General features: G+C 35.2%; 2 protein-coding genes across 4 annotated transcripts; both read left to right on the plus strand.

Moving 5' to 3' along the window:
* LOC109829129 lies at positions 24,907–35,313 on the plus strand. 3 transcript variants are annotated; one of them, XM_020396240.1, is made up of 8 exons: positions 24,907–25,318; positions 29,390–29,434; positions 29,547–29,685; positions 29,891–29,960; positions 30,053–30,101; positions 31,494–31,591; positions 33,032–33,170; positions 34,968–35,070. In XM_020396240.1, exons 1-8 carry the CDS (start codon positions 25,139–25,141, stop codon positions 34,983–34,985), a joined length of 738 nt encoding a protein of 245 aa, XP_020251829.1. In that variant the 5' UTR covers positions 24,907–25,138; the 3' UTR covers positions 34,986–35,070. The 3 variants fall into 3 exon arrangements, with proteins under 3 accessions (XP_020251829.1, XP_020251828.1, XP_020251827.1); XM_020396239.1 differs by having other exon boundaries at positions 24,910–25,318; positions 29,921–29,960; positions 34,986–35,313; XM_020396238.1 differs by having other exon boundaries at positions 24,911–25,318; positions 34,986–35,313.
* Positions 39,227–42,161, plus strand: LOC109843984 (transcription factor bHLH75-like). Its single transcript, XM_020412992.1, has 6 exons — positions 39,227–39,960; positions 40,040–40,141; positions 40,308–40,373; positions 40,469–40,537; positions 40,615–40,707; positions 41,692–42,161. The coding sequence occupies exons 1-6, from the start codon at positions 39,604–39,606 to the stop codon at positions 41,782–41,784; spliced, it is 780 nt and encodes a 259-aa protein (XP_020268581.1). The 5' UTR covers positions 39,227–39,603; the 3' UTR covers positions 41,785–42,161.

Genomic DNA, 72,089 nt, shown 5'->3' on the forward strand with positions numbered 1-72,089 from the left:
ATTCCTCCTCAACCTAATACGCTAAGCGTCAAGAAATAAATACCATACGAAGTCATAGGTCCCCGATCACAGTTAACAAGAATATAATAGACAAACCCAGAACAAAATATCCATATCACAAGTAAATATCATCCAAGACATAATATTCGGATCAAACATGCCCTTGTACATAATTGAACAAATGAATATTGAAGAAATGTAACTACATCGTTTAATGGTAATATAAAGAAAAATACTACAAGAACAACTAAGATCATCAACTATGAAGAGATACTGAACTTCGGCCTATTCTTCAACTCTATCTAAAAGGCACTCCTGTCGAGAAAATCCTAGCTCTGGCACATCTCCAAGCTAGACCTATTCTTCTTCTAAGTTTGACGTACACCAGAGAAAATAGGTGTACGTCAGCGTACATGGCACACGGCAAGATCCCACAAAACAAATAGCGCGAACAAAAATCCAAGTGAAAAACGATACGATAATAGAAATGACAAAAGGACGTGCAACTAGAAATCCAACAAAATCAATATGCAAATTCACTACTAAAACCTGATAAATATAAAGCTAACCACATACGGTAACCAGCTCGAATACTAACCATCCTAAAACTTACTGGTCCACATCTCACACAGAGTCAATGCTCATATCATCGGGTAACCGACTGTTCACAAATCTCTTACGTGCGTCCAATCCTACTACATATGCGGCCAGAGGACTACACGTAAACCGTTTTCTACGTGGTCCGAACTCAAGCAAAACTCAAGTGACGAATCAAATTCCCACTGACTAAAGTGATGTACACACTTCTTAGCCCTACAAACCAACCCCAATGGAGACACCAACCACTGGCGCGAGCCTTACATCAACAGTCACATCCGAACACATGAACAATGACTTCTCCATCCCAACTCTTCTCGTTTTTCTAAGTCAACCATAATCCTCATTGAAACCCGGGTTCACCACCTAAACTCAGTCAACACGCTTACACATGTTACTAAGTCTGTTCATGCACGAGGCCACTAAGTCATGAACTACTAGAGTTCTCAACACAACCAGGAACAATAAAAGCAGACATGTTAAATATAGTAAAATATTCACAAAACATGAAATGTAATCATGAATCAGTAAAAACATACATACAGTCTGGTTTCATCAATATTTTGTTATCCGAATCTCAAAACTACTCATAAAAATTATCCGCAGCTAAATAATATCCAATATGACTACGGTTAAAAATAAAATCGAAAATCATGATTATTTTGCATATGAAATGTCATAGTCTACAACTACTCACACAAAATCATAAATTACTTAAAATCCAAAATAGATAATTCTTTTTGCAAATAAATTCCTTTAAATCATCATAATTATCAAAAACATAATTCTTTTGCCCAAAATAACTTAACAACTCAAAATGACCCATTTTCTAAAATAAATAATTTTAAATTAACTATTCTAATAATTATTCAAAACCAACCCTTTTCCAAATAAATCCTTTTCTCATTATAATAATTCTAAAAACATCTTAACATAACCACTTTTACACAAAATAATTTTCCTTTAAACTATTCATCATAATATCATTATTAATATTAATCATCCACAAGCTCACGTTGATAATAACAATATTCATATGATAACATAATCAAATCACAGTCAAATCGAAACATATAATTAATTCATTATATATCTAAAAATTAAAACGACGAGTCCAAGAAAAAGGGATCTTACCTGCGAGGCCAAGGGACCTGGGGACGAGGCGGCGGCGCCATTACTTACTGTTTGTTGTTCGGCGATGCAAATAACGGATCGACGGCTAACTCGTGGAGCTGTACGATGACATTGGTGATGGTTGAGGAACTTGTTTGGACGTTGCCGGATCTGCTGAGGGAGGCATTCGACGATGGTCACAAAGTTGAGTTGGAGTAGTCGGTTGAATTTTTTAAAAACCTGGTAATGGATGTTGAGTTTGCTCGAGACGGAGCTCAGGCGGCCTATAGGAGTCCGAGATGAGCGAGCTATTTGGATTTGGCCGCCTCACTGTTTGGAAGGGATGCATGGCAGAACTAGTTGTCGCCGCGCGGGGAGGTAAGTAGGTGGGGTCTTGGTCGCGAGTGCGTTTCAGCCAAGTAAGGGCGGAACAGAGGATCTCACTTGGAGCGATGCAAGGAGAGACGCAGGACAGAGAGGAGAAGGGGGATTCGGGTTCTAAGCGGAGATGGCTGCAGAGGTGAGTGTGTTAGTTAAGCCGAGATCGTCAGCAACCCGTGAGATTGGTTTTGTGGCGGCTCGGCCTCTAAGGATGTGATGTTGCCGAGGGGTGACGCGCGGGTTTGGCTTGCGTGCCCTGGGGCTGCCAATAAAGGCGCTGGCAGCGGAGGCTGGCTGGGGAGGCACTTTGCTGCACACGGGCATTCACTGAGGAGATCGGCGTTGCTTGAGTGGGTCGGTGAGATTGAGAACGGGGCCGAGAGGAGAGAGAGTAAGAGAGGTACGTGGCTGGTGGTTAGCGCAGGTATTATGGAGCTGCGAATAGGCGGTTTCTTTCCACTGACCTTAGACGTGTGCGAAACCTATCGCTTGGTTAGTGAATTGAAGGCTGCGTCCGCGCACGTCTCGGGGAGGCGATTTGCTAATGACCTCGAGGGCGGGAGGCGGCTATAACGGTGGTTGTTCGACGGTAAGAGAGAGAAGCGGAGAAGGATGGGTTCGTATACTGGTGTGCCGAGGTTCGTTGGAAGAAGAGAAGGAGAGATGAGAAAGAGTGGCGGAAAAGAATAAATATATTATAATATATATATATATATACTATATATTATATATATATATTATATATATAATATCTACTATATATATATATATATTATATTATATATATATATATAATATATTTAGTCAAAAACTTCCTATCCATCTTAAGTGAGAATAGGATGGCCTTTCCAAACCAAACTTCTTATCCAACTACATATTGCTTAGATTCTGTGCCAATTCAAAGATGCACCAAATCTTAAAGATTTCTTCATATCATATCACGGATCAACCAATGCCCATATCTTACGGTAAAAAAGTTGTGGTATGTACTTATATTCTATTTCCACTTAAGTTGACATAAGCTTTACTCTAATAATATATATATATTATATATTTATATATTAATATTTATATATAAAATTATACATTATATATGTATATTATATATAATATATTAGCATTAATATAATAATATATATATATATATATATATATATATATATATATATAGAGAGAGAGAGAGAGAGAGGAAATTAGGGTTTCTAAAAATTTTAATTAAAAAATAATAATAATAATAATCACGAAAAAATTAAATAATTACGTGAAAATTATCTACACATCAAAACATACCAGTTATAGTATTATAACCGATAATACACAACAGTATAAATAATGTAAGAAATTACAAAATTAAACAAGAATAATTAATAAAAAATAATTACTTATATTTAAAATCAAACAATTATGGGATAATTATTCACATAGTAAAACGTACCAGTTGTACTAATACAACAGCTGTTACGCAATAGTAAAAATAATACAATAAATTACACAAATAATTCGTAATTAATAATATAACATATTATACAAAATAATATGTAATAATAATAATAATAATACAACATATTATTTAAAAATAATACATAATAGTATCAATAATACAATAGATTAATTCCAAAAAATTTCACCATTAAGAAATTAATTTATAAATATTAAAATCATTTAAATAAATATAAAATTTGGACTTTTAAATCATAGAAATTTTTAGAAAATTAAGAAAATACAAATACTCTTTTAAAAATAATATTTAAATATTTTAGAATACAAGAAAATTATTTTAACTAGTATTAAAAATTCATGGTCCTTATATTTATATTTATGGATAAATATTATGTTTATGGATTGAAGACTTATTCACACTATTTTATATCTTGTATAAGTCTATAAATCCATTCTAAAGTGTTTCAAAGCTTTGTTTAAGTCATTTTGTCAAAATCATGTGTTTCGATAATTCACATTTTAACCGATTTTGTAGAACAATGAGATTTCATAAATGGGAAATGCTATTTTTCATGTTTACAAGTATTCCCCAAAGTTTTATATTTTTCTGAATTTATTTGCTATTTTTAAAGGCAGTTTAAAAATCAGCATTTTTGTTTTAAAACTGTGCATGTCATATATCTGTTCGTGGTCAACCGGAGTGGTCACGGCGGGCGATCGCGAATTGTCTAGAGACTTTCTCTATTTTTTAGCCTTTAGCGATCGACCGACCTTGGCACTGCGATCGACCGCCAAATTAGACGTTGCACAGTAATGGCTAGTTTCCAGCTTTGATTATTTTAATATTTTTTGTGGTTTTGTTGGATTCTTGGGCTGGTTTCTTCAAACCTATAAATACCCTTTTGCATTAACTATTTCCAACCACCCAAGAGAGTTTTAAACAAGTTTTAAAAGAGTTTAAAAGTTTGATTTAGTTTATTTTAAGTTTGGAGTTTGATTTTCACAAAGAGGAGCTTACATCTTTGGTTGAGTAATTCATCCTCAATATCTCATCATCCACTCTTTGTGTTTTAGAGAAGTTCCCCTAATTCATTACCTAGCATTTTTATTCTTGAAATTCATATCAATTTTATTGCTAGTTCTTTTTGAGTTAGATTTTATTTATACTCATTTATCATACACACATCCCTATTGAGCTTTTAGGATTACATACACTATATTGTGGGTTATGGTGAGTGATATTTTGAGAGTGAGCTTCATTGCGTTCTCATTCATAATTAGAGAACAAATCTTGTAATTGAGCCTTATTGTGAGAGTATCACCTTATAATACACATTTACATCGAGAGGAGTGTGTGGTGATGACGTAGTCGATACCAAAAGGAGTGGCGTCGGTAGTAAAACCTAGTGAGAGGTAGTAAAGCTGAGCACTTGAGGGAAGCGATACGTGAGGACCAACACTTAAGGTTATAGTTTGTGTATGTACATTGTGAGTGACTTGTAGAGTTTTCGGTGAACTAGAAAATCGGGTATGTAGAGAAGTTCCAGCTTCCAAACTGGGTGTGTCGTGATAGTGGATTCTCCCCGGGAGTAGGGAGCGGAGACGTAGGACGGAAGGTCCGAACTTCATGATCATATTATTATGTTTGGATTACTATTTGTGTCCACTATTTGTTTACACTATCACTCTTGTTTATTTTCTCTTGTGTTTATATCCTTGCATGTATCTCATTGTGTACCGCATTGATAAGATATTGCCCTTTGTTTATATTGCTCATTTTTGCTCATATCACATTGTATATCTATCTTGCAAGAATAATTTGTTAATAAGTTTTAATCGGTATTTAATCGGATTAGATTAGCATAAACCCTATTCATCCCCCTCTAGGGTGCTAACAAGCCTGTTAATGATGTGGCTCACATATGATAGTGCCTCAGCCTAAAATTTTTTTCTCCAAACCACTCTGCGACAATAAGTATCGGACCTTCTCCAGTAAAGACAGATTCAACCTCTCCACCATCCTATTTTATTGCGGTGTATGACTAACTATGAAGTGTCTTTCTATACTCTCATCTCGACATAGTTGCTGAAAGGGGTTTGATGTGTACTCACCGTCGTTGTCGGATCGCAACATCTTGATCTTTCTCCCAGTCTACAGTTCCAATCTTCTCTTCCATTCCATAAATAATTCTAGGACTTTATTCTTATGCTTCATGGTGTACACCCAACAACATTTAAAATAGTCATCAACAAATGTGACGAACCAATGTCGACCACTAAGTGATGCAGTCTTGGTGGGACCCTAAATATCTGTGTGCACGTACTCCAGAATGCCCCTCTTCATATGGATGGTTGTCCTGGACTTCACATTTGTCTTCTTACCAAGAACACAATGCTCAAAGAACTCAATCTTCCCACTCTTGGCTCTTTTCAATAGCCCCTGCTTACACAAATCCTGTAGTGACTTTTCTCATGTGTGCCCTAACCTATAGTGCTAAAGTTTACACATATCTACAACTGAAATAGCTGAAACTACCTGGCCAACCTCTGTGTTTACCTTTAGATAATACAAGTTTTGACTGCAGACTCCTTTCGTCACCACCAAAGATCCCTTAGTAACCTTTTCTATAGCATCTTCAAAGGTCACCTTGAATCCCTTTGCCTCCAAAGTTCCAACAAAAATAAGATTTTTCTTCAGCTAAGGAACAAATCTCACCTCTTTCAATTCACGGACTACTCCATCATGCATCTGAATCCTCACGGTACCTATCCCACAAATACCACACGATTGATCATTTCCCATGACAATAATACCCCCATCGAGTCTCTCAAATGATACAAACCAATCTCGCCTGAGAGTCACATGATAAGTAGCACTAGAATTAAGCATCTAAACTAATGCATCCATATGGTTCACCTTCGGAGTAATCAATAGAGAAAAGCTCGAGTCATCGGAATCATCGCCTTTCACAACATTCACCTCATTGGCCTTCAGGCCCTTCTTCTTGCTATTTTCTTTCTCCTTGAGCTTCAGACAGTCTCTCTTCCAATGTCTTTGTTCCTTACAAAACGCACACTACTTCTTTGCTAACTGGTGATGGCCTCTAGACTTCGACTTGCTCTTATTATCACCTCTTGGATATGAGCTTCTACCTCTCGTTGACAAGATCTCTCCTGAAGTACTAGTGCGTAAAGTCTCCTTGTCATTCCTCCTCAAATTATAGTTCGTTAAAATATTAGTAACTTCACTATATGTGATAGAAGATCTCCTGTTCAATAAGGTAAGCACGAAGGTATCATACTCCTCATCCGGTAAGGATCCTAAAAGAATAATAGCCTTGTACTCATCTGTGATCTTCTCATCCACGTTCGCCAAGTCCGACAACAACTTCGTATAGTTATTCATATGAACTGCAAGCGAAGTACCCCTGGACATCTGAAATATGAACAAACTTCATAATAAGTACAAACGGTTCTCAACACTCTTCGTAAGATACTTATTATTCAGAATCTCTCACATCTTCATTACAGACGTCACCCCAATCACATCATACTTCAGCTTCTATTCCAAACAGGACCTGATCACCCCACAAGTGTTTCTATTCATCTTTTCCTATACCGTCTCTTCATATTTTGGTGGCCTCTCATATACCATGATGATCTTCTCCAAATTCTGAGCATTGAGCGCATTCTGTATGTCGCTCATCCACAAACTAAAATTGATCTTGTCGTCATATTTAACCACACTAATCTTGGTGTTCTGAAAACTAACTTGAACTGTACCCATCATCTTGCTATTTTCACTAACTTCTTCACCCATACTCGCAGACTCCAATTGCAAAGAAAGATGTAAACTTTGATAGAATTAATAAGTTACCTAACTGAACCCTAGATTGGATTCCAAATAAATCTCCTAACTACACGAGGAAAGCAAAATATTCAACGGTAACTCCACAACGCTATCTCCACCGAAGCCTAGAATTCCAAGAACTAAGCTTCCACTAGAATCTTCCTCCATCTAATGCCAAATTCCTAGAATTGAAACCCTAGAGCTCTGATATTAATTGTTGCGTACCTTTGCGGAAGCGTGCTCGCACACTGAACGAGCCTATAAGCCACGGGAGAAGATTAACAAACAAAACACGAGCACAATCCAAATAAATATGACAAACCAATCGTAAACACAGAAATATACATGGTTCGGAAATTTGTCTATGTCTACGGGGAGATGATAGGGAGATTTTACTATATTGAGGAGAGTACAAAAGGGTTACAATCACTCAAACACTCGAACAAACCCTAACCAATGATCTCTCAACTCGCTCACAAGTTCTCCCTCTCAAAGTGCTCAGAATACTCTCTATTCTCTGATATATCAAACCCTAAAACCGTGTTTCTATTTATATTAAATAGTAAATCCAAACAAAATAGGAAATTAAAAGCCAGGCCCAAACTCGACACGCGGTCGACCGTACTTGACGCCGCAGTCGACCGGCCAGAACGACAGAAACCAATAAATCCATTACAGGGTTAGCGGTTGATCGCACTTGACGCCTCGGTCGACCGGACAGAAAGCCAGAAATTACCATGTAGCGTGCACGTTTCCGGTCGACCGCACCCTTGGTCACGATCAACCGGAGAGAACCAAAAACTGTCCGACTGTATTTCCCGAATGTTGATGTTTTCTCTTCAAAACGAGCACCTCTAATTTTCTCATACACGTTCTTGGATAAGGAGTAAATTGAAAAGCTTTATGATCATCTAGTGCCTCATTTCGATGAGCACTTGAAACACATCTATCATAGTAGTGAACCATATCAGCAAGAGTCATGTCATACTTGAGATATTTATATAAAATAAAATTTATACTTACACTACGCTATGTACTTCTAAGACCTAAGACAGTATGTTTGTGTCAGGTAGGATTTAGTCCGTAACTTTTTTTCATACATTCTTCTTAGCCATCTATTCTCTTTGCTACCAAACTTATTAGCAATAATTTCTTTCCATTTATTTTCAAACACTTTAGCTGTATATCTTTTTGAAATAAGGTCTTGAACGACTTCTCTAATAGAACGATTTCTTACATTATCATATAAGTTTTTTCCTATGTGCCAACAACAAAGCTGATGCTTTACATTTGGAAACTCTATAATAATAGCTTCGTGCATGGTACTATCACCATCGGTAATGAAAGAGAAAGATTCCTTTTGACACGTTGTCTCCTTAAATGCTTTCAACAACTAAATGTAATTTGCAGTTGTTTCATTACAAACTACTACACATCCAAATATTGTTGTTTTCTAATGATGATTTAAACCAATAAATGGTATTTAAGGCATATCATACTTGTTTGTTAGATAAGTACTATCGAATAATAAACATCACCAAAAGCTTCATACTCAACTCTTGATTGAAAATCAGCCTACTACAAATGTGTAAGATGACATTCATCATCAGTTTTCTTCAAATAGAAAAAATCAACAACATTTTGTTTTCTTTTTTTCCATCAGATTCGGTATGGTTTGCGCATCTCCATGTTTTATTTTCCTTTGAGATATTTTACCCTATTTATTATAGATATATTTTCTGATGAAAACAATCTTCTCACAACCTCCATCTCTATACTCTATAGTTAATTTTATTTTTAGGAATGCCACATTGTGCAAGCATATGAATTTCTTCCATTTGTACATCATCAACCCTTCGTAGAGAGTGAAGAAAGGGAACTTTGTCTAGATCTGAGAACTCGTGATTATGCATATCCCTTAAGCGATAAACAAATAATCTCCTTGATTGTTCGTCAAAAAAGTTTTAAGAGATGCATCACAATTGCATCTAGATAATTCTCGCTTTTCATATGTTCTATCTGCTCTATCCATATGCTTAGTTTCACGGATTCCTTGTTTAAAATAAACAAATTTGTGATAGTAAAGATTACCGTTTTTATCAAACCTCGCTCTATCCCTTAGAATGCTGAAACCCTTATAACTGGCATATGAATTATAAAATTCATACCAATCATTTTTAATGGAGTATGGCTTTAGATGTATATCATCATACCATTATTGATGCGTTTGAGAATTGACCTGTAATATGTATTACTCAATACAACATTAATGAAAAGATAGTCATATAGCAAAAAATTAGCATTGCTAAACAATGTTCATGGATAGGAATGACAGTTCTGAAATTATCTTTTGAAATTTCTTAACTATATAAATTAAAAATTCAGTAACAAAAATTTAATTTAACTATTCTAAAATTAGTTGGATTTGTTTCAAAAATGATAAGAAACTTCCACAGACGATAATTGTTGATGTCAGATATCAAACATGAAATTTTAATGTGGATTATGTAGGATTTTAGGGTTCCTTAATATTCTTTGATGGTTGATTATCAAGCAGAGAAGATTGGATCCTGCACATAAATAATACATAAGAGGATTGGAATTGAGATCTCCGGGGGTTCTCCGATGGTCAAGTCAGTATTGATCTTAAGTGGAAGAGAAAAGTAAGATTGTAGTGTGTTATAGTGTATAAGGTTATGCACCTTCATGCAATAAACATCACACCTATTTATAGCAGACGTATGAGGGTAATTGTGTAACTTCAGCCGAGTCTAAGCAGTCAGCTTATTCGGCTGATACTTTACAAGTGCTGGTTGTAGGTGGTATGAGTCACCTATGCGATTAATGCGATGACGACAATGCTGACGAGGCCCGATAAGCCATTAAGACTTTTGGGGTTGATGTAATGATGACTCCAACCATACTGATGGTGATCGATTATCAGCGGAAGGTTTGAGAATGACTGCCTTTTATCTTATGTTTGCGAGTGGGTCGATAAAAGACACCTTTTGACTCGGCCATTTTGAATTGAAAGCTTCTTGACTCAGTCTTATAAGGTGAAGAAGTATGGAGTTAGCCATAATAGCAGGAACCGAGTGATGGCGCATTTCGATTCGGCCCTTCTTAGAAAGGGTCGAGTGATAACATTATTTAACTTGTTATATGTAGGGCGAGTCAATTTGGTGCCTAGTTAACACGAAAAATGTGTCAAGTCCTTGGGGAAGATTAACACTAAGTCATTTCTGTAATACAACAATATTGTTTGACCAAATACATTAACTTGATAAAATTTGATTACTCATGCGCAAGTATATATGCCCCTCAAAAAACAAAATACATACACAAGCAAATATTACCACCAACTCATGAGCATGCAAGATCAAACATATAAAATAGATAGTTTTCGTTTCACCAAAAGATAATGCTGACTTTCAAATCACCAACATACCAAATCAAACAAATAACATGTCATCAATTATTTCATAATTAGAAAATAATGAGTGGGAGTATAAAAATTAAGTGATTAAATAGCTTGATCTTCTCTGGGAGTTCATTAAGGCGGAGGAAGGAAAGGGGAAGCGGCTTCTTTGTGACCGGAGAAAGAACTGGTATGTGCGGGACTTCTCTGTGGAAGGAGCAGAGAATTCTTGCAGACGGAGCGGGGAGCGAATGAAAAGAAACTAGGGGAGAGAAACAACGGAGGGATGCAGATAGGGCTGTCCATCCGGGCCGGGCCGGCCCGGCCCGGCCCGGAAAACCGGGCCCGGGCCGGGCAAAACCCAAGCCCAGACCCGGGCCCGGGTGGTCCGGGCCGGGCCCGGGTGGTCCGGGTCGGGCCCGGGCCCGGGCCCAGGCCTGAGCGGGCCGGACACCGGGCCGGCCCGGTTTGATTTTTTTTAGAATTTTTTTTTAAATTTTAACAAAACCATAAACCATAAATTATTATAAAAATGTCATAACTTTAATTAATAGCTTGAAATGAAATGACATAAATTACAAGTACAAAAAATGATAAAAATAACTTCTTTATTAATAATCGGTAAATCCTTTACAAATCCTTTACAAGTATAAATTTATTTCGAAATTCGTCGCATCACAATAGATGAGTACATCCCAACTAGGTTGGCACCTACTCACCCATATCACTATCATTTGCAACTTTTTTCGAAATAATTTAATTCAAATTTAAAGCTAAGAAAACAAAATTACAATTTTATGAATATTATCTAATCATTATATCTATCTGCTAGTCCTAACTCTTCAAATTTATCTTCAATCATAGCAATCCGTTCGATGCCTTGTGTTCGCTTCTCGTATCTCCACCAATCCTGTAAGCACATCACCGCTTGTACAGTATACGGATCTAAGCATGTCCTGTGGTCGTCGATCAAACGTCCTGCTGTGCTGAAAGCGGATTCCGAGGCTACAGTCGAAACCTGCACTGATAGTAAGTCACGAACCATGGTGGAAAGTATAGGATATGAAACTGATCCATATACTTTCCACCATTGCAAAATATCTAAAGCATTTCCTTGACATCTAACTAAAGAAGCAGAAAAATATTCATCTATTTCAGAAACATCTAATCCTGATGAAGTTCCAGATCCACCAGTTAGTTCAGCTACCATTGCATACCTATCAAAACTTACACTTTTACCTCGACCTGTGCTCGAAGCTGAAGGTGCCGAAGCTGAAGACTGTTGTGTAGCTACACCATATCTAGCTGCATACTCATCATATAAGGTTTGAAAATAATTTCTAATAGCTAAATAATGAGTAGTAGCAGTAAGGGTGGATCCATCATCTAAGTCTATAATCTGTCCACCATACAATGATTGTAACAAACTTCGAAGGCCAATTTCCTTCAAGCATGGATCAATAAGAACACCAATACCAAAAATATGAGGAATAGGCCTAAAATACTTATTAAATTTACTCTCCATTTCAAAAATTATACTTCCAAAAATATCATCCATACGATATTTTGTAAAAAAATTTTGAATATTTAAAATTTGTAAAGCAGCTAAAGTAATAGTTGGATAATAACAACCAGATAATAACATAGTAGCATCATAAAAAACTTGTAACATCTCATTTAATTTACATATAACTGTCCATTCATCTTCAGTTATTCCATAAGCACTACCAGAGCTAGAACTAGAAGCATAAAAATTTATAAAATCATTTATAATTTCTTTATATTCTATTGCTACAGATAACATTGCATAGGTGGAATTCCACCTATGGTCAACATCTTTTGGAATTAGTCTAGGCTTATAATTTTTTCTTTTACAACATTGTTTCCATCTTTTAATTCTCATTTCAGAAGCATTATGCATATTAGTAACTGTTCTAACTTTTTCTATCATGGGTTTAATTTCAGAAAATGCACTTTGAACAATTAAATTTAAAATATGACAGATACATCTAACATGAAAAAGCTCACCATGACATGGCAATGACAAAGTTATTTTCAGAAAATCAACAGCTACATTATTATTACTTGCATTATCTAGTGAAAGAGTAAATATTCTTTGATCAATTTCTAGTTTCATAAGTTCTTCAACAATTAAATTTGCAACATTAATACCAGTGTGTGACTCTTCAATTGCAATAAAAGAAACAACTCTTTTAAACATTTTCCAACTTTCATCAATCCAGTGTGCTGTTATACATAAATAACCAGTTTGCACTCTAGATGACCAAATATCAGAAGTTAAAGAAAATTTGCAGTTTAAATTTTTAAAATAAGAAATTATTTTTCCCTGTTCCTCAACATAATATTTTAAAATATCACGTTGACAGGTTTGACGAGAAAATTTTGTAAATGCAGGATAAAAACCATCTCTAAATAAATCTTCAAATTCATCATCTTCTACTAATTTAAAAGGAAGGTTTTTAAGAACAATAAACCTGATTACGCATTTCCGGGCTCGGGCAGCGTCATAATTCCAACTGCCGAGGGTACCTGAAGAGGATGATTGGGAAAGCATAGACTGCCGGATATCACCTTGTAGATTTTGGCCTTTGTTGTGTTTTTCAATATGCCGTTTGAGATGGTTGGTGCCGCTCTTATGATGAGCTTTGAATATCTGGCCGCACAACGCACATTTCGCATTCTGAGAGATGATCCTACCGTGTTCATCCTTGGTGACGTCTATCTTCTCAAAAAAATTCCATACATCAGACCTCGGCCTTTTTGGAGCTCTTGGTGCCGTAGATTCGTCGCCACCAGATTCAGGATTAACACCGGTAGGATGAGGAGTTGTTGTAGGAGGACTCATCTCTGGATCGGTAGGAGTTGCATGTTGCTCTTCATAATCAGACCCAGAAGCCATTTGTTGGAAGTATTAGAAAATACAAAAGATTATAGGATAGTATATTAGTATGAGATAGTATAAGATTGTATAAGAGAGTAGTAGAGAGAGAAATAGATGAGTTTTGTTGTGAGAAAATGAATTGAAACCCCCCCTCTATTTATAGAAGCAGCCCCCTAGGTAAATGACCAAAAAACCCTCGAAAAATAGCCGTTTTTTGACCGTTTTAAGGGGCAAAACGGTCAAAAGACCAAATCTGGCCGTTAGGCCAGATTTGGCCCGGGCCGGGCTGGGCAACGGTCACCTTTGTGACCGTTATGGCCGGGCCGGGCCGGGTCGGGCCTCTTTTTTTGAACTAAATGAAGTTGAATATCTTGAGGAAGCCATTGAGGTAAAATACTCCAATCCCATCATGGCCCATCCAATAATTAGAAAATTTCTTACCCACTTTGTTAGAGACTAAAGTTTGCTTGAGACCCGACCCACCACAAGCCTTCGGTTTTACATACATCCCTCCATGCCACGAAGTGCACTTTCTCGACGATTGCCATCACCTCCCCGAAAGAAATTCAGATTGCATTTGTCAATTTTTTTTCACAAATACTAGAGGGCAGCTTAATTGTGTGCATAAAAATATTTTAGCTCATTCGTTAAGATAATTAAAAAAACGAAAAATGCCTTAGGGATCAAAAAAACATGAGACCCTACATGGGACAGATGAGGTGTCGGCTCCCTGCCCCATGATGCACTGAACAGTGCATCATGGGACATGGAGCCAACACCTCACCTGTCCTATGTAGGGTCCCATGTTTTTGAGTCCCTGTAGCACCACCCTTTGGGGAAACAGAAATGAGTGAAGAAATAAATTTAGAAGGACGAAATAAATAAAAAATGCTATTATCGGTGTATAGAAGCAGCATTCTTCTAAAAACACCTCACCTGTCCTATGTAGGGTCCCATGTTTTTGAGTCCCTGTAGCACCACCCTTTGGGGAAACAGAAATGAGTGAAGAAATAAATTTAGAAGGACGAAATAAATAAAAAATGCTATTATCGGTGTATAGAAGCAGCATTCTTCTAAAAACTGTATAAGAGCATGTTTGGCAAACTCTTTCAAACTAGGCCAACAATGTTTTATTTTTTAACCAGGTCAGAATTGAACCAGGTAGGGAGTGGTGACATTCTGCTCTTGTCTAACTTTTCCCAAACACTAAAAGAAGCTAGGCTAGATCTTGCCAAACTTTTTCCAAACGCTAAACTTTGCTAAAATTGGACCTGATTTGAACCTGTCCCAGTTTTAGTAATTTGCCAAACTAGCCTTAAAACTCTATTTTGACATGTACACATATATACAAACATGTGTATATGTATGAATTAATGAGGACTTGCTTATTCAGAGCTGGGTGATTATCACGATGATTTGGTGTGTGTCCAAGGACTTGCTTGTAATGAAGTCCGATTCCTTTGAAAAGTACATGCATGCGATCGGTGGTTCAAAACCTTTCGATGAGAAAATTATGAGGGGATGGTGAAATGAGAATTTTATCTGACAGTATTTGGTTCAGAACTAACAAGCGGTTCTAATAGGGTTCATAGTACTTGTAATGTTGTGTACGACCCATTAGGTTCATCAAACAATATTATCTTTGTATAATTGTATGGTGCAACAAGGTCACATTATCTCGTAATTGCAGGGAACCAACAACCTCTTTCCTATTTCAATTGTAACCCCATCCAAGTCTAATTTTAAAAGGATTGTAACGGATTTGATGTTGGATTTCCGATAGCTAGGATGGGAGCATCCAGGATTTGATGTTGGATTTAAAAATCTCTCTTTAGGTTGCCCGATTCAATGATAGCCTCCCTAAACTTTAAAAACATTAACTGTGCACATGAACATCATGAGTGTCCAAGTGATTAAAATGATCTTGACACGATAAAAACCTTTTAATATCCTTTTCAATTGTTTTAAGGGTAAATTTTATAAACCACTTTACCCGATTTTGCGATGATGCTATCCTCGAATGTGAAGTATTTAATCTATTAATTACATTATTAATTCAAAAAATTATAGCATGGTTTATATATTTATGGGAAAATTGCTTGGGGGAACCAAATAAAATTCGGCTATGCATCCCCACCCCCAGCCTAAGAATCATAACTGGAAAACCCTTATACAGAAAAAAAATGCAACAAAGCCCCCAAATAGTATACAGACCCATAACCCAAAAATAAATCCCCAAATTACCCTTGGCAATTTAAAACTGAAAAAGTCACATCCCCACCGTCATTTTCTGAGCAGCGCTGTTACCAAAACCCTCAAACCTCCGTCAAAGAGTTTGAATCTCTCCCCCTTCCGGAACCCTCTTCCTCCGCCGCCGCCGACAACGCTTCAGCCGTCTCGTTCGTCGACTTCGTGTTCGTCTTCGTCGTCACAATCGAAGACCGCTGCATCCTCGACTTCTTCGACTTCGTGCTCGTCGCCTTCTTCTTTGGCGAACCCTTTAGATCGTCATCCTCGACTTCATCCTCGACTCTTCGACTTCGTCGTCTTCGTCGAAGACCGCCGCCACGACTCGTCTTCTTCGAAACCCGCTCGTCGCCAACTTCGAAACCCTGTTCTTCTGAAATCCGCCGCCGCTCGTCGTATTCCTCTTCGGCGACTCTCCTTTACTTCGTCGACTCTCGTCCGCCGACAAGGACCCCCCCACCGACGACCGCAAGCTCGTCGACCGCCAGAATCTCTCATCCTCACCGAACCCCACAGTGACGCTGCTAAAAATACAGATGTCGAATTCATCATCTGAATCAGCTACAATAAAGCCTGAGATGTAAGTATCTACCCAATTGTTCACATCTGTTCATTTAATTTGTTTGGCATTGTGAATTTATACGCATTAGAACCCTAAGTTAGTTTTGGCATTGTCAATTCATCATCTCAGACAGTTGATTTAGTATCTGTTGTGTTGTCTTTTACAGTAAACATGATATAAGAATTTGTTGCAATATCCGTGGATATTGTCAATTTATGGATGGCATTGTCCCACAAATGAGGTCTGAACATTGGAGGGCTTATGGATCCTCCAATTTCAAGAACTATGTTAGTTTTGGTATGATTCCATCCGACAAGGCCACCATCATGCTGCTGCTGGATAATGTGGATTTAGCCACGGGGAAGTTTTTCTTCAATGATAGCCAAACCGGGACTAAACAAGCGTACACGTTTGATCTAAATTGGGTGCGCAAACATACTCGGTTTAATGATGAAGGGGAGAAACCCGAAGGCAATCGCGACATGGATAATAGGATATGGACCACATACTTCAGCAACAAGCAACAATCACAATACAAGAGTGGCCGAGGCTACCTTGAGGCCCTATTGGAGAAATTGGTTCGGTCCAAAAAGAAATCCGATGTTTCGGATTTTGTTATGCTTCAAATCCTCTATCAATTGACAATGATATGGACCCCGACCGCGAGAATGAATGCACCGCGGCATATGTTCAAATATGTGGCTCGAGTAGATGCGGTTGATCATTTCCCATGGGCGACAATCATCTATAAGGAATTGTGGGACTCCTTCAAGGCTGTGAAGAAAGCGACGAAGGGGCTGACATATCTTAGCGGCTGCGCTCCCTTGCTATCGGTGAGTTAACTGTGATATTTGAGATTTATATGTTACATTTGCACCTTATATGTGATCATTACCCTTTATATGTGATATTTGAGATTTATATGTTACATTTGCACCTTATATGTGATCATTACCCTTTATATGTGATATTTGAGATTTATATGTGACATTTCACCTTATCTGTGATCATTACCCTTTATATGTGATATTTGAGATTTATATGTGACATTTCACCTTATCTGTGATCATTACCCTTTATATGTGATATTTGAGATTTATATGTGACATTTCACCTTATCTGTGATCATTACCCTTTATATGTGATATTTGAGATTTATATGTGACATTTCACCTTATCTGTGATCATTACCCTTTATATGTGATATTTGAGATTTATATGTGACATTTGCACCTTATCTGTGATCATTACCCTTTATATGTGATATTTGAGATTTATATGTGACATTTCACCTTATCTGTGATCATTACCCTTTATATGTGATATTTGAGATTTATATGTGACATTTCACCTTATCTGTGATCATTACCCTTTATATGTGATATTTGAGATTTATATGTGACATTTGCACCTTATCTGTGATCATTACCCTTTATATGTGATATTTGAGATTTATATGTGACATTTCACCTTATCTGTGATCATTACCCTTTATATGTGATATTTGAGATTTATATGTGACATTTCACCTTATCTGTGATCATTACCCTTTATATGTGATATTTGAGATTTATATGTGACATTTGCACCTTATCTGTGATCATTACCCTTTATATGTGATATTTGAGATTTATATGTGACATTTGCACCTTATCTGTGATCATTACCCTTTATATGTGATATTTGAGATTTATATGTGACATTTGCACCTTATCTGTGATCATTACCCTTTATATGTGATATTTGAGATTTATATGTGACATTTGCACCTTATCTGTGATCATTACCCTTTATATGTGATATTTGAGATTTATATGTGACATTTGCACCTTATCTGTGATCATTACCCTTTATATGTGATATTTGAGATTTATATGTGACATTTGCACCTTATCTGTGATCATTACCCTTTATATGTGATATTTGAGATTTATATGTGACATTTGCACCTTATCTGTGATCATTACCCTTTATATGTGATATTTGAGATTTATATGTGACATTTGCACCTTATCTGTGATCATTACCCTTTATATGTGATATTTGAGATTTATATGTGACATTTGCACCTTATCTGTGATCATTACCCTTTATATGTGATATTTGAGATTTATATGTGACATTTGCACCTTATCTGTGATCATTACCCTTTATATGTGATATTTGAGATTTATATGTGACATTTGCACCTTATCTGTGATCATTACCCTTTATATGTGATATTTGAGATTTATATGTGACATTTGCACCTTATCTGTGATCATTACCCTTTATATGTGATATTTGAGATTTATATGTGACATTTGCACCTTATCTGTGATCATTACCCTTTATATGTGATATTTGAGATTTATATGTGACATTTGCACCTTATCTGTGATCATTACCCTTTATATGTGATATTTGAGATTTATATGTGACATTTGCACCTTATCTGTGATCATTACCCTTTATATGTGATATTTGAGATTTATATGTGACATTTGCACCTTATCTGTGATCATTACCCTTTATATGTGATATTTGAGATTTATATGTGACATTTGCACCTTATCTGTGATCATTACCCTTTATATGTGATATTTGAGATTTATATGTGACATTTGCACCTTATCTGTGATCATTACCCTTTATATGTGATATTTGAGATTTATATGTGACATTTGCACCTTATCTGTGATCATTACCCTTTATATGTGATATTTGAGATTTATATGTGACATTTGCACCTTATCTGTGATCATTACCCTTTATATGTGATATTTGAGATTTATATGTGACATTTGCACCTTATCTGTGATCATTACCCTTTATATGTGATATTTGAGATTTATATGTGACATTTGCACCTTATCTGTGATCATTACCCTTTATATGTGATATTTGAGATTTATATGTGACATTTGCACCTTATCTGTGATCATTACCCTTTATATGTGATATTTGAGATTTATATGTGACATTTGCACCTTATCTGTGATCATTACCCTTTATATGTGATATTTGAGATTTATATGTGACATTTGCACCTTATCTGTGATCATTACCCTTTATATGTGATATTTGAGATTTATATGTGACATTTGCACCTTATCTGTGATCATTACCCTTTATATGTGATATTTGAGATTTATATGTGACATTTGCACCTTATCTGTGATCATTACCCTTTATATGTGATATTTGAGATTTATATGTGACATTTGCACCTTATCTGTGATCATTACCCTTTATATGTGATATTTGAGATTTATATGTGACATTTGCACCTTATCTGTGATCATTACCCTTTATATGTGATATTTGAGATTTATATGTGACATTTGCACCTTATCTGTGATCATTACCCTTTATATGTGATATTTGAGATTTATATGTGACATTTGCACCTTATCTGTGATCATTACCCTTTATATGTGATATTTGAGATTTATATGTGACATTTGCACCTTATCTGTGATCATTACCCTTTATATGTGATATTTGAGATTTATATGTGACATTTGCACCTTATCTGTGATCATTACCCTTTATATGTGATATTTGAGATTTATATGTGACATTTGCACCTTATCTGTGATCATTACCCTTTATATGTGATATTTGAGATTTATATGTGACATTTGCACCTTATCTGTGATCATTACCCTTTATATGTGATATTTGAGATTTATATGTGACATTTGCACCTTATCTGTGATCATTACCCTTTATATGTGATATTTGAGATTTATATGTGACATTTGCACCTTATCTGTGATCATTACCCTTTATATGTGATATTTGAGATTTATATGTGACATTTGCACCTTATCTGTGATCATTACCCTTTATATGTGATATTTGAGATTTATATGTGACATTTGCACCTTATCTGTGATCATTACCCTTTATATGTGATATTTGAGATTTATATGTGACATTTGCACCTTATCTGTGATCATTACCCTTTATATGTGATATTTGAGATTTATATGTGACATTTGCACCTTATCTGTGATCATTACCCTTTATATGTGATATTTGAGATTTATATGTGACATTTGCACCTTATCTGTGATCATTACCCTTTATATGTGATATTTGAGATTTATATGTGACATTTGCACCTTATCTGTGATCATTACCCTTTATATGTGATATTTGAGATTTATATGTGACATTTGCACCTTATCTGTGATCATTACCCTTTATATGTGATATTTGAGATTTATATGTGACATTTGCACCTTATCTGTGATCATTACCCTTTATATGTGATATTTGAGATTTATATGTGACATTTGCACCTTATCTGTGATCATTACCCTTTATATGTGATATTTGAGATTTATATGTGACATTTGCACCTTATCTGTGATCATTACCCTTTATATGTGATATTTGAGATTTATATGTGACATTTGCACCTTATCTGTGATCATTACCCTTTATATGTGATATTTGAGATTTATATGTGACATTTGCACCTTATCTGTGATCATTACCCTTTATATGTGATATTTGAGATTTATATGTGACATTTGCACCTTATCTGTGATCATTACCCTTTATATGTGATATTTGAGATTTATATGTGACATTTGCACCTTATCTGTGATCATTACCCTTTATATGTGATATTTGAGATTTATATGTGACATTTGCACCTTATCTGTGATCATTACCCTTTATATGTGATATTTGAGATTTATATGTGACATTTGCACCTTATCTGTGATCATTACCCTTTATATGTGATATTTGAGATTTATATGTGACATTTGCACCTTATCTGTGATCATTACCCTTTATATGTGATATTTGAGATTTATATGTGACATTTGCACCTTATCTGTGATCATTACCCTTTATATGTGATATTTGAGATTTATATGTGACATTTGCACCTTATCTGTGATCATTACCCTTTATATGTGATATTTGAGATTTATATGTGACATTTGCACCTTATCTGTGATCATTACCCTTTATATGTGATATTTGAGATTTATATGTGACATTTGCACCTTATCTGTGATCATTACCCTTTATATGTGATATTTGAGATTTATATGTGACATTTGCACCTTATCTGTGATCATTACCCTTTATATGTGATATTTGAGATTTATATGTGACATTTGCACCTTATCTGTGATCATTACCCTTTATATGTGATATTTGAGATTTATATGTGACATTTGCACCTTATCTGTGATCATTACCCTTTATATGTGATATTTGAGATTTATATGTGACATTTGCACCTTATCTGTGATCATTACCCTTTATATGTGATATTTGAGATTTATATGTGACATTTGCACCTTATCTGTGATCATTACCCTTTATATGTGATATTTGAGATTTATATGTGACATTTGCACCTTATCTGTGATCATTACCCTTTATATGTGATATTTGAGATTTATATGTGACATTTGCACCTTATCTGTGATCATTACCCTTTATATGTGATATTTGAGATTTATATGTGACATTTGCACCTTATCTGTGATCATTACCCTTTATATGTGATATTTGAGATTTATATGTGACATTTGCACCTTATCTGTGATCATTACCCTTTATATGTGATATTTGAGATTTATATGTGACATTTGCACCTTATCTGTGATCATTACCCTTTATATGTGATATTTGAGATTTATATGTGACATTTGCACCTTATCTGTGATCATTACCCTTTATATGTGATATTTGAGATTTATATGTGACATTTGCACCTTATCTGTGATCATTACCCTTTATATGTGATATTTGAGATTTATATGTGACATTTGCACCTTATCTGTGATCATTACCCTTTATATGTGATATTTGAGATTTATATGTGACATTTGCACCTTATCTGTGATCATTACCCTTTATATGTGATATTTGAGATTTATATGTGACATTTGCACCTTATCTGTGATCATTACCCTTTATATGTGATATTTGAGATTTATATGTGACATTTGCACCTTATCTGTGATCATTACCCTTTATATGTGATATTTGAGATTTATATGTGACATTTGCACCTTATCTGTGATCATTACCCTTTATATGTGATATTTGAGATTTATATGTGACATTTGCACCTTATCTGTGATCATTACCCTTTATATGTGATATTTGAGATTTATATGTGACATTTGCACCTTATCTGTGATCATTACCCTTTATATGTGATATTTGAGATTTATATGTGACATTTGCACCTTATCTGTGATCATTACCCTTTATATGTGATATTTGAGATTTATATGTGACATTTGCACCTTATCTGTGATCATTACCCTTTATATGTGATATTTGAGATTTATATGTGACATTTGCACCTTATCTGTGATCATTACCCTTTATATGTGATATTTGAGATTTATATGTGACATTTGCACCTTATCTGTGATCATTACCCTTTATATGTGATATTTGAGATTTATATGTGACATTTGCACCTTATCTGTGATCATTACCCTTTATATGTGATATTTGAGATTTATATGTGACATTTGCACCTTATCTGTGATCATTACCCTTTATATGTGATATTTGAGATTTATATGTGACATTTGCACCTTATCTGTGATCATTACCCTTTATATGTGATATTTGAGATTTATATGTGACATTTGCACCTTATCTGTGATCATTACCCTTTATATGTGATATTTGAGATTTATATGTGACATTTGCACCTTATCTGTGATCATTACCCTTTATATGTGATATTTGAGATTTATATGTGACATTTGCACCTTATCTGTGATCATTACCCTTTATATGTGATATTTGAGATTTATATGTGACATTTGCACCTTATCTGTGATCATTACCCTTTATATGTGATATTTGAGATTTATATGTGACATTTGCACCTTATCTGTGATCATTACCCTTTATATGTGATATTTGAGATTTATATGTGACATTTGCACCTTATCTGTGATCATTACCCTTTATATGTGATATTTGAGATTTATATGTGACATTTGCACCTTATCTGTGATCATTACCCTTTATATGTGATATTTGAGATTTATATGTGACATTTGCACCTTATCTGTGATCATTACCCTTTATATGTGATATTTGAGATTTATATGTGACATTTGCACCTTATCTGTGATCATTACCCTTTATATGTGATATTTGAGATTTATATGTGACATTTGCACCTTATCTGTGATCATTACCCTTTATATGTGATATTTGAGATTTATATGTGACATTTGCACCTTATCTGTGATCATTACCCTTTATATGTGATATTTGAGATTTATATGTGACATTTGCACCTTATCTGTGATCATTACCCTTTATATGTGATATTTGAGATTTATATGTGACATTTGCACCTTATCTGTGATCATTACCCTTTATATGTGATATTTGAGATTTATATGTGACATTTGCACCTTATCTGTGATCATTACCCTTTATATGTGATATTTGAGATTTATATGTGACATTTGCACCTTATCTGTGATCATTTCATCTCTTTCAGTAACAGTCATGGTCAACGTATTTAACCCCATTGAACGATGATAACCTATCATATTGAGAATATCTTCATCTTTTGAAAGCTCAAACGAGACATTGGGAAACTTATCGATAGAGTAACTTATCAACAAACTTTCGAACCGTACTCTAAAATTCTCTGCGGCTTTCATCTTCAATTCGGCTAAACTTGTTGCTGAATTGACTTTAATAAGGGTTGCGTTACTGTTAAATGAAATCACACACATTAAAGAATCTTCCATTTTGGTTGTTGAAGAAGTTAAGAGGAAAAAGTTCAGAATATAAATGATTGTTGAAGGTTGTTGAAGATTTTAGCAGTAGATCAAAAGAGAGAAGAGTATATATGAGGAATGCAATATTTTGGAGGGAACCGTGTACATTTTCCCCTCCAATTCTACCTCTAACCCCCCAGCTCACTGATTTGACACCGCTACTTCATGATGGGTTGCTTGGCTGGCGAATAAGACAAAACCCAAGTTCTTCAATGCATAGCCGATTTCAGCGCCCACCCCCAAATCGAAAATGAGAGAAGAAAGGGCAAAATGGGTACTGCTGAAAAAATACACTATAAAGTAGAGAAACACTGTTGGGTTTGGGGTGAGAAAGCATGAGTACTTGGGTCAAGGTGCCCCCAAGTGTTTGACTCTAGTTGGGGGGTGGGGATGCATAGCCGAATTTTATTTGGTTCCCCCAAGCAATTTTCCCTATATTTATTTATTTATTTAGAGAGATTAACTGAAAAAATAAAAATATTTAGAGGGTTCTCTGAAACGCCCCGAAACTCAAGGGAATAAGCAAAACACTTTTATTATTGGATTCATCTCTTGACCGGCCGAACTTTGGAATTACGAAATTTACACCAAAAAGAAATAGGGAAATCACGTGAAGGACCCCCCTGTCACGTGACTCATCCCTATAGCGCCCCCGAATCTCTCCTCTCCCGACGCTCTCGCTCCCCAACCATGGCCACCCTCAGCACCCTCCAAACCCGCTCCCCAGCCCCGCACAAAATGACCAAACTACCCCCCAAGATCCTCGCCTCCACCAGCACCACCCGCCTACCCCCTCAAGCAAGGGCAATCCCGTCTTTTCCACCGCCTCCCCTCCGGCCTCCAAATGGAAGTCATCAGCCAAAAGCCTCTAAAAGAACTGGATTCGGGCCCGAATCCGGGCCCGAATCCGCCTCTGGTTTTTGTGCATGGGAGCTTTCACGCGGCGTGGTGCTGGGCCGAGCACTGGATGCCCTTCTTCTCGGGTTATGGGTACGATTGCTACGCTGTCAGTCTCTTGGGTCAGGTATGTTCGCGATTTAGCCCCCTTTCTCTTTTTGAAATTGCAATTTTGGTCTGTTTATTTTGCACAGAAGTACATATGAGCAGTCTTTCGCGACCCTGAAATTTACCTGTAAATTGCAATTTTGGTCTGTTCGTTCTGCACAGTAGCCCGTATGAAAATGCTTTTTTAAGTGAAAAGGGTGTTGAACGTATGAACATAGGTCGTCGTCAATGAGGCCGGTTGTAGTGAACTTTTGCCAATATTTTTGGAGTTATGATGTGAGAGGCACCCCTAGTTTCAGGTCGAAAACGTTAGAGCTTGATCTTTGTAATTGATGGCATTTTCCCGGAAAGAAGCAATTTGCGATTAGGACAAAGCGAGAAGTAAATTGATGTGTAACAAACTCCAGAGGTTGGTTGGATTGATTGTTTGAATATATTTGTAGGTGAGAAAGACAACACAACCAACCATCGTCACACATACTTGTGAAGTCACAAAATAAAAGAAGACGCTAGAGACAATGGTCTGTTGTTGCCCTTCGGAAGCTTAAATCAGTTTCTGAAGATGAGAGTCCTAAGGTTTAATTGTACATGCCTTTGTTTGAATGAATGGTCGAATTTTTTACCTTGAAATTATTGTGGGGTGTTGTTGAATCATTTAGTCGTACTGATTGAAGACTGGATATTGTACCTCTAGCTTGTATCGGAATGGTCATGTTTCGTCATTCTGAATATGTCATGTTACAATATGGGCATGGATCCTTTATTATCCATTTTGATAGAACTAACTTCCATTTTATGTGCTCACTCGTGTAAAGCGTTGCCCACATGCTATTAGTGTGAAACTTTTTTGGTGTCCAACACATCCCTCCTTTATATGTAATGAGAAATTGGTAGTACCCTTACAACATAAAATGCTGACATGTGTCACCTAAAATGCGCAAAAAGACGTGTTATATCAAAAAATAGTCACGTGTACCTCTTTCTTATTAGAAGATGACGTTAACTGGACACCTAATCTTGTCTTCACTTAAATAAATATCATTATCAAAATTAAAATTATCCATAATTAGAAAATTTTAATAATCAAATATTTAGTAATCCTAATCAAATTATAATTATCCATAATTATAAAATCTCATAATCATATATAGTTATAGAAATTAAAGGAAAAAACTCTTGTAGTTAGCCTCTCTACATAAAATCTTATATGTAAAATTATAAACACGTCAAATTTTATCTAAAGTTGATGAATTAGTTTTCCTTTTACAAAAGTTGATGGATTAGTCATTTTTTTCTATTTATAATTCAATATTCTGTCTTTACTGATTTTTAATTTCATTAAGAGGGTTAGTAGTTTATGTGTGCCCCTCTTTAAACTAAACTATTAATGGAACATAAGATCCCATCTTTGAGAAAATCTCTAGCATGTAAATATTTTTAATTTTTTCCCTCTATGAAAATTAAGAACTTTTTTATTAAAAAATAATTCTCTAAGATCAACAAATTAGTTACACAAATTACCCAAAATATTATCTTGAATTCCCCTATCTAATCTAATATTCTCTAATAATTAGTTTGGAATTATAATGGATTTTTAGGATTATTCTAAAAATAAATATTTGAATTCTTAAAATTATTTTATGGACGAAGATATATTTTCAGTATTGTGATCACACGAAGAGCATCAAAATTTATTACATCTTGTTTTATTTTTAAAATATTATAGAAAAATGAGGGATATTATAAAGGAGGGATTGATGGTTAATCTATCTAATTTTGAGTTTGAAAATTTTAAATAAAACTACCCACGTGTTTATTCCACAAGCTATTTCTTATTTTCATTTTTATTTGAGAATATTAAAAATAAAGAGGGATATTGTAAAGGAGGTATTTGCAGTTAAGCTTATCTAATTTTGAATTTTAAATTTTGAAATAAAAGCCATGGACACCCTTATTTTGAAATTCTTTTAAATATCTAGCTATCTAAGAACAAAAAACTCTCCGGCTCAGGTTATCTAGTTTTGAATTTGAAATTTAAGCAAGTTACTTTTCATTTCATGTATTATGTTCAGAATATTATAAGATAATTCAAAGGTAATATCATGTTCATTTCAATAAGTCATAAACTTTAAGTCATTGGTATAAGCTATTTGTATGCTCATATTCATAAAAAATAGAGAGAGAGAATGTGTGTGTGTGTATATATATATATATAAGAAGTTGAAACCCAAAGAAAAATATTTCAGCGAGATGCAATTTAGAAGCACGTGTGTATGACCAATGAAGTAACCAATAGAAACCAAACAAATTAGATAATAAAAAAGTAATAAAATAAAATAATAATAGACCTCTAACCTTCCAAGCTAATGATGTGGGTTCAATTCTTGCTACCTGCTCCATATTCATTTTTCGACATGTAACACACCCTTGCAAGCATGGGCAAAACACTTTTAAGGAGTGTCTAAGAAGTAGTGTTGCACAGTATGTGCCACAATATCCCGTATGGGTATGGATTCATGGTAAAAATTGTTCATGCTACACAGATCTGCATGCTGATAGATAGATGTATTCCAAGCTAATGATGTGGGTTCAATTCTTGCTACCTGCTCCATATTCTTTTTTCGACATGTAAGATACACCCTTGCAAGAATGGGCAAAACACTTTTAAGGAGTGTCTAAGAAGTAATGTTGCACAGTATGTGTCACAATATCCCGTATGGGTATGGATTCATGGTAAAAATTGTTCATGCTACACAGATGACAGATCTACATGAAGATAGATAGATGTATACATAGTCAAGACAGGGTTTCTAGATCAGATTCGTTAACCAAGGATAAGGTTGTTCTACACTCTTCTTTGCATATGAAATATTATTATTCAATTTCATTTTGAAATCTATATTGATTATGAACAGATCTAGATCCTACATTTGATCCATGTTTTGTATCAGAACAATGATCAGAAGAGTCGCTTACATATATAAATAGGGTATTTTCCATTGCCATGGGTGGTCTTCTTTACAGAAAAATGAACTTATGTGAATTATTTTTCATGTTATATCACCATTGCAGGCATCATGGATCCTCTTATAAACTTCACAGCCTACTCGCGTTTATCCTTTCTTGATGTTTAGATGTATGATAATAAACTTGGAAAAACTGCAGACAGTAGACTGAGTAATCCTTAGCATGGCTCTGACAAGGTGGCAGAGCTGTCAATCACATGCTTCACTTGCAATTCTGAAGCAATATAATTATTGTCCATCCGTTTTTATTTTATTCATGTTTATTTTCTTATTCAAAATGTAAATACAATATGTTTCTCAAGAAAACCCTCGCATTTTGGATGCATGAAAAATCAAGTTCATCACAGGACTTACTCATCTATGTCACTGAATCATATGTCTGAGCTGTGAGTAGATAATTTCGGTTAAATTGTTTGGATCGGTTTATTTATTTCTGGTATGAGGTCCACCTTAGTTAATTTTTTGAGATTAATTTACTATATTGGATTCTAGGACAGTTTTTGTAGTAGCCCCTCCTAGTTTTCCACAAACAATTCATTGATGACTTAAACATCTTACACTAGCTGGGGGTGGAACTAACTAAAAGCTCGTTCTTCTAACTACTTAAAAAAAATTAGTTGACTACTTGAGGCTTGAGAGAAATGTGGCATTGCATGATTGCATGTAATCATGACTGAACAATATGTCCGGACTAAATGCCACATGCATCTCTTAGCTTTAATGCACTTCATGTGATGGATTTAAGATGAACACTTACTGTGCAAAGCATAAATCAGCTTATCTTTCAATAATTGCTTGGTCCAGAGCTATTCTTTGTGACTTCATATTACCTTTGTTGTTGACAATGCTGCCAGTTTGTGCTTCCATTTTAATTAGGAAATAAATTTTGGTGTGAGGTTCATTACTTACACTCTTACAGTATGCGAGGTATATAAGCGTAACAGGAAGGGTGCGGGGTATAAAAATGTAACAGGAAGGAAAAGACTAAAGAATACCTATTTTTGTTTAAAAAAATGGTATAGCTAGTTTTTCGTTTCTGATCCATAGCTTTTCTTTATGGTCAGGGTGAAAGCGATTCACCTTCAGGGTCAGCAGCTGGTACTCTCCAGGTAGCTGGTCTCATTTCCCTATATTGATATATAAGGCTTGAGCATTAATTTCTTGTGTGAATATTGGTATAGTAAGCAATCTCACTAGAACATATGAAAATGTTTGCAGTAGATGCATGCAAGTGATATAGCTGATTTCATCCGGAAAGAAGTTAACTTGCCACCTGTTCTAATTGGACATTCATTTGGAGGACTTATTGTTCAGTCTTACCTTTCAAATAGATATTCCTCCCATAGGTCATCTTCTTCTGGTTAGTACGCAATTTAAAGTAATCTGCATTTCATGTTTTTTTTTAAATTTAAATTTCAAGTCATGTTTTCCAACTTTGGCTTTTGACCAAATGGCAAAATAAACTTCCTATCTAACAGGACAGCTTTAACATATTAATCTTTTTCTTTTTCTTTCCTTCTAGAATTGCTGTAAACATAATTGATACCTCTATTTCTTGATTGCAGTGAGTGATAATTTGCATCCACTGCTTGCAGGAGCTGTTTTAGTGTGTTCTGTCCCTCCTTCAGGAAACAGGTAAATCCTTCAGGATGTTTTATATGAAAGGATTTTGTCTACTTTTTATCAAATGGACCCCCTGCTTATGATATATTATTCTATTGCTTCAGCGGGCTTGTATGGAGGTATCTTTTGACAAAGCCTGTTGTAGCCATCAAGGTATCTAATATTTCTTTCAAGAAATATCAGGCACATTATTATTTAACTATTTGTTTTCTGCTTGTCTTGTGCATGTTAAAAAGGACAATGCGAAGCCCATCATATTTAGCTTTGATTAAGGCTTCTTGGTAAATAGAGTCAATGCAAGTGATACTAAATTGACTTACGAGAGGTGGGAGTATGTGCTACTTCTTGATTTGTTTAGTGGGCATTTTGTTATGGTCATTCGATGAATGGATGATTGTTTGGATTTTCAGTAGGAATTAGGTAGTGGTTGGGAAATTATATTGGTCTGGTTTGAGTTTTGTGGAATGCTATCATTTTAGGTAGATATCATTCTTATGCCTAAATTTAGTTTTATCCTGCAGTTATCTTTTGTATGTTGGCTCATACTTGATGTGCCGAAACCTGATAGGGTGTAGCGTGAATAATTTTTTGGAAAGAAACTCATGAATATTTTCTCTAATGAACAAAACAAATGGGAGAGCAAACAAATGGCACTTCTGTTGATACCTTCTTAGACAAATATAAGCTTATCCTGCTTGATCGTCGGTGTAACTAGTCTCCATATATTCTGATGCCATTTTTCAAAGCAACAAACATCATTGACAGCCTGACATATCACATGCAATGCGAGAACTATGCAATTTATTTTCCTATGTATTGCTTGTAACCAATTTTCAGTATTTTCTTTTGAATTTTAAGAGTGATTTTATGAATGCTGAAGATCCAACGATGCTATTCTATCCAGCAACTGCATCTGCTTATAAGTGCCTCTTATTCTTTTCTGTTGGAGGAATCGAAGGTGGGTGTATAACTGAGCATTAAGTAAAAGGGAGAATGCCTAATTGAAATTTTCCATGTCCAATGATTCAAAATCCATCCTGTACTTTTCTGTACTTTCAAGTTTTAGTTTCGAAACCCTAAAAGGTTATCCTGTAAACTTTTTATGATTGCTTGAATCAAAATGTGAACCATGCCTTATAAATTTTAGAAGCTAGAAGCTTGTTATAATGAGATGTGGATTAGGATAATACTTATGGACTTCAATTGCTACTTTTATATATGCTTGTACTCGCTGATGCTGGAGTGCCGAGTTGTTGGTTGTGTACTTCGATACACTTATGTAAAATAATGTTCTGCAAGCTGTCTTTAAATAATTGACCACTTGATTGCTACCTTGCTCAAGTGGCTATTTATCTCGATGCTAACTCTCATGGATACTTTATGGCTGGTGCAGTCCCTAATTCTAACTACATTGACTAGCTAGTGATCCAAATAATTGTGTGCTTGAAAGCAGAAAACAAACTGTAGCTGTGTCCAATTTCTGATGTAAAAGTTTTAGGAGTATATCTTATGTTTTTATTAGAATTTACTTTATTTTCTTCTCAGGTTACGCTCAGCTTGGCTGCAAAAGCCTTTGCAAATTCCTTGTCTCTCTGCAAGGAAACATTCTTCTCTTCAAAAATGGATGATCGCCTAGTCCAAAGGTATGCCATAAATATCCAATTGACGTTCTCTTTAGTTTAACTTTTGTACGTAAATATCCTTGGAATCTGATACTGCAATTTGTGGATATAACACCTGGGATTAGTTAAATGCCTCGTTGGCATAGACATAAAGCTACCTTTGGCTTTCCTTATTTTTCTTCTCCTAATAAATTTAGACTACATATTATGAATCTAAAAATTCGGGTTGGGTAAAATTTTGACTAAAATGTAGCTAGTCGTCTTCCGAGACAAAGTGTTTTCTGTTATATGTAAAGGTCTTATGGACTTTGAACACTTAGCAGCCTTTATGTGACCCTCAAGGAGCATAATATTTGCCATATTAAAAACTATTAATGTTTGTTATTGAGTTCAACTGAGCTATTAGTATGTTTCCTATGTGATCATCTAAACCTTCTTATCAACATGAGCTACTAATCCACTTTCGAAGACTATGAAAAACTTGATGGTGTTCTAGAATTGGTTGTCAACGTGATGTTAACCTTGCGACTTGTGAAATTTTCGCCAAATAATTGTGTACATAGGTATACTTACCATGAAATCTGATAGGCAGTTGAGAGGTAGGAAAACTGACCTTATTGACAATGTAGTTTAAGCTAGTATGGGCAAGATACAACCGTCCAAATCTCTCCAAGACCATGAACAGCTTAGTAAGTATTGGGTAGATGGTGAGGCTTGCATTCTTATATTATTTATGGGAATAATATTTTATAAGCTTGATGTTGAGAAGCATCCTTTTAACAAATGACATGGACCCATGACATGGGTCTTTATGTGGATGTCTTGAAAGTGCCCAACAGGGTCCCCTTCTCAAACATCATATGCTCTAATTTTTTCTAATTTCTAAACGGGCATGCAAATGTTTATGTACTTATGTTATAATTAGTGAACCAGTTAAAGAATTGTTACATGCTTCAAACAATATTTAGATGCTTACTTAAGATGCCCTTGATTTGACATCTGATCGTAAGCATTGTAAACTTAATAGTGTCACTGGATGTTGGGAATTTTTCCTGAGTATCCAAGTACAAGAGTGTTGACACAAAATTTTTAAAGATTGAATAAACGTCAAGACAGACAGGTCAAAAGTTGTGCAACGAATCATTCAAATCACATGTTCAGAGATCCTTTAATTGTTAATCATCTGAACTCACAAATCCTCATGATCTTCTAAAAGATTTAATTGCTGATAATTCCTAGATACATACTGACCTTTCTGTTCCCTACCAGCAATAGGATATAAGGTTCACCAATTGATGGCTTTGCTCAAACTGCTGGCTGAACATCATACATGATACAACCTTGTTATTATATCTTGACTGCCACGATGCTTCATACCTGATGCTTTTTCATTCGTTGTTACCCTTCTGATCATATTACAAATCAAGTGGAGTTTCTGACTCTGCTTTTGTTGCATTTCAGATATCAGGAGCTAATGAGAGAAAGTTCAAAACTGCCACTTTTTGACCTAAAGATGCTTAATGCATCTTTGCCGGTTGCATCAATTCCAAAGAATTCTGTGGAAGTCCTAGTAATTGGTGCAAGTAATGACTTCATTGTGGTGAGTAATTACTTATGAAGATCATCATAAGTCAAGTCTTCTTACAAATTATGGATCTGATTTACTGTTTGGGAGTTGCCATTCTCTTTAATCATGGTATCAAACAAATCATGAGAGCAATTAATATACATTGGTCGACATGTAGGTTGACATGCCGACTGATATGTCAGTGGCAGATTTGCTGTCCATCCATTTCAGTTGCATCCTATGTTTTGCTCTCTTATATTCAGTGTGTTTTACAGATTTGTTAGAGCATCTCCAACAGTTTCCCCAAAAAATTCTCCAAAATGGGGAAGCAAAAGTCATATTCTCCAAATTATTTTTGCTCCAACTCCAACAGCTTCCCCATTTTAAAGAATCCTGCATTTATTATAATAATAAAAATATTCTACATCCCTATTTTGGGATGCTCTTATGCATTGGAACTGCCCCCATGTTTTTTTTGTAATTATAGATTTTATTTTATATTTATTTTCTCCTTCCCGTTTTGAAGAACGTGTAGCATTTATGACAAAGTTTTCCCCAAATATTTGAATAATGCCTCAGATTTGGGGAAGACTCCCCTGTTTTTCTCCTCCATCCCTATTTTGGGGAATGGGATGGGGAATCTGTTGGACCAAAAAAAGTCCAAAATTCTCCAAAAGTGAGAATACCAATAAAATGAGGAAGCTGTTGGAGATGCTCTTACTCTGCCAAAGTTTAAACATACAGTAGGGATATCACAGGGAGACTCAGTAATAACTTGATTGGATTCATTAGATTCTCTTCCACATGCTGGGGTACTAAATGAATATGGTCTATATCATGTTATATATGTTGAAGCATACAGACCACTATGGTACACACTACTATTGTTTAAAACTGCAGTAGACTTGCTGTCCATCCCTTCAAAAGCATCCTATGTTTTTGTTTTAATAGATTTGCCTCCACTCCAGTGTTTAGACATAAGGTTAGGGTACAACATGGCTGTTGAACTCAATGAATTCATATCGAGGGCTTAATTAAAATGAATTTTACAGCACCCCCACCAACAACAAAGTGTACAACATGGCTGTTGAACTCAATGAATTCATATCGAGGGCTTAATTAAAATGAATTTTACAGCACCCCCACCAACAACAAAGTTTTGGGTTTATTGCGGGGAGACCTCCTTTACTATTGCCAAATGGAACTTAATACCCTTATAGTTCTATTGTTTAAGATAAACTCTCTAAAGAGTTCTTTTGTTGCAGATAGACCCCCAGAATAAAAGTCCATTGTTGCAGATAGACCCCCTGAAAAGGGTAAAAGGAAAATTAACCCAGGAGGCCTACGTGCAACAATAGAATAACACGGGTGTTAAGTTCATTTAGCGATAGTATAGGAGGTCAATCTGCATTAACCCCAAAGTTTTTGTCCCAAACTTTGGCGTCGTTTATAAGAGTTGTAATCGTCCACTCAGTTCTGTTGACTTCAGATTTCAAATGGGATACAACACGTTAGTTTATGATCACCCACATTCGTAAACTTTATCATATATTGTTATTTATTGAAATACTCATGGCGTTACTATCTAAACTAGATAATGGAAAATGAGACTCTCATAACTCACAGCTTAATCTAATGCAGTATAATGCTAAAAAAGTGAATGAAGGCATTGTCAGAGGAGACCTCCATTTGAGCAAGTCTCAACATACTCAAAATCATGATATTTTTCTAAATAATGACTGAAAACTTCAGCAACCTAGTGAGTACAGGTCAAGTCGTAAAAGAATTGGTAGTATTTTCATGCCTCAAATGTGTTAATAACCTTATCAGGAACCTCTGGTGATGTAGGACAAAGAAGGTCTTCATGAAACTGCAAAATTTTTCGATGTTCAAGAAGTGTCCATCCAAGGTGTTGCACATGATATTATGCTGGATTCTTCGTGGGAAAAGGGAGCAGAAACAATATTGTCATGGCTTAAGAGTTCAAGTAAACAGCCATTAACTCCCTGACTCCTTAATGTTGATTTTTCTTACATTGTGCGTTGTTAGCTTGATTTTTGTGTTCTCTACGATGGTGGATATGTTTGTTCTAGTACTGAAATTCAAAATTGTACAGCAGTGAGCAACTATTAAAGCTATAGTTTCATAATGAAGCCTCATAACATTTTTTCGCTAATATACCTCGTGACAAAATTAACAGCATCCATGTACCTTATAATACTTGTCTGGTTGGTCTTATAGGCTATTGAGGACTGGTTCTAACTGATTGATCTTTTCAACTATACCCGTTGTATGAATTTTAGTAGGAGTGTATTAACACAGTTTGAAATTAATTCCCACAGAAGTCGATCTTTTCTACTATCATAGTTCTGTTTTCATGTCTTTTTTCTTTTATCTCTAGAGTTTTTCCTTGCCTTTCTTTAGCTTAATAATCTGCCATTGCTTTTATCCTTTTCTTTAAATTTATTCTGCAGAATACTTCTCCAAGATCTATGCCTGAGATATAACTAGAATTGTTTATCTGATTACATATTCTTGTAGTAATTGTTGACCTACCTTATACTAATTGATGTGAAAGTTTACTTGGCAACCACTTATTCTTCGTCTCCTAAAAATTTTCTCAACAAACATTGATAAGGAATTAGTAGTATGCAGTATTTACAGCTTAGCTCCACACAGCGTACGTTTCATCTTCTAACAAATATGCTTTTTGCATATCAGAGGGACCATGCTTTCATTTGAGGCTATAAATGAAATCGATAATTCTTAGAAAAATCGTTGTCAATTTACCATCCAGTTGGGTCATTTCACCTTTAGAGGAGGAAAAGATAAATGCCTAGATGAAGATAACTATATCAAAATTTATAACCTCATATCTAAGTGATTTCATATGAACCTAAACTCTATAAGAGTGAAAAGAAACATAAATATAAGTATTCCATTCAAGTTCATTTATGTTTTAAGGAGATGGTTGCCTAATTTTGATGGATTTAGCCATGGAAGGATGCCTTCAGAAATCCAAAACTTTAAAGACTTCTAACCTCTAAGAGTTAACTGCTCTTGGCTTCTTTCACATTCATCTTGCCATACAAAATGTGACCACAGAAGAGTTACTTTTAGGTCTTGTTAGCTTTGTTGCGCTCCATTTAATTGATCACCATTAAGGCTATGAGCTGGGAGTGATGTGTAACATCTTAAACTGTGTCAGGGGGGGAAAATCCTGTAGAGGTAGGATCATGACTCTGCTCTTGGTCAGAAAATTTACAGGTAATTCAACAAGAAGTTAAAGCTGGATGGTTATAAACCATTAACTTTAAGATTTGTGCTAAGAAACAGGTTTCAGGATCTCCTTCCTCCCAATATAGTGGATATTCGATAGGATTTTTTATGCGTCTGGGATTTTATCTTTCTTTTGTAGTCACAAACACCACGCTGATTGAAGTGGTTGACTATAATTTTCAGCTGCATTACATCAAATTGATCCATGTACAGTATCTTCTCCTTGGGCACCCATTAAGTCAACTTACTTCCATAAGCTACATACAAACATTAAATTCAAGGTTGATGCCAGCTCTAGCTCAACAGTTTTTTTTTTTCATTTTTCTTAAATAAATTTTTTAGTTATTTAGATTGAATCATTTGTCCTGATGAGCATTTTATCTTGTGAAAGAAAGAAAAAAGTATTAAGCAAGAATATTTGAATCTCAAACTGGGTATATTCGCATAATGAGCATTTCTTAGGTCCATATGTTATATATTGTGTGGGATACATCGTAATATTGTTGATGTTCTTGATTTGAGATGATATTATCTTTTCAGTAGAATGCATACTTGTGAGTGAACAATTAGTGCAAGTCCGTTTCAATTGAATTTGAACAGGAAGTTAGATTCAAGTATGCTTTCAGTCACTGCATTATCCATCCGCAAATAGTGAGCAAGAGAGAGATAGGAATGGAGATTTTTGATATCAAGGAGGCGCAAACAAGGGTAAATTTCGAAGAGCAGATGTCTCTGTGAGTGCTCTCCAAAATTGTCAACTCATGGGAAAAATGTCAAAACGAAATCTATGGGGCTTAAATGTAGTGGGAAAACTTCATGTCATAGAGTTTTAATGCCTTACAACTTCCTATAAGAGAGCCAAGATTATATAGACTGATGACAATTGCCCATTCACCCATTCATCTTGAGAATTTGTTTATAATTAGGCCGGAAATTGAACATATACAAAGATTTCAACCTAAATTAATCAAAATCCAATTGCTACAAGAAGTCTTTTCTTTCCCCACTGAATGGGAGAATTTTGCACAAAAAATTTCAAAATTTCACTGATACGCATATTGCCGATACGTATCAATTAATAAAATTTGCAAGTTCTTCTTTCTCTTTAAAGTTTATTATATTAGTACACTACTAAATTCTTCTTCTCAAGCGATCTATTTTTAAATTTGAGTAGACTAGAATTTTGTCAAAGTAGCGTTATTGCCTATGTTTCAGTTATGTGAAACTGCCAGATTTTTTACTTCAAGTGCATGTTTATTGGTTTTTGCTGTAAAAGACAAAGTCCTTCTATTGTAATCGGGCATATTGAATTTTCTTCTGCGCTCATTCAGGTGTAGTTGCTCTTCCACTATACTTCTGCTCTTTTGCTTGCACACTTTTAGCAGTAACCAATACTAATACAGCGTATGTGTGACAAGAAAATTTAATCTGTTGTTAATGACATTATTGTATTATATGTTTATTCAAAATGGGAGAACGTCTCAAATCTGTACAAGTCTACAAGAGTTCAAATAGTGTTTTGTTTTCTTAATCATAATCATCATTTGACACTCTTTTTTTAAAAAAAATCATAATGTCTGCCAACCTAACATCAATCCTTTCTCAGTTGGCTCTAAAATAAAAGTATGAGAACCAACACCAAAATTTAAGCTGCAACAGGAATTGAGGGCTACACTCTTATATATAATCATGTCTTTGTAGATTGAATGTCCTTATCATTAAATGAGACTTGGACTAATTTGTACAATGATATTTTTCTTCTAATATTCATTTTAAATGCGTATCAGATAGGGGTTAAACTAGGTCTCTATACATCTTCAAGTCTCTTCTATTGCACTAACACTCCGATGTTGTGGCGAGAGTCGAGGAATATAATTTTATTTAGCATCACCAAAAGTCTATTAACTTGACAATAATCCTTTATTACTTATTGCAAAGTATTTGCAAAAAGGAAACTATGAACAAGAGAGAGGTTTCCCATAATTCTTATAAGGGGCTGTTTGGTTGTTGTTGGTAAAGTTGTGTATTTATGACACAACTTGGAAAGTTGTTGTCCACCTCATCAATTTCACTTTTATACTTTTCTTTGTTTGTTTTTGATTCTATTGGAATCATAAATTGCAATTTCACTTTTATACTTTTCTTTGTTTGTTTTTGATTCTATTGGAATCATAAATTGCTTGTTTGGTTTTCAAATGTAACTTAATTGTTTGTTTGGAAAATGTAAAAAGTGGACCCTACTCAAATGATCATATTGGTTGGAATTATTTTTTATTATTTTTTCCTGACTTCAATGTCAGCTTTCTCCTAAAATCATGTCTTTTTTTTATGAAATCACTTTACAAGCCACATCAGCATATGAAATCACTTTACACTATTTTCGTAACTACAAACAAACAATTGAAAGTAATGAAAGCTGACATTGTGACCCACTTATTTACATTTTCCATCCTTTTACATGGTAAAAACATAAAACCAAACAGCGCCTAAATGATTATGGAAGAAGGAAATAAATGATAGATTTGTTGGAATGACATTCTAATTCTCATTTGAAAAAACATATATACCTTGAGCAAACTAAAAACTATTCCAATATTTATAGTTCTTAAAATGAAAAGAAATGATAGAGGCACACTCTAAGGCACACCACCAACCACACTCCCTCTCTCTCTAAAGTGCAGGGGGCTCCACATGTGATTTTTTTAAAAAATCACATGTGAGACCCCCTGTACTGTAGAGAGAGAGGGAGTGTGATTGATGGTGTGCCTTAGAGTGTGCCTGTAGCGCCTCTCTAAAATGAAAGCAAAAAGATTACTAGATTGGTATAAAAACTATTCTTTTTCCAATTAGACAAAAATAACGTCATCATCAACACTTCTCCACTATAGCATACCCACCAATCAATGTTCCCATAAATATTTATAAATCGCCCTTTTTCCATACTATTCAGCATGAATCCAAGACTTGTGGATATATTTTTAATAGAAGGACCCCACTTTGATGACCCCACCTTATTATCTAATACTGCCACGTGTCCTCCCTCCCCTTGTCTATGTCATCAAAAAAGAAACTATACGGAAACTCCCTCTTCCTCTTAACTCTTTAAATCCTATCGAATTGTCCTCAACCCACAACTCCCCTCCTCCTCTCTTAACTCCCACCCTTCCCTCTCTATTGTTAATATATCATGGCAGAGTTTGTGGAGTGTCCAAATTCTCTTAAACCCTCTCCTCTCCCCTTCATTGAAATAGACCAGAACTTTGATTCAATGAGCCATTTTGATGAGTTCAATGTGCATGTCGTGGAGAATTCTAACAACTTGGGCTTTATGGGCTTCTCCAATGACAACTTCTTACCGTTCTTGGAGAATTTTTCAGGCCTTTCGCCTGTCGAAAGCCCGAAAAAGCCCTTGAGCCCAGTCCAAGCCGTTTCAGTTGGAGAACAAAGGAAAGGGGAGAAGAAGAGGAAGGCAGAGGCAGTCTCAGAGACTAACTCTTTGCAGTACTCTTCAGTAGTAGCTCCTTCAGAAACCAAGAAGAAAAATGTATGCACATTTTTTCGATATGATCATATTATTACCCTTTTTTTTGGACTTTTTTGTTGATATATCTTTTTGTTAATAGAGAGGGAGGAGAAACTCAAAGGAAGAGGAGAAGCCAAAGGAGGTGGTTCATGTGAGGGCAAGAAGAGGCCAAGCAACTGACAGCCATAGCTTAGCTGAAAGGGTATGATCATGATTTCACAAAATGACAAGGGGCATAGTGTGGATATTTTTCCCTATTATAATCATGCACCTTTTTTTTTTGCATGCAATGTATCTATCTATCTGTCAACTTTGCTAGCTTTTTGTGTATAAAACTTCTTAATTGTTTGAGTTTTTGATGGGATCAGGTGAGAAGAGAGAAGATAAATGAAAGGATGAGATGCTTGCAAGACCTTGTTCCTGGTTGCTATAAGGTAAAAATTAAGCTATTAATTATAAAATTAAACGGTGTTTTTTTTATTAATTTATGTGTATGTTTTTAAACATTTGACTTGCCTTTGGATTCCAGACAATGGGCATGGCGGGAACGCTTGATGAGATAATTAACTATGTGCAGTCCCTTCAGAACCAAGTTGAGGTAAGAAATGAGATATTAATGTAACTGCAAAAATTACAGTTTTTAGATTTATATACCTCCTATTTTTCTTTTTCCAGTTTCTTTCTATGAAACTTACAGCAGCCAGCTCCTTTTACGATTTCAATTCAGACATAGAAGCTACAGCAACAACACAACCAGTGCTTCCAAGGGTGAGTTTCTGTCCTTTTGGTGTACGACTATATCATGGGACCCACTTAGGTGGGGTTTAGGTTTCTTCAAGGGGTGTGCTAATGGGTGTTGTCAGAATTGGGTTTTTTATGTGTTTTTTATAAGGTTTTATATATCATCACTTTTTCATGTGCAATGTTTGATATAGGGGAGTAATAAGTTGACAAAGCTTGACTCCAACCTTAATTTGGTGATACTTGACTATTTATGTGAATTTAAACGGCCAAACTATTTAAGGAAATAGAAGAGTAGAGGTACAATCTATTGGAGTAAAGAGGACAAGGTTCTAGAAGTCTTATCAATTCTTCAATTATATGTCTAGCATCTCATTTAGAAAGAACCTCAAGCAACCTTGAAATTAAGAGGATTTTTTTATAAAATTTGGATCACTTTCATAAATTAATACATTATAATGGACACAATTAGAAAGGACCTTTTAGTTATTAACGAGACCAGGGATATATATTATGGACTTGTAAGGTTGAATGGAAGAAATGACTCATGTAGTTGACCATTAAATTACTAGTATGTTATTGTTATTATTATGTAACTAGTTTGCGGTCCGTGCAAAGCACGACGATAAATTTTTTCATGTGACAGCAATCATGTTTCTTAAATGCTACAGTAAGCTTTTGAATTACCACAGTATCTCGCATTTTGAAAGTGCTACAGTATTCCCGGGTGCTGCAGTAACAGTGCTACTGTTCATAACAGCAATCATAAGTTCATTGAGTTGGCACAATATCTCGCATTTTTTGAAAATGCGACAGTGTTCCAGTTGCTACAGTAATAAAGCTACTGTTTATACTACGGTACTTATTTTACTGTTGAATTTACTGTTGCATGAATAGGAATTATCTGATTCTCCTATTTGTATAAAGGAATAGATTTGTGTTCATTAATATATAATTAGTAAAAATAATGTAGATCCTTTTACTTATTTGTTTGAGAATTAACTTATGCAGGTGAGTGATGCTTATCAAGCTCAAGAGATGGAGAGAGTGATGAGAGGAGGATACGGAGGGTGCCCTAGCTTCCAATCAACAATGCCTTTCTGAGCTTTTGATTGGCCCACCCTCGCGTGTTCACCTTTGGCATTTTCCTCGCCGAAGGCCACATGGACATCCTCCTTTCCCTGCTCCAGTTCCGATTCAAGAACCTATCGCGCGTCCCCCTCATCCCATGCATGTCGCACGTGCGACAGGTGCAGTGTACACATGTGTGGGGCTTAACACAGATAAACAAATAAGAGGCATTATTATTCTTTAGCCCTAGCTTGTAACGTACATGTAAGCCTCGATCTCTTTTGTTTTACAACCTTTAGATCATGATAAACATATCTACTCTCTTTTGATCAGATGAGCAATTGTTGTAGAGCATGTGAAGCTGTAAATATTTTAAGAGTGTCTATAATTTATAAGTCCAGGGAGGTTATCAGCAAAATACCCTAAAGTTAAGGGGGTTCTTTGAAATATTTGTGATGCATGGATGTACCTTTTAATTTAGCTTGACTACATTATTTGCAAGAATACTCCTTTCTAAAATATTAAATTCCTAGATCTAAAGGATTAGTTAATAGTGTTGGAGCATTAGTTGTCGCTCCACCTACTAAATACGTACGTAGGGATTTTGTGAACTTCTTTGGAAGGAAAATTACAGCTTTGAACACATCTAATCAGCTCTTCTTTGAGAGACTTCCTCCTCCTTCAAGAAAGAGTTCTTAGTTATCGGATTGTCATTTTGTAAAATGATATTTTGCACAAAGCCCACTATTATAAATTAATGTATAACAAATGTTTATATACGAGTTGAAGAGTAACGAGTGTTGACAGAGACATAGATGAGAGCGATATTTGTAATTAATCTGAAGGAAGGTATATACTTAGTTAGAATACAATACCTGAACTGCTTCTATAATTATAGAAACAGATTAAAAATGTAAGTTAATTAATTTGAATGAAAGGGCATATCACGATATATTCAATGGAAAGGATTGCTTCATCGGTTCTAATTAAAGAATGATTATCGCTAGATCTATGAAGTGATGATATATGTGGATGGAAGAGCTAAGCGGCCATAAAAGCAATGCTCTATGCGCCTAAGAGGAAGAATGAGCCTCTGATCTCGCAAAAAGTACGGATGCATATTACCCAAATAATTGGAAGCCACATTTTAAATGTTAGGGTAAAAATGGAAACGGTACTCCCTGTATTTGTTAGAATTTTAAATTGGTACGAGAGCAATTCAGATTCATATTCTTCTAGATTTGAGTTAAAAGAACGTATTAGAAAAAGAAAACTTGGGAAAATTGCGTTGGGCATATTTTTTTCCATATCATATTTTTTTTTTCTATTTTCAAGTTTATTTACTTTTCCACGTACTGTCATCTTTTGTTCACGTGAACTGTGCTGTGTCTGCCTCAATAGCTCACTATGAATATTAGTTATCTCTTAGCAATAATCTAGAGCCAACCTTATCAATATTACGGTTGTGCCTCAATTAATTGTCTGATGTGAGGCTTTAACTCACCCACATTCAATGATGAGTTTCCAATTATATTATAAACGACTAGTTCAAAGTAGAATGACATATAAAAGATTCTAATTATGGATGACCAGTTCCATGGAGAATGACTGCAAGATTAATTGTCTAACCTTGATTTGCATGTGACATGTTTAGAATTTACTGATAGAGTCTTTCAAGTTATTCTTTATAGAATTAGTAATAATAGTTTAGACCTTTTTTACCCCCATCATGTCAATTTTAACACCGGTTTTGACGACTTTCATATTTCAGAGGTTTTGTATATTTTTGGAGGGTTTTCTAGAACTTATAAAGTTTAAGAAAATTTTAACCGTGAAGCGGCCCTGTGTTCAAGAGGGTGTTGGTGAAAATTTTCCAAGAAATGGTTCTCTCTCACTGCATACAAGAGGACAAGATTCAAATACAAGAGGACGTCAGGACAAAATGGTTTAATTCTCCATTCATGATTAGCAGTGGTTGGTTCAGATTAGGTCGCTGAGAGTACACTGTATGCTTCAACTATTTGGATGCGTCAAACCTAAAACCAAGTCCACATCAAGATCTAACCTAGACTTTAACTTTCTTTTCCTCTATCAAATCTCTATATACTCCCCCAATGACTAGATACCAAATTAAATACTACCTGATCCCATGATGTGGCCATCTCTTATTGGTAATGATTGATACCTCAAATCTCAAACTCTATAAATGGTTGGTGGGGTGCAAAGTAAAAGAAAAGATGTTTCATGACTTGGCGAGATTCATTGTACCCTATATGGGCTTTTGGCATGGAGGAAGTGAGCACCTTCCCTTGGGCCCTAGTAGATTGGATTAGAGATATATCTGGAAATTAAATTGGGAGTCCTTTAGTGTCCTCCATAGAAAATTATGAGGTAGAAAATGACATGTGTCCAAAAATCATCTTAATGGTTTTATATTGTTTGCATCAATACTGTATTTTATTTGTCCTAATTATGTACTCTGCTTGCACACTGATTTACAATTATGAGAGGATGATATGTCATGTTTTTCTTCTTGTTGAGGTTATGTCTTTGATTCTTTGTATAACTTCATGAGAGTTAGATAGGGTTAGAGATCTATCATAATTAAGAGATTGAGTCTCATCATGATTAGGAATTTGATTCCTATTCTAATTAGAAAGTTAGGCCAGAGATCGGACTTTGGCTTCCCTATATATATATTCTTCTATTGTTAGAGGAAAAACCAAGCATATGAGAGAGAGAGAGCCAATATTATTATAATCTAGGGTTATCAGAGGACGTAACTTGATTCAAGAATATTGTGCGAGAGGCGATTGTTTCATAGTTTTTGTCCGTGTAAAAGATTACATCATTAGGAGAGGGTTTCACAGTCTTTGTCCGTTCAAAAGATTGTAAGGAGAGAGCTTTGGAGATAATATGAGATTTGATTATGTATGAGGGGTTGAGAGATTGAGAGACGAGAGTTGAGTGGTTCCTCTTGTAGTTCTCCCTGATATATAGTGGATTTCTCGTATTGTTGCCCGTGGACGTAGGTCGAAGTTGGTCGACTGAACCATGTAAATCTTAGTGTTCTTTCTTCTTGATTGTGGTCATTTTCTATCTTGTTGATTGTGGGTTGGCTTTGGAATTGCGCATATTATAGTAGGTGGGGAGACTACAATCCCCAACAAGTGGTATCAGAGCGATGATGATGGATCAGGGAGTGAGTTCGCAAGATAGAAGACGACGTCGTGTAAGATTGAAGATCGGCGTTACAAGAATCAAGATGAAGAAAAAGAAAAAAAGGAAGGCCAAATGGCGGCAAGAGCGGGCGACGACAAAAGCGGTAACATAGGTGGTTTTTGGTTTGTTCGTTCGCGTGCAAGAGTCAAAAAAGTAGCAGCACGTGAGGAGATTCACACGTGTGGGAAGAAAAGAAAATTTAGCCAGTGGGGTCCACATGGAATAATTATGAGAAGCAGTTCACGTGATTTGATTGTCTAATTGCGTCTAGCTGATCTGATGTTGAGTTTTGTTTGGTGTTTGGTGTTTGGTGTTGTGGATGCACATCGGATTGTCCAGATGGTTTTGTTAATATATTGGTGAATCGGAGGTTGATTTTAGTAATCCAGGAGTTGATTCTTAAGTTTTAGAGTGCTCTAAACGCGATAGGAGGGTTTAATTTTTTAGATTTTGTTCAGATTGGTCAGAAAGTGCTAAATAGTTTTGATAGTGATGACGAGACAGATCTGATGGTAGATAGGGCAAACGAGTATGCGACAGATGAGACTGACATAGAGAATCAAATGTGATTCTAGCAGCAGAGTTTTTAGCATATAATTATTCAGAGTCATCGGGAGTAGTAGTTAGTTGGTGTGTAGACTCAAGGAGGATAGTGCTAGATTAGGTAGAGCTTGCAAGCAGACATGACTGAGTGACACACATCCTGATGGAGATGGTGGCATTGGACTTGAAGACGATGAGTGCTCATATTCGGTCCAAACTAAGTGATGGAGGAGATGGAGACATCTGGCTCGTAATGTGGAGTTGGAGAGGTGCATCGATATAGTTTGAGATGAACGATGTAGGTGGAGCACAAGGACAACAAGCAGGGGGAGGCTATTGTCAGGCTCAAGTTGGGAGGAGAAACATGATTAATTTGCTTCTGATGTTAGAGGTGGTCAAGATTTCTTGGTATACACAAGAGAGGTGGAGGTGCCGCTGCGAAGCAGATGATAGCAAGGGTCATGGAATGTCCCAGTTGGAGTGCAGGTGCTTCACTTTGAAGTGTAAAAGAATAAAAAACTCTAGCATGAGAGGCAAAGTTTCAAGACGACGACGATATATCTTCAAGGGAGTTTGAGAATCAAATCCAAGGTGGAGAATATTGTTAGGATTATGTATTTAATTCTTTGTAAATTTCATGAGAGTTAGATAGGGTTAGAGATCTATCATGATTAGGAGACTGAGTCTCATCGTGATTAGGAGTTTGAATCCTATTCTAATTAGAAAGTTAGGCTAGAGATAGGGTTTTGGTTTTCCTATATATATTCTTTTATTGTCGGAGGAAAAACTAAGCAAATGAGAGAGAGTTAATATTCTTATAATCTAGGGTTAGCAGAGGACGTAACCTGATTCAAGAATATTGTGCGAGAGGCGATTGTTTCATAGTTTTTGTCCATGTAAAAGGTTACATCATTGGGAGAAGGTTTTGCAGTCTTTGTCCATTTAAAAGATTATAAAAATAGGGCTTTAGAGATAATATGGGATTTGATTATGTATGTGAAGTTGAGAGATTGAGATATGGGAGTTGAGTGATTCCTCTTGTAGTTCTCCTTGATACATAGTGGATTTCTCGTATTGTTGCCCCTGGACGTAGGTCGAAGTTGGTCGACTGAACCACGTAAATCTCGGTGTTCTTTCTTTTTTATTATGATCATTTTCTATCTTGTTGATTGTGGGTTGACTTTGGAATTGCGCATATTATAGTAGGTGGGGAGACTACAATCCCCAACACTTCCTCTCTATTTGATTTAGATTTAAATAGCTTACAAACACAAAGATTCATTTTCTCAAAGAATATGATTCTTAATAGTTTTTAAATTCACATTTGGACTTCAATAAATCTAATGTTAGTGTAAATATGCAATTTTAATGTCTTATAAATTTTCTTTTAAGTATTATTCACTAAGAGAGAGAAACATCTAGATATTACATCACAAAATATCAAAGTAAGTTTATACTTAAATTAAAAATGAAAGGAGAATGAACAAAATAGTATTAAATGTGTGTGTGAAGATTATAGATGAAGTGTACAACAACAACAACCACCACCAGTCTTTTATCCTAAATGTTTAGGGTTAGCTACATAAATCCTTTTTTTCATTCCATTCTATTATGGGTCATCTCATCCATTAAATTAGTCTTAATCAAATTCTTTTTAATTGCTTCTAACCAAGTCATTCTAAGTCTACCTCTAGATCTTTTAGCCACATTAACTCTAATATTATCGTTTTTATTAATCGGTGCACTAAAGGGTCTCTGTTGTACATGATCAAACCATCTTAATCTATTCTCTCTTATTTTATCCTCAATAGGCGCAACCTATAATTTACTATGGATGCACTCATTTCTAGGGCTGGATTGGTAGGTATACCAATTACATTTTCCTAGTACCATGTACCAACCAATATATAATTGGTAGGAAAAATTCACCATTTCTACCAACCAATAATGTTAGTATACCAACTACTTGGTACGGTTGGTACTCGGTTGGTACGGTTGGTAATGGGCTTCTACCAAGATATTTATGGCCTAAAAATTTAAAGGCCTAGCTCAACAACACCATTACAAAAAGTTGAAAAGAACATAATTCTCCTGTTGCCAAAGGCTAAACCTGTCTTACTAATTGTCTAATTCAGTAATTCATTGTTGCGAAATAAGTAAGAAACTAATAACAAATAACAACACAAATCCAAACTCCAAAGTCTTATACAAATTCAACCAAATTACCGAATACGAAGTCATAAATTGAACATGCCAAAGTTCACAAAAGAATCCATTGCCTACAATGGAACAAAAATAAAACATCAATTACAAAGTTCACAAAACAGAAAACTAATTTCACAAAGTATCAATGTACAGCTGTGGCCTTGGTTTCATATCAGATAGCTAGACTTCTTTTCTCTACATATATGACCCAACGAACATTCTTAGGCTCATGTAGATGGATAAATTTTGTTTCACAAAGAACAAAGCTCTCCAGAGCTAAATTAAACAGTGAAAACGAACTCAAACCACAATCATAGTTAATTCAAAAATAAAAATATGCTTAAAACAAAGGGGGGACAAACACACACGAGGTCGGAGGTACGCAATAGAAAGGCAAACAAAGAGCACATCCGGCATCAATCATTCAATCCATTTACAAGCCCAAGTTAATATTTAGTCCTTTCACCACAAAAATTAAATGATAATCAATAAAATTGCTTGTGGAAACTAAAGAAAACCAACAGACCAATGAAATACATACACCCACCGAGATCTCTTCTTTTTGGGCAAACGATGTCAGTGTCGTGGCGGAGGACGAGCTCGACGGCGGAGGAGGAGCTCGACGGCGAGATTGCGAAGGAGGAGGGCTGACGGAGGGCGGGCTGGCGGCGTCGGTGTCGGGAGGCTGAGAGAGATTAGGTTAGGGTAAAAAATTGATGGTTGTGATTTATTTTCCCTACTTCTATGGTTGAGATTTAAGGATATATATATATTTTATATATATAATAATTTAATATAATATAAGTTGGTAGGTACGGTATACCACGGTAGAGGAAAATGTGTACCACCTACTGTACCATATTTTGAAGTTGGTACGGTATACTGTACCGTGTACCATGTACCGATTTGATGGTATACCAACGTATTTGGTACGGTTGATACATGAATTTGTTGGAATGGAATTGTGTACCATTGCCAGCCCTACTCATTTCGTATGTTATCTTTTAATGTATACTCACAAACCATTGCAATATTTTTATTTTTGCTACACTCATTTTTTTGAATATGTTATTTTTTAACTGCCCAACACTCTGGCCCATAAAGCATAGTTGGTCTTATTATGTTCTTATCGAATTTTTCCTTTAGTTTCATTAGTATTCTATAATCACATAAGACTCCCGAAGCATTCCTCCATTTTAACCATCTCGATTTGATTCAATGCACAACATCATCTTCTATCTCACCATCATACCTAATAATTGATCCTAAATAGCGAAAATGATTAGTTTTAGATATTTTTGGCCATCAATATGTACCATAGGCTCTTTTTCTTTCCTAATTTTACTAAAAATGTACTCAATATATTTTGTTTTTATTCTACTAATTCTAAAACTTTAGATTCAAGAGCTTCTCACCATCTTTCTACTTTAAAAATAATATCTTTTCTAATTTTATCAGCTATTACTATATTATCGACAAATAATATACACAACGGGATTTTATCCTGAATGTGCTTAGTAAATTGGTCCATAACTAATGTAAAAAGATAAGGACTTAAAGCTTAGTTCTTAGTCTAGTTGCTACCCTATTATACATATCTTTAATCACATCAATAAATATACTAGGTACATGTTTCTTTTTTAATACCCACCATGTTACTTCTCTAGGCACTCTATCATAAACTTTTTCTAGATCGATAAAAATCATATGTAAATTCTTTCTCTTCTCATTATATCTCTCCATCATCCGTCTCAAAATATGTATATGTTTCATAGTTGACCTCCCAGGCATAAAACTGTTAGGTCTTATGTTTATGAGCCTATTGTCTAATCTTATTTTTAATGATTAACAAATAATTTATAATCTTATTTTTTTAGTATGTGTGCTTTCCTCCAACATGCATCCATGTTGGATTTGCACCTTAACGACGACATCTTGGATATTGGCGGAAACTAAAATGAAGCCATCGCAATTTAAGTCAAATACAAAATCGTGCTTCATCCCTACTATCAAGATGAGGATCGCTCAAGATCAAGCTTCATACAGATTATTTTTTCCTTGGGGTATAGTATTTTAAGTTTAGTTGTGTACTTTATGTGTTTATACTTAAAGCTCAAATCACACACATACACATTGTTTCATGTTTATCGATTTTGAGAATATATTGTGTTTTTGGATTATTGACTAAATAAAAATATTTTATATCTTTTCTAAAGTCTATCAATCCATTAAACATAATCTCAGAACTTGTTTGAAAGGATTTCATCAAAATCAAGTTTTTAACGAGGTCATATTTTTAACGATTTTGCAAAATATTGAGTTTTCACAAATGAAAAATGATATTTTAGAAAAAAAATTCTAACATGTTTATTTTCATATATATAAATATTTTCATAAGCTTTACTTTTTTGGAGTTGATTTACTATTTTAGTTTGAATTTAGAAAAATAACTCTTGAAGAAAAATAAAGTATCTGAAATACCATGTCATCAGTCGATCGATTGAAGAAACCGATCGACCGACCAGTAGCAGTTTTTTTAGCCTTCTGTTTTATAGTCTATCAGTCGACTGATATGATTTATTAGTTGATCAATCAATGGTCATTTTACTATAACGGCTAGTTTTGACTATTTTGTTTGAGAGGCTATAAATAGCCCTCAAGACTTGGTATTTCGCTAAGAGTTTTACAAGATTGTTTCACCAGTTTGTTTCTAAGTTTAAGGGTGTTTGTTTGTATGAAGAAAGTTTCACAAAGAGAATAATCTTAATTTTGGTTTTGAGGCGTTCAACCTCAAATCTCTATATCTACATCTCTTTGTTTTTTGGAGAAGTTTTATAAACTCATTCTCTAGCTAATTTATATTTTGATTATTATATATAAGCTAGATTTAATTAAGTTTGATTTTATTTTACTTATTGTTTACACACACAACTACTTGAGCTTAAGTATTTCACATATTGTATATTTAAGTTGTGATAGTGTTTCATTGAGAGAGCATACCATTTGTTCTCACTTGTTTAGAGAAAAAAATATTTATTCGCACTCATTGTGAAAACACATTGTAATACACAAGAACGCTTAGAGGAGTGGTTGGAGAGAGACCAAGGTTAATTCTAAGAGGAGTGTGTTGGTAGTAAAGCCTAGAGAGAGGCTGTAAATCTAAACACTTGAGGAAGGTAACATGGGTAGTCCAACACTTAGTGGAGTGTGGCTTGTGGGATTGATAGCGTACATATTGTAAAAGTTATCGGTGATCTTTGAAAACTATTATTGTGTAATATTTGTGATGTAGTGGAGATCTCCTCGAGGTGAGGAGCGGAGACGTAGGTCGAGTGTTATACCAAACTTCGTTATCAATTCTTGTTGTTTGCGATTGTGTTTTTGGCGTACTATTTCTCTTTATATCTTGTGCTTATTATTTATATCACTTATTGTATAATTGTTTATCCTTGCATATCATATTGTCAAGGACTTTGCATTATTAATTTTAATTTGGCATCGATATCGGATTATATTAGCAATTATCCTATTCACCCCCCCCATCATCTAGGGTACTTCCATTTGGTATCAGAGCTTGGTGCTCTTGATTTGTGGCTTAATCACCTAGAGTTAAAGATCCTCACTCTATATTTTTCTAATCTAGTTTTGTGATTTTTATTGCTTGCATAGTCTCATGGATATACACGGTGCATATAGTTTAGGCTATGCTATTGATGTTGCTCCTCTATTCAATAATTTTCCCTTATACGTAGTGGATGTTTAGATTTTAAACTATTTGTTATATCTAAACATATTAATTTACAGAAAATAATTGATTGTGCTTATATGGTGTCCATTTTGGAAAAATCCAAGTGGAGCAATAATGATAAAAGAATGTTTACTATAAAAAGTTATTGTTAGAATTTTTGCTTAAAGCTTTTGAACCATCTATTTCTAACAAACTTGCTTCTTTTGATAGTGCTTATATATTATGGAAATATATAGAAGTACATCACAACAACTTGGAGGAAATCCAACGCATTTCGATGGATTCTGCTTTAAGTGAGATTGGAGCTTCATCGTGCACATGACTGTTAGGCGATTGCCTTAATGAGGTATGTGAGTCCGAATCTGAAAATGATTTATCTATAGATGAACTCGCTTGTGCTTATGAAAGATTAATGCATGTCTATAACAAATTGCATCATAATTTTATAAATTTACAAAGCAAGCATATAAACTTAAAATCCGATCATGATTTGCTAGCATCCAAATTTAATATCATTACTAAAGAAAATGTAATACTTAAAGAAAAAAATGATAAATTAAATTTGAAAAATAATAATTTAACCTCAAAAATAACTAGCTTATCTCATGATAAAAATGATGCCTATTGGAAGTAGAAGCCATTAGAAATGAATTTAATCCATTTAAGAATGATCATATTTACTCTACTTCTATTGTCAATCCTAGTGGGCCAAACGATGAGTTGAATAATGTGAAAAACCGTATTTCATCTATAGATTCAACTTTAACTAAATGCATTGACAATCATAAGAAACTTATGGACAAGTGTGCTAAGTCACGTGCCATCATTTCTAAATCACATACTCACTATGCACACATGTATGACAAAATTTATAAATGCGCTATTTGCGATCGTAAAGGTTATCTTGCTAAATTTTACTATGATGCACAAAAATCCACTAAGTGCAATATTGTTCCTCCTTATGCATCCCATCAAGTTTCATCACCACACGCACACACATGCACACAATATTCATCATAAGCATGTACATGTGTATAAGTGTATTTTTTTTGTGGTAGATTTGCCATTTGGCCAAATTTTATTTTAATTTGAAAAAAGTTTCACATTTGCAAAATGCTTTAAAAGACCATCTTTGTTTGTAAATATTTCTCGTGCACAATCAAAAGGTTATCATAAACAAGTGCATCCATTTCATTGCACTTATTATAATAGGATGAGTCATTTGTGAAATTATTGCTATGATTGGACACGTGCATAAAACACACCCAAATGGGGTTATAACCCAAGGGCCTTGACTTCATTGATAGGAGTTATATCCTTAAACTCTTCACCACCAAGAGTGTTTGGGTGCCAAAACAAGTTTAATTTTCAAAAGAAAATTTGAGCGTTTTTTCGTTTTCATGTTTTTAAAAGATGATTGTTGCTTATTTTTTTCTTGTAAACACATTGCAAATATTTTTTTAAAACCTTTAAAAGAAAATATTTTATTTTTAAAAGAGAACGGTGATCGGGTCCCGACAGTTCATTGCCTTGTTCCGGAACCTCTTGACGAAGGTGTCCACCAATTCTCCATCTTTCTGCTTCTCATCCAGCAACGACCCGATGGATATCTCTGTGTCGTCATCGAAGAAGTTGGTGAGGAATTTGGTCTCCATGTCGTCCCAGCTGTTCACACTACCTGGCTTGAGGCGGCGATACTAATCGAAGGCGGCTCCGCGAAGAGTGCCAACGAATGACCGCACCATCAGAGGCTCATTGCCGGAGATAACTCCCAGGTGCGATTTGAAATAAATCAAATGTTGAGTGGGGGAACCCATCCCATTAAACGGCGTGAAGTTAATTAGGTTGAACTTCGCCGGATATGGGATTGATTCCCACTCTCTTGGGTATGGGCAAGGAATGCCTGTTTTCTTCATCTCTTGAGCAGAAATCAATGTATTGATTTTGCTCTCGAGATTTTTAAATTTCAGATTTTCATCTGTGTTTTCCTGTTACCACCCCCTGCATTGACGGGAGGATCATTGATATTATGAGCATTCGTATCCTCATCTTCCAGATTAACCGGGTTACGACGATTCTGCTCGCCTTGTTGGTTCGCCAATGCTTGGATTTGTTGGTCATGCATTTCTCTCATGTTTTGCATGGCCATCTGCATTTCGAACCTGAAGGTTTCCGGCTTCTTAGCTAAGGCGTCTTCAAGCATTTTGGCCACTTGCTCCGCACTTATCATAAGTGCCTCGCGGGGCTGTCCCTCGCTGGATACTGTATTGTCTGATGCAACCACGGAGCCAGCATCAGATTCTTCATCTTCTGAGGGGAGTCTTGTCCGAACCCTACCATAGGTTGCTCGCTTGATAGTTCCGGACTGCAGACGGGTTCTAGGCCGGGATGCTTTCAGAATCGATTCGAGATTGTCTCGCGCCGACGTCCCTCTGCTGGTCATGTTAGTGGTGACCTTCGGAAATTCTCCGTCTTCAACCATCCTTCTTCTTCGTTGAAAACGCCTAGGCCTGGGTTTTGGCGTCTCCACACCGAGTCTTTCAAAAACTGAAACTCTTTCGGGGACCGCCTTGATGCAGTTGCATTCAGATAATACCGCCCGAATGAGTTTGGAACAGGGGCATTGAATTTCCTGTTCTCGGGGACTCCTCTTCCTGGTTCTATTCGTACCACCAGCACGATAGTACAACTCGTAATTTTGACAGTCGGAGTAACCTATCGTGTGCGGGCACGACTTCTCAGGTATAACACTATCACTATCAGATGATAATGTTTCCATCTGAGGTTGGATCGCCTTCTTTGGGCTTTCAAAAGTTACACGCCTCGAAACGTGCCTTTGTGGGCGTGAGTCTTCAGTGTGCTCTTGGACTTCGATGCGCAAATTGGTGCGTGCAGTTGCATTGAGCTCTTTGTCATACTGGAGGTGACGGCGACCCCCAATGTGTTGAGTCGTTCTGGGCTTCTTCATTAGGCCCAAACGCTCGTGAACTGGAACTTTGCCTCTCTCATTGGGAACTAGACCGAGGCGCTCCAAAACTGGCTTCCTCCTTCAGGATGATTCTGCATGATCTCCCGGAGTAGCCATAGGAATTAACGGCGACTTTGGTTGATTCACCGGAGTTTGACCTTGCTTAGAAGGCTGCACTGGTTGCTTTTTGGCCTGAGTCGCCACTTCAGACTTCGGCTTCCAGACTTGGCGGGTTGGTGGTGGCTTCTTCGTCACCTCCTTTTGCAGTCTTCTACGGGCTTCCTGGACTTTAGCCCGTGCCTGTGCTGACATCGCGCGGCGCTTGCGGATACGCTCCTCAAGCGTCGAACGGTTCCGTTTGACGCGGACCCATTCGTTCTTTGGCGGCTTGGAGGAGTCGCCGTTCATTGGTGGTTGAGGCTGTTTACCTCTTCTGTTCTTCAGATCCGCGTTGTAGCGGAATCCGTCTGTAGACTCCATCACCTTGGCGAGTTGCCGCGCAAGACGTTGATGACGCCTCTGGCGGGCTCTCTTTGAGAGAGTCACAACGCCCTGAACAGTGGAGGCGTTGGCGGGAGTTGGGTTGACCTGATTGGAGGTCGGTGGAACTTCATTTGACGCAACTTCGGCGTCAGTTGGGTTGAGAGCTTCGTGGGCTTCCCGAGCAGCTTCAAATTAAATGTGATTTTTGTTTAGTATGTGATTTGCTCACATATTGTTGTGTGTTGTGATTCACATAATGACATATATCTATGTATAATTGGCTAAAATTTTCAAATTGATATATGTTATGTGGCATTTTGATAGATGAAGCATTTCCCATTTTGTTGATACTCACTCGTGCTTATATGTAGGGGGAGTCTATTGCGCTCTTTCTTCTTATTGTTTTTCTCATTTTGATGTTGATAAATGGGAAGAAACAAGTAAATTGTGAGTATCTCATTTTTCTTTTTACTATTGGTTAAAGTATGTGTATGTGTATTTCATCTTTTTATATTTCTTGTGAAGATTGTTTATCATCATAAAAAATGGGAAGATTGTTAAGTCTCATGTTTATGAGCATATTGTCTAATCTTATTTTGATGATTAACAAACAATTCCTAGTCTTATTTTCTAGTATTTGTGCTTTCCTCAAACATGCATCTAGGTTGGATTTGCACCTTAACGAAGACATCTTGGAGATTGGAGGATATTGAAATGAAGCCATCACAATTAAAGTCAAATACAAAATCGTGCTTCATCCCTACTATCAAGATGAGGATCGCCCAAGATCAAGCTTCATATAAATTATTTGCCTTGGGTATAGTGTTTTAAGTTTAGTTGTGTACTTTATGTGTTTATACTTAGAGATCAAATCACACACATACACATTGTTTCATGTTTATCGATTTTGAGAATTATTATCTTTTTGGATTATTGACTAAATGAAAATATTTTATATCTTTTCTAAAGTCTACAAATCCATTAAAAAGAATCCCAGACCTTGTTTGAAAGGATTTCATCAAAATCAAGTTTTTAACGAGTTCGTATTTTTGACGATTTTGCAAAATATTAAGATTTCACAAATGGGAAATGATATTTTAGAAATTTCTTTTCTAACATATTTATTTTCATATATATAAATATTTTCATAAGTTTTACTATTTATGGAGTTGATTTGCTATTTTAATTTGAATTTAGAAAATTAACTCTTCAAGAAAACGAAGTATCTAAAATATCATGTTATTAGTCGACCAATTGAAGAAACCAGTCGACCGACCAATAACAGCATTTTTCAGCCTTTTATTTTATAGTCTATCAGTCGACCGATACGATTTATCAGTTGACCGATCAACGATCATTTTACTGAAACGACTAGTTTTGACTGTTTTGTTTGAGAGGCTACAAATAGCCCTTAAGACTTGGTTTTTCACTAAAGGTGTGTTTGGTTCAATTTCTACAAATTATAAAAAATATTTTCCATCCAAAACATGATTTTCTTGTATTTCTTAAAAAAATTATAGGAAAAGTTTTGTGAAGTCAAAAAGTACTAATTTTCTTGTTTTTTTTCCCTTTGTTTGTTTTGTTCAAAACAAGAAAATGAGCCATAAGTTTATAGAAAATAGCAAGATTTCCTATAATTTGTAGAGATTAAACCAAACACCCCCTATATTTATAGATAAGTGTCAACTTTATAGTAAAGTGTCAATGTGATGTCAGATTTCTGGGTGATTTTTGCCTATTTTGAGAGGAAATTGATTTCTATAAATTTTGATAATTTTTAATACTTTATAGAAATTGAACCAAACATAATTTTTAGAAATCTACAGAAAAATTTTAATTATAGGATTGTCATTGTCAGATATTTTGAGAAAACTTTTCTATAAAATTGTGGAACCAAACACCCCCTAAGAGTTTTACAAGATTGTTTAACTAGTTTGTTTCTAAGTTTAAGGGTGTTTGTTTATGTGAAGAAAATTTTACAAAGAGAATGATCTTAATTTCGGTTTTGAGGCGTTCAACCTCAAATCTCTATATCTACATCTCTTTGTTTTTTGGAGAAGTTTTCTAAACTCATTCTCTAGCTAATTTAAATTTTGATTATCATATATAAGCTATATTTAATTGAGTTTGATTTTATTTTGCTTATTGTTTATACACACAACTACTTGAGCTTAAGTATTTCACATATTGTATATTTAAGTTGTGATAGTGTTTCATTGAGAGAGCTTATAATTCGTTCTCACTTGTTTAGAGAATAAAATATTTATTTGCGCTCATTGTGAAAACACGTTGTAATACACAAGAACACTTAGAGGAGTAGTTGGAGAGAGACCAGGGTTAATTCCAAGAGGAGTGGGTTGGTAGTAAAGCCTAGGGAGAGGTTATAAATCCAAATACTTGAGGAATGTAACACTGATAGTCCAATACTTAGGGAAGTATGGCTTGTGGGATTAACAGTGCGTGTATTATAAAAGTTATCGGTAATCTTTGAAAACCATTATTGTGTAGTATTTGTGATATAGTGGAGATCTCCTCGAGGTGAGGAGCAGAGACGTAAGTCGAGTGTTAGACCGAACTCCGTGATCAATTCTTATTGTTTGCGATTGTATTTTTGGCGCACTATTTCTCTTTATATCTTGTGCTTACTGTTTATATCACCTATTGTATAATTTTTTATCCTTGCACATACTCTTGCATATCATATTGTCAAGAACTTTACATTATTAGTTTTAATTTGGCATCAATATCGGATTAGATTAACAATTACCATATTCACCCCACCCCCCTAGGGTACTTTCAAAAACCAAATTGATTTTCAGATGTATTAGTCTTTTTTCTTAGTCTTTGCTTAGTTACTCTCTCGCAAAATTTCATAGTATAACTCATGAGTTTTATGCCTCGATAATTTAAGCAACTTTGTATATCCCCTTTATTCTTATATATCAGTATCAAAGTACTATCCTCCACTCATTCGGTATTCTTTTTGTCTTGATAATCTTATTAAATAGTTTAGTTAACCATTCTAAGCCTATATCTCCAAGATATTTTCTAGTTTCGATAGGGATATCGTCCGGTCATACGACTCTTCCACTTTTTATTTTTTAGAGCATCTTTAACCTCGCTAATCCTACTTTTTTAAAAATATTTATAGTTCCTATCATTCACTATATAGTCAAAATATCTATTTTGCTCACTTGTTTATCATTAAACAATTGATAAAAGTATCTCCTCCACCTCTCTTTTATTTCCCCATCGGTCACTAGAACTATTTGATCCTCACTTTTAATACACCTAATATTACCCAAATCTCTACTCTTTCTTTCTCTAATCTTAGCAAGGTTATATATATCTTTCTCTCCCTCCTTAGATTCTAACTTCTTATACAAATTTTTATAAGCCTTGTATTTATTCTCACAACTGCTCTTTTTGCTTCCTTTCTTACTGTTAGACCCTAGAAGGGGGTGATTAGGGTCTTATGCTAATCTAATCCGATTAAATGCCAATTAAAATTAATTAATAAATTATCCTAGCAAGTATGAAATACAACAATATTTGTAAGCTAGGATAAGCAATATGAACAACAATATATATCCAAATAATGAGATATAGGCAATGTATGTGCAAGGATATATAAACAACACAAGGGTAGATAATCTAAACAAGGCAATGTATGTGCAAGGATATATAAACAACACAAGGGTAGATAATCTAAACAAGATAGTGGATGATATAAAAATGAGCAATACACAATTGGCGATATAAGATAAATGCAAAAATAAATACGCCAAAGACAAACTCAAACAAGCAATATGATCACGGAGTTCGAACCTTTCGTCCTACGTCTCCGCTCCCCACCCCCGGGGAGAAATCCACTATCACACCGGGTTTTTAGCGATCACCCGAAAATGTTTACACCACACAATATCGGTTTTCAACGCTCACCGATCAACTTGGACCTAGTCGTGTCTCCCTCAAGTGCTCGGTTACAACCTCTCCCTAGGCTCGTCAACCGACGCCACTCCTCTTGGAACGATCCCCGACTCTCACTACACACTCCTCACTCGGTGTACAAGTGTATTACAAAGTGAATCTCACAATAAGTGTTGGAATTAATTAAAAAAAGATTGAGTTCTTTGATGAATTTTGTGCAAATATGTTATTTTGAGGGGTACATTTGCATAATGTCTATTCTTATCCTCTCATCTGTAACTCTTCATCATCCTTTCTTCTGTAACGTTTCCTCCGCTCTCTCCTCCTTATTTTCCGCGATCTTTTAAAATATAAATCTCGATGATTCTGCTCTTATTCCTTTTCCTCCGAGAGAAAATCTCGTCAACGACAACGGTAACGTAGGCGATCTCTCCGGCCTCATCAACGACAACGGAAATTCACAGCGGCTATTAAAAGGGGATCTTAGGGAAAATGAAGAGGACGGAAAAAAAAAGGACAAGAAAACAAGATCAAAGTTTCGCAGTAAACTTTGGTGCCGGCTTTCTCGGGAGGTTCTTACCGCTAGGCGTGGTCGCATCAAATCGTCTCTGCGAAGGCGGCGACTATTGTTCTAGGGCAGTGATCACACGATTACCCCTTCTCAGGCCTGCATTTCTAACTTTCTGGAAATTCTATTTTGATTATTTTGCAGTGGTTTTATTTCTAACAATCTAGAACAATAATTTTATAGCTTTGTTTACTGTTGGAAAAACTATCAAATTGACAGTCATATTTTGGTCAGATCTAAATTTAGAAGTTCTCAATTTCCATAAGATAAACCATTCTTTTCAGTTTACAATAAATCAACCGCTGTTTTTTTTAACTCCAAGTTAAGGCCTGCTCTTAATCGGAGGGAGAGAGAAAAGGACAGTTGATGAAGTATTAAGAGTTGAGGTGAAGGAAGTAGTTTGATACATGTTTGCAATTACTTTGCCACAGTCTTTGCATGTCCATCCTTTTGTGATAATCTTGTGTTAAAAAAAATTATATCTGTATTCTTTTAATAAGTTTCAGTTTGCATACAATTCATTTTATTCTTGATAGCATATCATTCTGTGTTTTAATTTTCTTCAATGTTGTAAGCCAGTATCATATAGTTCTAAGTCTGTATCTCACAAACAATTCTTTCTCAGATCCTTGAATTACCAAGACTAGCAATTTTATTTTCAGAATATATGGCTAGTTCCGATCTGTCTAAGTCAGCCAAACCTGAGAAGTTCACCGGCTTGAACTACAAACGGTGGGCTAATCAGATGAAATATTGGCTTACAACTTTAGGACTTATTTCTGCTATTGACTCTGATTTTTCTCTATCAACACCTACGCCCTCTTCATCATCACAAGCTGAACCTACCTCCACACCTACCACATCATTCGGGATTTCCAAATCTCCTGAGGAAATAAACTTTCATTGTTACAACCGAATCCTTAGTGCTCTTTCAGACGAATTGTATGACATTTATTATGAGTATAATGATGCAAAAGAATTGTGGGTAGCACTAGAGTCTGAATATGGTTTAGATGATGCTGGTATAGAACGTTTCTCATCCTCCTCCTTTAATAAGTTTGTTATGGTAGATAGTAAACCCATCAATGATCAGCTTCATGAATTTCAAGACTACATCCGATACCTTCAGTCGAAAGGAAATACTTTCTCTGAAGAATATAAGGTATCTAGTCTTATTGATAAACTTCCTCCTTCTTGGTCTGATTTTGCTAAAGATCTCCGTCATCTACAGGGTGACTTGACTCTTGTACAAGCCCTCAAAGGTATTAGGATAGAGGATCAACATAGGCAAAACTCCAAACCAAAAAATGAAATGAAAGCAAAAGTAAACCTAGTGGAAGAAAAGCCTAAGAACTTTAGAAACCCAAATCACAAACCCAAGGGTAAGAATTTCAAGAAAAAGAATCATTCTCAACGTCCTAACCAACATCCCAATCTCTCTAGAAACCACAAACCTTTTAGCCAAAAGTCTGAGACTAAATTTTGCTATGTCTGTGGGAGAACCAATCATCTTTCGACTCAGTGCTACTACCGAAAGAAAGCTCCTATCAAGACTCATGTAGGCGGAAAGGGTGAAGAAGCAAGTCATAGGGTCAACATGGTAGAAAATAACTCAGACTCCTTTAGGTTAGCTTCCTCTTCTTATGTAGTAAATTGTACCACTTTTTCTGATGACTGGTGGTTGGATTCTGGAGCAAATATTCATGTATCTTCTGATCGCTCTTGGTTTTCAACTTATCAATAATCAAGTGGAGGAAATGTAATTCTAGCAGATGACTCGACTAGACAAGTAATGGGAAGTGGACGTGTGGACCTAAAGATGACTTCTGGAAAGATTTTGACTCTCCATAATGTCCTACATGTACCATTACTTAGAAGAAATCTGATTAGTGAATCTGTTTTATTGAAAGTTGGATTCAGAATTGTTAAAGAGTCAAATAAGTTTGTAATTACCAAGAATGATATATTCATTGGTAAAGGTTTTGTTTGTGATGGTCTTTTTAAGTTGAATGTAATAAGATCCTCTGATAATAAAAGTTCTTCCATAATTTTAAATGTTGAATCTTGTGACAAATGGCATGGAAGGTTAGGACACATAAACTATGGAACCATTAGAAAAATGACATCCTTGAACTTGATACCCAAAACCAAGATAGATCCACCTTCTAAGTGTGAGATATGTGTTCAAGCTAAAACTATTAGAAAACCTTCTCACTCTATTCATAGAGATTCCAAACCCCTAGAACTCATACATAGTGATGTTTGTGATTCAAACAGAATTCTTACTAGGGGAGGAAGAAGATATTTTGTAACCTTCATAGATAGTGATGTTTGTGATTCAAACAGAATTCTTACTAGGGGAGGAAGAAGATATTTTGTAACCTTCATAGATGATCATTCAAAGTATTGTTATACATATCTTCTCAAAACTAAAGATGAAGTCTTCAAAGTATTGTTATACATATCTTCTCAAAACTAAAGATGAAGTCTTAGAAAAGTTTAAGATATATAAAGCAGAAGCTGAGAATCAAATTGAGAAGAAGAAAAGTTTAAGATATATAAAGCAGAAGCTGAGAATCAAATTGAGAAGAAAATAAAGATCCTAAGATCAGATCGTGGGGGGGAGTATACCTCAAATAACATGACCGAATATTGCCAAGAACACGGTATTATTCATGAGGTGACTGCTCCCTACACACCACAATCCAATGGAATTGCTGAAAGGAAGAATAGAACTCTCATGGATATGGTAAATTGTATGCTTCTCAGCTCAGGAGCACCTGAAAACCTATGGGGTGAAGCACTCCTATCTGCTTGCTACATTCTTAATAGGGTACCTCACAAAATATCTGATATCTCTCCCTATGAACTTTGGAAGGGTAGAACACCTAGAATAGATTATCTTAAGGTTTGGGGATGTCTAGCTAAGGTAGGGATACCTGAACCTAAGAAGAGGAAAATTGGTTCAAAAACTGTTGATGCTGCATTTATTGGATATGCATTAGATAGCAACGCAAATCGGTTTTTAGTAGTCAACTCAGATATTAGTGATATAACCAACAACACTATCATTGAGGCTTGAGATGCTGTATATTTTGAAGATATATTCCCTTTCAAGACTAGGATTCCTAGTGAGCTCTCTTCTCTTTCCCCTTCTAGATTTGCCTCATCTTCTAGTACTCCACAATCGATAGAAGTAGAACCCAGAAGAAGCAAGAGAGGAAGAATCGAAAAGAACTTCGGAGAAGAATCCAAACACATACCATGAAGCTATGGATTCTTCTGAAGCTCCTTTTTGGAAAGAAGCCATAGATAGTGAAATTAAATCTATTATAGAAAATAACACTTGGGTTTTAACTGACTTACCTCCAGGATGTAAACCAATTGGTTGTAGATGGATTTTCAAGAAGAAATTAAGACCTGATGGAACTATTGAGAAATATAAAGCTAGACTAGTATAAGACCTGATGGAACTATTGAGAAATATAAAGCTAGACTAGTAGCAAAAGGGTATACTCAGAAAAAGGGTATTGATTATTTTGACACATACTCACCTGTAGCTAGGATTTCTTCTATGAGAGTTCTTCTAGCCTTAGCTTCTATTCACAAGATGATTATTCACCAAATGGATGTTAAGACCGCTTTCTTAAATGGTGATCTCGAAGAAGAGATTTATATGAACCAACCAGAAGGGTTCATAGCCAAAGGTCAAGAAAGAAAGGTCTGTAGATTGATGAAATCTCTATATGGGCTTAAACAAGCTCCTAAACAATGGCATCAAAAATTTAACAAAATCATTACAGAATATGGTTTTCTATCAATGAGTTTGATAAATGTGTTTACTCTATTCACAATGATTGTGTCATCTTGTGTTTGTATGTAGATGATATTCTCATCTTTGGGACTTCAATCGAAATCGTTCTAGAAGCTAAAAATCATTTATCAAAGAATTTTGACATGAAAGATCTTGGAGAAGCTGATTTGATTCTTGGAATGAAAATCTCCAAAACTCCTAAGGGCATTTCTTTGAGTCTATCCCATAACATAGAGAAAATGTTAGAGAAATTTGATTTTCATAAGTGCAAACTTGTGAGTACACCTTATGATTCCTCTATCACCTTGAACAAACATGATGGTGAACCTATATCCCAACATAGATATTCATAATTAATAGACTCTCTTCTTTATGTGTCAAACCGAACCAGACCTGACATTGCTTATGCAGTAGGCAGACTAAGTAGATACACTAGTAACCCAAGTCAGGAACACTGGAATGCATTAGAAAGAGTCTTTAGATATTTGAGAGGTACAACAGACTATTGTTTAACTTATTCTGGATACCCTGATGTGATTGAAGGGTATAGTGATGCTAACTGGGTCACTGATTCTGACAATGTGAAGTCTACTTCTGGATTTATTTTTATGTTGGCGGTGCTGCTATATCTTGGAAATCTTGTAAACAAACAGTGATTGCCAGAAGCACTATGGAGTCTGAACTTATAGCTTTAGATTCTTGTTGCTCAGAAGCTGAATGGTTGAAAAACCTTATATCTGAACTCCCTTTTGTGTCTGGACCTATTCCTCCTATATCTGTTCACACAGACTCCAAATCCACTATAGAATTTTTAAAACAAAATACCATCAATAAAAAGTTGAACAGACATCTGCAGATAAGATTTAAATCTGTGCAGAACCTTATGGGAAAATATGTTGCTTTGGAGTTTGTGAAGTCAGAGAAAAATTTGGCAGACCACTTGACAAATGGTCTATCTAGGAGTGCAATCCTAGAATCATCGAGGGGAATGGGGTTAAGCCCATAGTAGAGTTCACTGACAGCGGGAACCCAACCTTTGATTGATGAATTATTCCCATGAAAAAGGTTCAATGTGGTAGAAACAAGCTGGATTGGTGATCTCGTGTTGGAGCACTGCACCTTCCAGCGAGCTTTATACTCCTTTTGTTAAGTGTGGATGCATTTTATGCACTTCACCATGCTTAGCATACTCCCCTCTTCCTAGGTGACCGTGCTCTTATGATGTGACTGCGGCAGGATGAGTTTTACTCTTAATAAGTCCAACCTTTGTGGGGGGTACAATATCCATCGCAGTACCCTTGGAGAGGACTTACGCTACGTGAGAGGAACCGTGACGGTCGCGCGTTGGGCGACATGGGGCTGAGTCCTAGTAACACTCTATGAGACGGTTTTTGTGAGCATGGCCATTATCGCTCCGACCCGCCTCGCTCAATAAATGGATGCATATTATGTGTGCTTTTGTTAATTTCTGATCAAGGGGCCTAATTCAAGGTCTAATCCATTATGCCTCTCAGATTGCGACAAATGTCACTAAGCAAAGATTCAAAGCCAAAAGCTATCTTTGTCGAATTCACAATATGAGGTTGCCTGACCTATATTTTGTTACTATTGTTATTATTGTCGTTTTTTTCCTTCTTTCTTCTTTTATTCCCTAAAACTCAATCTTTTTTTTTTTTTGGGGGGGGATTGTTGGAATTAATTAAAAAAGATTGAGTTCTTTGATGAATTTTGTGCAAATATGTTATTTTGAGGGGTACATTTGCATTATGTCTATTCTTATCCTCTCATCTGTAACTCTTCATCATCCTTTCTTCTGTAACGTTTCCTCCGCTCTCTCCTCCTTTCTTTCCGCGATCTTTTAAAATATAAATCCCGATGATTCTGCTCTTATTCCTTTTCCTCCGAGAGAAAATCTCGTCAACGACAACGGTAACGTAGGCGATCTCTCCGGCCTCATCAACGACAACGGAAATTCACAGCGGCTATTAAAAGGGGATCTCAGGGAAAATGAAGAGGACGAAAAAAAAGGACAAGAAAACAAGATCAAAGTTTCGCAGTAAACTTTGGTGCCGGCTTTCTCGGGGGGGTTCTTACCGCTAGGCGTGGTCGCATCAAATCGTCTCTGCGAAGGCGGCGACTATTGTTCTAGGGCAGTGATCACATGATTACCCCTTCTCGGGCCTGCGTTTCTAACTTCCTGGAAATTCTATTTTGATTATTTTGCAGTGGTTTTATTTCTAACAATAAGCACAATATAACAAATGATTGTTCTCTCTAACAAGGTGAGAACTCAATTAGGCTCAACTCAATGTCACACTATCCCACAACCTAATTATATAATGTATGCAAATACAATAAGCTCAATGGTTGTGTGTGTAAACAAAGAGTAAATCAAATCAAACTAAACTCAAATAAATTCTAGCTTAATAAAATGATAATCAAACAATTATATATAAATGTAAAGCTAGATTGAGTTTAGAAACACTTCTCTAAAGAGATGGAGAGATGGAGATATGAGCCCAAACAAGAAGATAATCTCCTCCACTTGTGAAAACCAAAACAGCTTAAACCAAACCCTTAAACAAGCTTAAACCCTTCTTCAAACCCTTGTTTAAAAACTTCTTGGCTTCATTGAAAACTGAGATCAAAGAGAGTATTTATATCCTCCAAAACCTCAGCTAAAAATCCCAAGTCAAAAGACAGAAACAGCCCCAGCAACGGTAATAAAACTAGCCGTTGGAAGCTGAAAAAGCCATCGTCGGTCGACCGAAAAGTTCATCGGTCGACCGGAAATTTCATCGGTCGACCGGACCGGTCAATCGACAGACTCTCTGTCGCCCAGTGAGCATATGAACTCAGGTTCGGTCGACCGGTGTGGTCGACCGAAATCTGATACACTCAAAACATGTTTTTAAAGCTATTTTTGAGACTTTTAAAAATGTGTTAAAAATAACAAATGAAGTCCAAAAATTATGAAACTTTGGGAAAAGTATATAAACATGTAAGTGAACATGTTACAAAAAGAATTTTCCAAATTGCATTTCCCATTTGTGAAAAATCATCATTTGGCAAAATAGTTCAAAACACGAAAATGTAAACATGTGAAATTTGATATTTTGGTTAAACAAATATGGATATGATTATTGTTAAGTCCAAAAACTAAGAAAACCATATTTTCACAAAATTGCATATTCTACGCAATATATGCAAAACACTAAATATAATTTCATTAAATATAACTTGTTAAATACGAAATCATATATAGGCATATAAACATGAAACAAAATACTATTTTCTAATTCTATTCATTTGTTTCATATATAAACTCGAAACCTATTAAACAAAAACATATATGTATATATATAACTATATATATACATAGAAACCAAAACTTATGTGTGTGTGTGTGTATGTGTATATATATATATATATATATATATATATATACACGAAGAAACCAATAAATGTGTGTGTATAGATAATTGAGCTTAAGGTACTAACACAAATAATATAAACTCCTAAACTAAATTACCCAAGCTTGATCTTGATCTTCGTTGAGCTCAACATGGTACACGTGCGGATGAAGCTTAAACTTGATCTTTAACTATGAATTTGCAAGGCTTCAACCCGACATTCCGCCAACCTCCATTGGATATCATCGTTGAAGCTCTATTCCATCCATCCTCCAACTACATTGTTTGTCTACAATACATAGAAAAACACAAATACTAGACAAACAACATTAATGATAAATTGTTTGTTAAACATCATCAAAACAAGAAGGCCAACAATCTCCCCCTTTTTGATGATGACAAACAATTTACAAAAAGAAGTATATGCATGAAGTAAATGAATAATATATAATTTATAATTCACATGCATATAAACAAAAAAGACTATACTCACAATATTTCTCCCCCTTTGACAACATCTAAATGGGGACAAACGAATTAAGAGAGCGAAAGCTCCCCCTATCAATAAGCATAGGTGAGTATAAAACAAACATAGACTGTGGAATAGCTCCCCCTATCAAAATGCCATATAAAATATGTGCAATAAAGATCAAGGCAAATATGTGAGCAAGCATAAAAGATATGCTAAGAATTACTCACATTCAAACAAGATAATGAGAACACATAATGATATGTCACGATAAATAGGTGTCTCAAAATACAAGCCTAAAAACTATGTATAAAAAATAGATTTATGAAATACAAAGGGAGAAAACATGAGAATCATGCAAAAAGAGTTTTCGAATGAAAACAAATCAACCAAATGAAATCATAAATCAAAGTTTAAATCCAAAAATGATGTTTGATCAACAAAAAAAATTCTTTTGTAAGACTTGATCAAACCACTCATAGAATACATTATAAAGCACGAATAGATGATCCATTAGCACAAACACATAAATATCATCATATAAGTGAATTATAACAAGTCAAAACACAATTTTTAAGAGAGACAACAATTATATCAAGATCTTGAGCTTGTTCCAACCCATATAATCATTTTAGCATCCGGTAAACTTGATTTGGGAATAAACACCCAATAAACCCGGAGGGTTATATAAATACAAACCTCTCATCAAAATAAAAGCTAGGAATTATGAAAACAAAAGAATTTGACCAATAAAAGGAATTGTTTTCATAAAAGTTTAAAATGCATTTTTCAAAACCACTAAAATTCTTGGTTTAAAAATTATTTTGGCACCCAAACATTCTTGGTGCCGGATTGTTTAGGGACATGAACCCTATCAATAAAGCTCAAAGCTCTTGGGTTATGAACCCATTTGGGCGCATTTAGTGCACGGGTCCGGTCATAGCAATAATTATGCAAATGACCCATTCTGCAATGAAAAGGTTGAAATAATTTGCGTTGACCAAATGGTTGTGCACGGAAAACATTAGAAACATTTGAAAACATGGATGGTCTTTTAAAATTATTTTGCAAATGTGAAACCTTATCAAAACAAAACTTTCCTAAGTGACCATATCTACCATAAACATCACATTTAAACTTTTGTGGTCTTTTAAAATCATTTGGCAAAAGTGAAGTCTTTTTCAAATCATAGCAAAATTTTGCCAAATGGCCAAAACGTCCACAAAGATCACATTTGAACACATTAGCATGTTTATGATGTGCATGATAAGCATATGCATGTGTATGTGATGAAGAAGCTACATGAGATGCACAATGAGCATTAGCATTGTTATGTTTGTATGCATCATAGCAAAATCTAGCAAGATGGCCTTTACGATCGCAAATTGTGCATTTGTAGACTTTGCTATATATGTGTGCATGATGAGTAGATGATTTTGACTTAGACTTGACACACATATTCACAAGCTTCTTATGGTTGTTAATGCATGTATTAAGAGTTAAATCTAAAGAAGAAATACGATTTTTAACATTGTTCAACTCATCATTAGGCATATTAGCATTAACTTTAGAAGTAGAACATAAATAATTATTTATAAAAGAAGCAGTATTATTTTTTATGTTCCCTACTTCTAACATGGCATTATCTTTTTCATGAGATAAGCTAGTTATAGATGTGGTTAATTTTTCATTTTCTAAAATTAACATGTCATTGTTTTCTTTAAGCATGGTATTTTCTTTTGCAATGACATCCAATTTTGACACTAGCTCCTTATGATTGGATTCTAAATTATCATGCTTGCTTTTTAAATCAATAAAATCTTTATGCAATTTGTTATAGGCATGCACTAATTTTTCACTAGCACAAGCAAGTTCATCACTAGATAAATCACTAATGGATTCGAACTCGCAAACCTCACTAGGGCTATCGCCTAGTGGTCGTGTGCATGATGAAGCTCCACATAAACTTGAAGCCAGATCCGCCAAAGCTTGTTGGATCGCCTCCAAGTCCCCTTGATGTGCTTCAATAAATTTCCATAAGGTATAAGCACTATCAAAATGAACAAACTTGTTAGACATAGATGAATTAAAGGCATTAAGCAAATATTCTAACAAAATATTGTTCATTATAAATATACGATGATCATTCTTATTCCACTTGGATTTCTCCAAAGTGGGCATAATATAAGCATCATCTATAATTTCCCATAAATCAAAGTGTTTAGATTGAACAAAAAGTTTAAATCTAACACACCATTGGACATAGGGAAAATTATCTAATCTATGAGCAATATTAATGGCATAACCTAAACCATGCATATCCATAATATAAAAGGCAAGCAAGATACAAATAAAGCTTAAAATTAGATTAGCACAATAAGCTAACTTGGATCTTTAACTCAAGGCGATTAGACCTTAAATGAAAGAGCACCAAGCTCTGATACTAATTGTTAGACCCTAGAGGGGGGTGGTTAGGGTCTTATGCTAATCTAATCCGATTAAATGCCAATTAAAATTAATTAATAAATTATCCTAGCAAGTATGAAATACAACAATATTTGTAAGCTAGGATAAGCAATATGAACAACAATATATATCCTAATAATGAGATATAGGCAATGTATGTGCAAGGATATATAAACAACACAAGGGTAGATAATCTAAACAAGATAGTGGATGATATAGTAATGAGCAATGCACAATGGCGATATAAGATATGAACATAAATATAAATGAACGCCAAAGCACACTCAAACACACTATATGATCACGGAGTTCGGACCTTCCGTCCTACGTCTCCGCTCCCCACTCCCGGGGAGAAATCCACTAACACAACCGGGTTTTCTACGCTCACCCGAATAACGTTTACACCTCACAGTATCGGTTTTCAACGCTCACCGATCAACGTCACTCCTCACAATCGGTTTTCTAGTTCACCGAAAACTTCACAACACACTCGGTTTCTAGCTCACCGACTCTTTCTAGGCTCGTCAACCGACGCCACTCCTCTTGGGACGATCACCGACTCTCACCACACACTCCTCACTCGGTGTACAAGTGTATTACAAAGTGAATCTCACAATAAGCATAATATAACAAATGATTATTCTCTCTAACAATGTGAGAACTCAATTAGGCTCAACTCAATGTCATACTATCCCACAACCTAATTATATAATGTATGCAAATACAATAAGCTCAATTGTTGTGTGTGTAAACAAAGAGTAAATCAAATCAAACTAAACTCAATATAAAACTAGCTTTAATAGAAATGATAATCAACAAATAATTAATAAATAAAAGCTAGAGTAGAGTTTAGAAAAATTCTCAATAGATGACAAGATAGAGAGATGGAGATTGAAGCTCAATTGTGAAAACCAAAACAGCTTAAACCAAACCCTTAAACAAGCTTAAACCCTTCTTCAAACCCTTGTTTAAAAACTTCTTGGCTTCATTGAAAACTGAGATCAAAGAGAGTATTTATATCCTCCAAAACCTCAGCTAAAAATCCCAACTCAAAAGACAGAAATAGCCCCAGCAACGGTAATAAAACTAGCCGTTGGAAGCTGAAAAAGCCATCGTCGGTCGACCAGAAATTTCATCGGTCGACCGGACCGGTCGACCGACAGACTCTCTGTCGCCCAGTGAGCATTGACCTCAGGTTCGGTCGACCGGTGCGGTCGACCGAAATCTGACATTCCAGAAAACTATTTTGCTGATTTTAAAACCCTGTTTAAAAATATCAAATAAATTCCAAAAAATGTAAAACTTTGGGGAATGATTGTAGACATGATAATAAACATGCTACAGCGACTGGTTATCAGAAAGGACCTCCCAAATGAAAAAGATATTTTGGCTAAACCATGTTTTGAAACTTTACACAATGATTATATAGACTTAATAAAATATGGATATAATTATTGTTAAGTCCAAAAACTAAGAAAACCATATTTTTCACAAAATTTCATATTCTATGCAATATATGCAAAACACTAAATATGATTTCAATAAATATAACTTGTTAAAGACGAAATCATATATAGGCATATAAACATGAAACAAAATAGTATTTTCCAATTCTATTCATTTGTTTCATAGTAAAACTTGAAAACTATCAAACCAAAACATATATGTATAAGGTACTAACACATATAATATAAACTCCTAAACTAAATTACCCAAGCTTGATCTTGATCTTCATTGAGATCAACTTGGTACACGTGTGGATGAAGCTTGAACTTGATCTTTAACTATAAATTTGTAAGGCTTCAACCCGACATTCCGCCAACCTCCATTGGATATCATCGTTGAAGCTTTATTCCATCCATCCTCCAACTACGTTGTTTGTCTACAATACATAGGAAAACACAAATACTAGACAAACAACATTAATGGTAAATTATTTGTTAAACATCATCAAAACACAAATACTAGACAAACAACATTAATGGTAAATTATTTGTTAAACATCATCAAAACAAGAAGGCCAACACTTACTAGTTTATATTTTTCTAAGTTTTCCCTATATGCTACTCCTACACTTTTGCCACTCTTTATATAAAATTTTCTTCTCTCTAATAACCTTTTGGGCACTCTCATTCCACCACCAACTCTCATTACCGTCTAATCTACAACTTTTAACTCCTAGTATATATTTAGCCACTTTTTCTAATATAAGAAGATGTGCTATGCCACATAATATTAGTCTCATTATCTATGTTCTATATATCTTCTTTCATTATCTTATCTTTAAAATGTATTACATTCTCTCCTTTTTAATTCCTCAATTTAGTTCACAGTCTCTTGTTCATGTTAGTTTTGCTACTCTACTTCTTAATAGATATGTCTAAGACCATTAATCTATGTTGTGTAGTTAAACTCTCTCCTGGTATAACTTTACAATCTTTGCATATTAACCTATTTTCCATTCTAACAAGAAAAAAAAGTCTATTTGACTATTATTAAAACCATTTTA

Source organism: Asparagus officinalis, chromosome 1 (assembly GCF_001876935.1).
Source record: "Asparagus officinalis chromosome 1, Aspof.V1, whole genome shotgun sequence".
Lineage (NCBI taxonomy): Eukaryota > Viridiplantae > Streptophyta > Magnoliopsida > Asparagales > Asparagaceae > Asparagus > Asparagus officinalis.

Coding starts and splice junctions, on each gene's coding strand:
- LOC109843984 (XM_020412992.1), top strand. CDS start 39,604: ATGGCAGAGTTTGTGGAGTGTCCAAATTCTCTTAAACCCTCTCCTCTC. Junction 40,374..40,468: donor TTGTTCCTGGTTGCTATAAG/GTAAAAATTAAG, acceptor TTTGGATTCCAG/ACAATGGGCATGGCGGGAAC. Junction 40,708..41,691: donor CACAACCAGTGCTTCCAAGG/GTGAGTTTCTGT, acceptor TAACTTATGCAG/GTGAGTGATGCTTATCAAGC.
- LOC109829129 (XM_020396238.1), top strand. CDS start 25,139: ATGGAAGTCATCAGCCAAAAGCCTCTAAAAGAACTGGATTCGGGCCCG. Junction 29,435..29,546: donor CAGCAGCTGGTACTCTCCAG/GTAGCTGGTCTC, acceptor TGTTTGCAGTAG/ATGCATGCAAGTGATATAGC. Junction 30,102..31,493: donor AGCCTGTTGTAGCCATCAAG/GTATCTAATATT, acceptor TTTTCTTCTCAG/GTTACGCTCAGCTTGGCTGC.